Below are 69,605 nucleotides of genomic sequence, written 5' to 3'. Positions count from 1 at the left end.
CAAACATAATACTGTTAGGTGACTCTGTTGGTGACTTGCACTTAGCAGATGGAGCCAAAGACAGTTCTACAATTCTTAAAATTGGCTACCTCAATGAAAGGGTACAAGCTTTTTTCTTTTTCCTCTTTGTTTTTTTTTCTTTTTAATTAAACTGTATATACATTTTGTAATAGATTCCTCCTCATATAAGCTTTAAAGAGATGACTATTCTAATGATGATTATAGTGATGGTGATAAACAAGGATGAAAGTAACCATGAATTTTGTTATCTAATTTTAATGCCTCACCCTTTTAGGTTAAATTTGTGTTTCTTTTCCCTTGACTAATAAACTAATTACCAGTTATATTGGCTGTATCTCCAAACCCCTTATAAATGTCATTTATTATTACTGATTGGCACAGGCATGGCCATATGGTTGAGGAGCTTGCTTTGCAACCATGTGGTTTCAGATTCAGTCCCAGTGCATGGCTTGTGTTATCTACTATATCCCCAGGCTGACTAATGCCATGTGAGGGAATTTAGTAGACAGAAACTGTGTGGAAACCCATTGTTTATATATATATATATATATATATATATGTATGTATGTATAAAATGTGTGTGTATATGTATTTATCCTCCACTACTGCTTGACAACTGGTGTTGGTTTGTTTATGTCCCCATAGCTTACTAGTTTAGTGAAAGGGACTGATAGAATAAGTACCAGACTTAGAAATATATACTGAGGTTGATTTCTTTGACTACACCTTTGAAGGTGGTGTCCCAGCATGGCTGCAGTCTAGTGGCTGAAACAAGTAAAAGATTATTCAGTATTGCACATGATAAATAGTGGTCTGTACCTCATCATGGTTTTTTTTGTTATAAACACTATATACAGCATCAATGACAATATGAATTCAGGAATCTTTCAGCTATATCCTGAACTCAATCTGATGCCAACCTCTAGTTATGTAATTTATGATAATTATTATAATGGTTTCAAATTTTGGCACAAGGTCAGGAATTTTAAGGGAGCAAAGAAGTCAATTACATTGACTCCGGTGCTTGATTGGTACTTTATTTTATTGACCCCAAAAGGATGAAAGGTAAGATTGAGCTTAGAAGATAAGGAGCTGAAAGGAACACTACTGGGCATTTTGTTCAGTGTGGTAATGGTTTGGCCAGCTCACCAATGGAAAGCAAAATTGGCAGTGGAGGAATTGGAACAGACAATGCTGGAAGAAATGCCACTAGGCATTTTGTCCAACACAGGAATTGAAACTCAGAACATAAAGGGATGTAACTAAATACATTATATTCGCAATGAATAAAGAATAGTCTTGATTTTGTTTCTTATCCCATCTTGCTCACATCTCTTTACATTCCCATCATTGAATTCTTTATATTAAGAGCCAAACTATTAGCAGACCAAAACTTTTAGCTTTTGTTAAATTCAGTTTTACAAAGGTTCTCTCTTAGTGTTAGTGTGTTATAAATTTTATTATGTTACTTCTGCATCTTTGGCATAAAAAAACAGTATTGTGCATTTTGCACTCAAAATACAGAAAGATACTTACATTTTGAGTTCATATCCTGCTGAAGTCCACTTTGCTTTTCATCCCATTGGGGCTGATAAATTAAAGTCAGAACAAAAAATAGCAGCATCAGAGCCAAGCAGTTATTCTGACAAGGTTGTCCATGAGCACAACTTGGTCAATGATGTTAACTTTTTTTTATGTTAAGTTACAGCTTTGAATCCATTCAGGGTTATCTCCTTTCGCTATTTTTCATTGAGGAAGGCTAAAGAGCCAGAAACATGTTTGGGAACCTGCTGGGATGAAGCACTGAGCAGATATGGTGTTTTTACACTTTTTACCATAAGAGAGAATTTTTCCCCATGACAACTGTAGTGAATTTACCTTAAGTTGGTAAAATGTCACAAATATATTTAAACCAACCTTAACTTTGTTTATTCCTCATTACTGCTTGGTGCTAATGCTGCTCTTTCTGTCTCTCTCTCTCTCTCTCTCATATATATATATATATATATATATATATATATATATATATATATATGTATATATATATCAGCTAACACAGATAATAGAAGACTTCATTTTCCAAATGAATCTTCCAGATTCTATGTTTGCTCAAATATATTTATTTCTGATGTTATCTCATTTTTTTTTTCTAGGTTGATGAAAGTTTGGAGATATACAAAAATGCATTTGATATTGTTTTGGTAAAAACCGAAAATGTGGACCTAATGAATGCATTAATGAAAAGAATGACCGATAATAAAGTCTGAACCTTAACAAAGTTTCTTTAACGTTCATTAGAAAATTATTTGAAACCTTTAATTAAATAATTTTAAAATCATTTGTTTGTTTTTAATTTTATTTTGACTCACATTAGACATCTGTTGATAACTTAGTCTAATACACTCTTTAATGAAGTTGTTTCAAATTATAAGAGTGTAATAAATGCAGAAAAAAAAGCAGCTATAAATATACTTAAAGTGTGTATGTGTGTGTATATATATAGAGAGAGGGGGGGGGCAATTACGCAGATAAACAAATTAGATACATTAAATATTTTAAATATGATCCCTCTTATAGGCTTTCTTTACCATGTAGAATCAATACCCTGTAAAGATATCAGAGTCTAAATTAAAATCTTTTTTGAGCACGACTAAGTGTCTTCTATACGGAAAATATCTGGATGTCATCTGTGGAATGTATGTATGTCAGAGTTGTAGGTTTGTTGTTTAGAACTTTGCTTCCCACCATGTGGTTTTCAGTTCAGTCCCACTCTCAGCACCAAGTGTCTCAGGTTGACCAAAGCCTTTTGACTGGATTGATAGATGGAAACTGAAAGAAGCATATATATATATATATATATACTAGACATAATTTTCATAAACTACAAAATATAAATATCCATGTTGCCACTCTTGAAATGTACTTGTTATAACTCTTTATCTCAATTTGAATGTACGTGAAGGTATTTAGAATGCCCAAACTTATTTCTGCAAATGTGCCAAGCACTGATGCTGATCATAGTTTTATCAATAAGCATAGGAGCGAGGTAAATGCAGTAAGAATATGGGCGGTCAGTGGGACCCCAATGAGACGGCCTTAAAAAAACAGACCCCTTTAGGACATTCCCTTGGATTAGAGGAGTTGCTATTTGAGTTTCGTAGTCCTTACACCAACGGTCTAGGAGGAGTTAACAAACATTAAAAACACAATGGACAGAAGCATCACTCAAATTTATAAGAAGATATATATATTGGGTCATCCCATAAATAATGTTTTTTCTATATATTTTATTTTTCAAAATTAAGGTTAAAAAAAGTTTTTTATCTAAAATATACTCTCCTTCATTTTCTACAATGCCTTTCCATCTATCTGGTAGACTTGCAAGGTCCTGAAATTCACTTGTCTGTGATGAAAAATACTCTTCCAGCATCGTTCTGACATTGTCTACAGAATTCATATTTTTTCCATCCAAATGATTTTGTAGACTGCAGAATAAATGATAATCAGATGAGGCAATGTCCAGTGAATATGGTGGGTGGGGCATCATTTCCCATTCAAACAGCTCCAGCCTTTGGAATGTCAACCTTGCTGTATGTGGTCAAGCATTTTCCTGATGGAAGAACACTTTTCATCTTGAAACCAAAGATGGTCGTTTTTCTTCTTGTGCTGACTTAAGCCACTCAGGCTGCTTGGAGTAGATTTCTTTTGTTATTTTTTGGGGTTTGGGTTTAAAAGTTCAAAGGCGACTAAACCTTTCATATCCCGTCAAACAGATAACATCTTATATGGGTGAAGACCTTCTTTAGCCTGGGATGACAGTGTTTCTCCTTTCCTTACCCACTGTCTTTGACACTTGACATTTTTATAGAGAACCCATTTCCCGTCGTTATTCAGTCCAAAAAATGTTCATTTGTGAGACATGACAGCAAAGAAGAACACACATTCACCCTCTGCACATGATTAGACTCAAAGTTTGTGAGGAACCCATTGATCCAATTAGCTGACTTTTCCAATGGCACGCAGATGTTGATGAATGGTTGAATGACTAAATCCAAGCTTCTCTGCTAGTTTCTCAACAGTTATGATGGGGTTTTGTTCCACCAAGGTTTGCAGGACGTCCGTGTCAAGCTCTACAGATCTTCCAGAATGAAGCTCATCTACTAGGCTATATAGCTTTTGGCTCAGAATTTCTGGAACTACTGTTGACTCTGGCTCATGCTTATTGTCCAATCCCCATATACTGCATTAATATTCCCTACACTTCCATTGCGTTGTTGCCTTTATTGAAATCGTAAAGTAAAATATGCCAAATATGCTCCTTTGTCACTTCCATTATAGCTTTGAAAAAATAACTTAAAATCAAACTGCACTCTTCAAAACTTGAAAACTAAGAATAAGAACAAGGTAAAATTACTACCTGCTTTTATAGCAAGTTGATGCAGGTAGTTTATCCCATCCCCCTCTGACTTTTAGTTCATGCAATTGAAAAAAATGTATTATTTATGGGACAAACCAGTATATGTGTGTGTGTGTGCGTGTATTGTATGATACAAATAAGATATTTTTTTATTTGCATCTTACAATACACATTTGGCACCTCTGATAAAAAAAAATATTTGTTTGTTTACATTCATACACACATACATGTACATTTGCTCGTCTTGACATCAAGAGATGGCTGTAGACAAGCATCACCTTCATATATGTTGCTGTTTGTATCCAATCTTCTGTGAAAACATGTCTGGTTATGTTGAACTATCACCTTGCTTGGAAATAGGTGAGGATTGGCAACAGGATGTAGAAAATTTGCCTCAACAAATATGGATAACTGAACATTAAAAGATGAGAATGATGTATAGATATTTCCATCTCCCAATTTCATAAGGCATTGATTGGCTCCGAAGGGTTAATTCAATTGACTAATTTTTCCTACCAAAGAAGAGCACGCATTCACTCTCTGCAAATGATTAGACTCAGAAAGTTTGTGAGGAGCCCATTGATCCAATTTGCTGACTTTTCCAATGGCACGTAGATGTTGATGAATTGTTGAATGACCAAATCCAAGCTTCTCTGTTGGTTTCTCAACAGTTACTTTATTTCATCAACCTTTAAGAGATGAAAGGCAAAGTTGATATCAGCAGGATTTGAACTCAGAACATAAAAGATAGAAGAAATACTACTTGCCAGTTAGCCACTTTATTTGAACATTGGAAAAATATACCATGTACTTTCAACTCAGAACTTAAAAGAATTGTTCCAGTTCTGAGTTGCAGTCACTCCAGGGTCATCTTTGGTATTCATCCTTTCTGAGTTAATAAAGTACCAGTTGAGTAGTGGAATCAATGTAATTTGCTAAACCCTCCCTTCAGAATTTCAGTACTTTTCACTAAATCAGAAACATTATTACAACTATTCATCTATTCATACAATAATCCTTTCTACTATAGGCACAAAATCTGAATTTTGCAGGAGGGGACTAGTCAATTACACCAACTGATACTTATTTCATCAACCCTGAAGGGATTTAAGGCTAAGATGATCTCAGTAGAATTTGATCTCAGAGAGTAAAGACAAGACAAAATGCCACTAAGCATTTTTCCCAGCATGCTTACTAGTTTCCAACTCACTACCTTATTTATTCACACAATAATGCTGAAATAGCTTGAGCTTTTGGCAATCAGAGATACTTTTCAACAAGTGATCAGTCCTATTAATTTTATAGGTACTTGTATATAGACTCCAGAAGATTAAAAGGCAATAACAGCAGGATCTGAACTCCAAAATGAAGGGCTATAGGTAAATACTGCTGTTAATTCACTGCCATATCTCTGTATGTGTTATCACTGAAATGGTAAAACCACTAACTCTATTTGCTTCTTCTATTATCTACTAATTAGTCCAATGACTTGTGTTTTGGAATAGTTAACTATTTACCCTCTCCACCTACTGGAATCCATCCCTGCCAACAGTTTTTATTCAAAACACTGGTCTATATCTGTTCAAAGTGATGCATCTACATTACCAGTCTCAGAGGGTCTGCAAAGGTTACAGATTCTGTTCCTCTTATGTCTGATTATAAAAAGAAACAGCAATATTTGTTGTTGGTGTTGTGTTGTGTTGATGCTCATACCTCCTATCAAGAGAAAGGCTTACATTAAATGGTCCACATGGTAATAATATTACAGTGTAAAGTAGAATCCAAAAGGACCAGTGGTGGTCAACATTGATAAATAATAAGTTCTGCATGTTTTCATAGGAGAATCAATAATGCCATGAGGAAGGAAGCTGAGGTTTCAGATAGGATCTTTTTTCAAAGAAATTCCTGCACAAAAGTCTTGTTTCTTTTCCTAATGGTGATATAAATCAGTTTCTTTTGCAAATTTTTTGTAATTATTGTTTATATTCTTTAGTTAAAGTCTTGGACCCATGAGGTTGGTTACTCAGTTTCCATGGCGTGAGAGTGACCAAGATCACAAAATCCTTCTATAGGGAACAGCAGTCTGTTGCAGGATTCAAAGTCAGCAAATTTGAAGGGAGGGAGCATGTAAATTACATCGTCCCCTTTAAGAGATGAAAGGCAAAGTTGATATCAGCAGGATTTGAACTCAGAACATAATAGATAAAAGAAATACTACTTGCCAGTTAGCCACTTTATTGTTTGTATTGGAACTTGTTGGCAGAAACCCTTTAAAACTGCATCATTGTCGTAAGTTCATGACAGTAGCTGTATCCACTACAAGAAGGAGAGGATTAAAGAATCGTAACTAAAATGTTCCAACATTTTAAACAACAACCTAAAATGTGCAGAATCACCCAACTAACTTTAGCAATGGCAAAAGGATCACAAACATATAAGAAAACTCGGATTATTTATAACTTTAATTTACTTCCAAAAATCCTGATATTCTCGCCAAGATTGAAAACATTCTATCATCTATAGCAATATTTTCTTCAGATAATTCGCCAAACATAACCAATTTTGAAATTTCTTCTAAATCTATAGCTGCTTTTATGACAGCAATAACGTTATAATGATCAATGCCTTGTATTGCAAAGTTGAGATATATTTGTTCAGCCAGTTTACGACGATAAAAGTCTCCTCGATCGCCTGACATACCGACATCTTCATGTCCTCCTGATAGATAAAGAAGAACGTCGTGTATGTTTTTTACCGAATTTGGCGGAATCAGCATGTGTGTCTCGTTCATCATCAGTATCAAACGCTGTATTACTCTTGTAGCAATTCGATTCAAAACTGCAGCCCGAGTCATGACGAAAAGCTGCTTTACGAACAGGGACGCGAATTAGAGCCTATAGAGTTGGGGTTTGCGATATACTGAACGATGGTTTTGTTTGAAGCGATACTTTTCTTCCTCAAGGCATGAAATTTATCTGAATTTCGAAAACTAAACACATCGCAACAATCCCAAGGGAAATTACTCTGCGCAAAATCGATTTTATGGAATCCTGAAGGTTCATATGGCCGATTTTTCAGTTTCGATTTCTGGTTAACGAACGAGAGAGTTAAAAATCATTACCCGAACAGAAAATTCATCTGCTACAATTATTTTCCTTCCTTCAGAAAAGTGTCATATAAAATTTCTTATTATTTGAGAGAAATAGATGGATTTTTTTTTCTCTAGCGAGACAAAGGGATTGAAAACAAAATTGTGACCTCAGACGGGTTTAAAATGAAAATATAGAGGGCCATAATTAAGCACAACAAAAAATTTACTACGGTATTCTGCCCTTTTTGCCACTCTAAACTATGACTTAAATAGCCTCGATTTTTGTAGCGAAAGAAATACTCTTCAGGTTAGGATTAGTACACCCACATCCTTAAATATAATTATCACTCAGTTTTTTTGTTTGGAGAAAGAGAGATGATGTTTCTCTTTCCAAAACAAATTACTTGACTGTGAGATGGAAGTGGAAATTGCTGTCCTGAAGACAAGTAATATTATGCGCAATCATTATCATCAGCAGCTGCATTTAACGTTCGTATCCAAATTGGTGTGGGTAGGACGGTTTGATAGGAACTGCACCAAGCTCTGTTGTTTATTTTGGTATGGTCTCTTCGGGTAGATACCTTTTCTAATGCCAACTGCTTTACAGAGTGCTAGGAGTGTACAGCACAACGCCAGAAGAAAAATGTAAACTTGTGACAATATCATTATTAGTCTAATACATTGACCTCACAAAAACATGATAAATACAGTCAACCAATTGTTTGTAATGTAAGAGATCAGGCTTTAAATGCAGAGTTTGGAGTGGTCAATGACAAATTTTATTTTCTACTAACATCTAAATTCATTGAGGTTATCTAATCAATGAAAGTGTTACAGCTGATGTGTCAAAATCTGGCCAGATGCTCACATGCTATTTCCAGTATTGTACCCAACTCTCAGCTTAATTGTAAACAGGTCTCACAATGAAGTACAGCACACTGCTGTAAGAAAGAGTACATAGAGGTTGCAGTGTTCAGCTCCTCTTAGTGCAGGGGGTGATGATTCTCAAATACATCCCACCAGCACAAGAACATCTAGATCCAGTATTGTTTGCTTCATAACAAAACACACAAGAAATACATCTTTCACAGAGTAAACAACCACTGAGGGCTTCAAAAGTTTACTTCAGAAATGAGCTTCCAAGGCTGGTCCAATGGGTAAATGTCTTCTACCATAGATGTAGGTTAACCAATGCCTTGTGATGGAAACAGTAAGGAAGACTGTCATCAGGACCATTCACATTGTGGGATTGTAGAATTTATTCATTAACCAAGTTTAACTACCAGCACCATCCAGTCCTTGGAACACCTTTAACTCTTAACGTCCTTTTAAGACAAAAGCTCAGTCCTGCAATGTTTGAGCAGAAAATACTAAGAAATGGGTTTGTTTATTCAAATGTTTATAGCGTCTTCGTGTTCTAGTTATTGTGAAAATCGGCAGTATTGCAGACAAAAACCACCTTTTTAATGTAAGAAGTCATTTGTATTAAAAATGATGTTGTGCTTAGATTATTACACAATGAAAAGAAAACAGACACATTCAAAAAAGACATATGAGGTTACCTAATCAATGAAAGTGTAACAGCTGATAATTCAAAACCTGGCCAGATGCTCAGCTCCTGTTTCCAGCAGTGTACTTAACTCTCAGTTTAACTGAAAATAGGTCTTGCAATGAAGTACAGCACACTGCTGTGAAAAAAAGAGCATTTAAAAATTCATGAGTATACATTGAGGTTAGGTAGAGATATACAAAGGTTTTCCCCAGACTATTTTTGCAGCTTTTCATTACAGTTAAGACAATATCACATATCAGTGTTAATAATCTACATAGCCTACAGATTTAAAAAAAGGAAATACACTATGTCTGAAAAAACAGAGGTGATTGCTGGAAAGCTTTTGATAAGTCTGCTTCATTAGGTCTGACCTGGGGATGGTGGTGAGTTCAGATAGTGTGACATTAAATACCATGTATGAAAATGGCCATTGGAATATGGGGCTGTTTCATTACAAAACATCATTATACCCAAAACAATAACTTCAAACAAACAAAAGTAAATGAATCAAGAATTTTATTTCTCATAATCCAAAATGACTTAAGCTATTCATCTTCACATCCTACAAGATTGTTATTATCTGCTTTTAGTTTCACATTGAAGGTAAATTTAACAAAGTATTTTGTCCTTGGGGCAAGTAAATGACATTCCGAGACCGAGAAAGCTGGTTGGCAATATCTTCTGCTGCTTCCAGTTTGCGAAGTTCAATTAAAGCATCACCGGCTTCAGAGAATGCTTTAGATAATAACTCTGCAGCTTTTGTGTCTCCTTCTGCATTAGTAACAGCAGCCTGTCGGATTTGTTCAGCCTAAATAAAAAAAAATTAAACATTTAACAAAATAAATACACCAATTTATGCTTTTTATGTTTTTATAATATTATCATCAATCTATTTAATATCTAATTTGTTGGCACCTTGGGCAATATCTTCTACTATGGCCTTGGATTTGGTAGACAGAACTTCAAAGACAGTCAACAACATTCTTGTGGATTTAGTAGACAGATTTGGCAAACAGAAACTGAAAGGATCCCATCATAAATGAGTGAGCATATGTGTTTGAGTTTCATTGTCTTGACATCACTCAGTAGTTATGAGTGAGTGCTGCTGTCATTCAGGTAGTGTCTTTCATTCCCAGTCTTCCATGCAATATGAGGAAAATATTACTATACTCAAACACAAATGAGGAATGGTAACAAGAAAGACATCCATCTATAGAAAATCTAAGTGAATATAGAGAAACGGTCCAGAGGATTTATCATATACACATAAGTTGAAATAAAGATTTTATGCAACATGTAACATACTACTAGGATTACACAATAATAGCAAAGGAGAATGGGCACCAGCCAGCCAGCCCAAAGGTTGGAGTGGGCTGCACCTACCTACCTCGGTTTCTATGGCATTGAGGTAGATCCAGCCTACCCCGTTAATGGGGACAAAACCTGGATTTAAAACACTGGATAATGGTGAAGCTAGCAAGCAAAATATTTCAACAAAAACGTCAGGTTAAGATACTTGTAGAAAGAAATGTACTGAAATTAGTTTTATTGTTTTAGTGATTGAAAAACTGTACTGTAGTTGGTGAATCATAAGATGCATTTAAAAAAACAAAAAGTCCTCTCACACACACCAGTCCTATATACAAATTTAGACTATATTACATGCTTTAATGCAATAAAAACTTTTTCCTGAATATGCAGTTAAAAATTGGAATGGTGTCTAACAGGCCCATGTATCTTTTGTAGTATTTAGATTTTTTTTTTAAGGCAAATATTAAAGTGAGCTTTTAGACAGCTCCACAGTTACTTCATATATTGACACTGACATACAGTTTATAGAAGTTTAAATAAACAATGTAAAAATTATGATACAGTTCCATACCTTCTCGACTAGATATCTAGCTTTTTCAGCTTCCTGTTGTGCAACTTGCTTCAATTCTACAGCTTCAGTAAACTCTTTTCCAAAAGTTAAATGGGTCTATAAATAGAAGCAAAATATTTAAAATACTATTTTATATATACATACACATGCACACACACACACACACATATATATCCTCATCATCGTTTAAAGTCCACTTTCCATGTTGGCATGGGTTGGACTGTTTGACTGAAGACTGGCAAGTCAGGAGGCTGCACCACGCATCTGATTTGGCATGGTTTCTATAGCTGGATACCCGTCCTAACGCCAACCACTCCAAGAGTATAGTGGGTACTTTTTACATGCCACCAGCATGGGAGCCAGTTAAGTGGCACTAGCATCGACCACACTTGAATGGTGATTTTTATGTGCCAGTCAGGCAGTACTGGCATCGGCCACGTTCAAATGATGCTTTTTACATGCCACCGGCATGGGAGCCAGTCAGGTGGCACTGGCATCAGCCATGATTACGATTTCATTTGGTTCAACAGGTCTTCACAAGCACAGCATATTGCCCAATGATTGAAGGGTACTTTCAAACGGGTCAGTTATGCAACACTGGCATTGGCCACGGCTATGATCTCACTTGGTTTACTGGGTCTTCTCAAGCACAGCATATCTCCAAAGGTCTTGGTCACTTGTCATTGCCTCTGTGAGGCCCAACATTCAAAGGTCATGCTTCACCATCTCAGGTCTTTCTGGGTCTACCTCTTCCACAGGTTCCCTTCACTGTTAAGGTGACACTTCTTCACAGCTGTTCTCATCCATATGCAACACGTGGCCATACCAACGCAGTTGTCTCTCTTGCACACCACATCTGCTGCTTCTTATGTCCAGCTTTTTTCTCAGGGTGCTTACACTTTGACATGTATGCACACTGACATTACATGTCCAGCAGAGCATACTAGCTTCATTTTTTTCCAGCCTACATATGTTCTCAGCAGTCACAGCCTATGTTTCACTGCCATGTAGCATGGCTGTTCACACACATACATTATACAGTCTACCTTTCACTCCGAGTGAGACACCCTTTGTTACCAGCAGAGGTAGGAGCTCTCTGAACTTTGCCCATGCTATTCTTATTCTCCAGCTACACTCTCAGAGCATCCACTCTTGCTACTGACTTGGCCACCTAGGTAACAGAAGCTATAAACTACTTCTAGTTTTTTCCCCTGGCATGTAATGGAATCTGTTTTCTATACATCTTCAGTGTTTATTGCACCTGTGCATCTGCCACACACAAAAACTATCTTCCCAGTCACCCTTCCTTTGATATTGCTGCACCTCTTATGTGTCTATAGCTTACACCTAGTACATCTTGTGGAGTTTCCACTTACATCTTTTCTACAGATTGAGCAGGGCCACCTACCTGAAGGGATTTGGGATTTGTCTGCCTTCTTACTAAGACTTTTGGTTTTTGCTAGGTTGATTCTAAGGCTCTTCAATTCTAGACCTTGCTTCCACACCTGAAACTCCTCTAGTTCTGGTAGTGACTCAGCTATTAAAGCAAGGTCATCAGCACAGAGGACTTGCCAGGAGCAGCCTGTCTTCAATTCTTCTGTTATTTCCTGGAGGACTATGATGAATAAGAGGGGGCTGAGGACTGATCCTTGGTGAACCCCCACTTCTACCTGGATTTCTTCATTATATTCGTTACCAACCATCACCTTACTGACAGCATCCCCGTACACGGCTTGTACATCTCTCACCAACCACTCATCTATCCCTAGTTTCTGCATTGACCACCAGATAAGGGATTGGGGGACCCTATCAAAGGCTTGATAAGGGATCAAGGGACCCTATTAAAGGCTTGATAAGGGAGAGGAGAAGCAAGCTTAACTGTATGGTTGAGAGGTTTGCTTTGTAACCACACCATATATTTCCATGTTCAATCCCACAATACAGCATCCTGGGCAAGTATTATCTATAGTAGTCTCAGGTCAACCAACATGTTTTGAATGACACTGGTAGACAGAAAATGTGCAGAGGAAACCATTTTATTTACCTGTTAGATACAAACACCCACATCATCATTCTAACAACCACTTTTCCTTGCTTACATGGACCAGACAATGCATTAAGGCGAACTTTCTATAGATGGAAACCCTTCCGGTCACCAACCCTCACCTATTTCCAAGCAAGGTAATACTCCCCAACAGATGGACATGTTTTCACAGAGGATTGGGAATGAAGAACATGGTAATACTTATTTACACCTATAGTATGATGTCAAGAGTAGGAGAAATAAACACACCCATACAGACACATGATGGGTTTCTTTCAGTTTCAATTTAACAACTCCACTGACTAGAATTCTCTACATCAGTCTTTATGTTTACTCATGTAAAGCAGGTGTGTTTTATAATAAAGTTTGATTAGATCAAATAGCAGAGTGCAATAAATACTGGGGTTAATACGATCAACTAAAAGCTTTGATAGCAGGGCCAAAGTCCAATGACGGAAACCAGTAAAAGAATCATCATCATCATTTAATGTCTGTTGTCCATATTGGCATGGGTTGGACAGTTTGACCAGGGCTAGCAAGCTGAGGAGCTGAGCCAGGCTCCAGTCTGATTTGGCATGGGAAAGATATGTTTCTGTGGCAGACAATCTGGATTATTGCTTGGATTATTTTTCCCACCATGTTTCTCTCTTGGTATCAAGTTCACTGCTGAACTGGAAGCCTTTTAACAATCTTACAAGAGGATTGCTTCTTTGAAATCACTGAACTATTGAGAGAGTTGAAAGCTCTAAAGCAATTCCCTGGAACAAAGAAGGAAAAGTTATGCAATAATTTATATCTGGAAGATTATAGATGATCTGGCACCAATTTCTGGTAATATGCTCCAGTGAAAATTAAGAGATCAAAATAGAATAGAAATCAGCACATTCAAACTCAAGGATTTTCTACTGAGTGATATCCCAGATGAAACTACATCATAGTAAGACACACACGAGGGCAACTCTACTTCCAACCACAGGCTTTCATTCTTATTACCAATTGATAATGAAACATATTGAGTACATGGCATCTTCCTAAACTTATAAATTTTTTCTCCACTAAAGTAAGGACCTAGCACTTTTTATGCAGCTAATTTGATTTTTAAGAGGTAAAACAGTCAAGCCATAAATTTCCATATTAAAAAAGGGAGAACAAAAAGATACTGACCAAAGATATATCATCAAGGAGTAACCCAAAAGCACTGGCACGGTCTATAAGTTCTTCAGATACTCTCATGGACACCACTTCTCGATTAGTGATCAGTTCACTTGCATCAAACTGAGCCTGTTGCAGGGAAAATTTTATGGGAAAAGTTCAGACGAATTTTATATATACAACAAAATGGTGAAACAATATAAAATACTAAAAGCTACAATTTATTTATCTTTGCTAGTTAATATTTATTTTAGCTCTTCTCACCTTGAGTCATGAAATTCAAGCAACTGAAGTGGGGTTCTTCAGAAGGATCTCTGGAGTAACATTACTCAACAGAGTGTATAGCTCAGAGATCAGGGAATATCTCTAGCTCAAGCCACTGTTTCTTCACTCTAGAAAGTTACAGCTCCATTACTATGGACATGTAATTATGTTGCAGGAAACAATTGCAAAATAGATTCTTCAACAGGAGACCAAGAACAAAACACTTGGATAATAGCCATAGTCTCAGTCACACTCAGGAATCCAACCAGAGAGTGAAATGATGGTTACCTGATTGAACCCTATGGTGGGGTTGCCTGAGGACTACCCCACTGTCTTTCAGGAATGGTGAACAGAGAAAATGGATCGATGGATATTTTACCATCCAACTTTTAACTACTGTAAATTTGGAGAACTTACTTTGTGAGTCAGGCAAATCAAGAAAAGCAGAATTATGAGGTACACACTAAGGAACAGAAACACATTGGTTAGTACAGTAAGGTTTGAACTCTTGGCCACTTAAATCATACTAATTATTATATATTCTTATGCCGTATTTTATTTGACAAAGGGTTCAGATATCCGTGTGTTTCAGCAGAATCATTTCAGGCATTTCATCCACATTTAAAATTACTTTATCATATTCAACAAACTGATCAGTATCTTCTAAACCATAAACATTTTTTTATATAAATATTGGTGGTGATAGAGTTTGGAAGCCAATTAAGTTATTGAGATATCACTAGAAAATGTAGCATCCAGAACAGGTCAGCCTGATAGAGCCTTGTCCTCCTTTAAATTATCCACTCATGAAGTATAGTACTCAGACCAGCTTTAGAGAATCCATACCTGTCACCTCAATGAACATTACAACTGTATGGTGATTAGTGAGATGGCCTGGTCAGTTGAGATTTAAGGGTTTTTAATAGAAACACAACAAAGTGCTAGTGATACTCTACTAACTACTAACTCTTTCATTTATAATTTAACACCCTTTAACTTCAATAAGCTGTGATTCTCAAAGTACTTATTAATAGTAATATTGTTTGTATTTTATAGTGGCCTAAGGAAATCTAAAATGGTATTTGACAATTCCAAGACCAATACAGAAAAGGTAAGAAAAATATTGTTAAGCCTATTTTAAATTCTATGGAGAAATTGAGAATGTGTAGCAGCTAAGATCATATTGGACTAATTACAAGACCTGGTTACAATTCTCATTGAAAACTACTTTAATCACATATTAACTAACTTTTTAAAAAAAAAATAGACATATAAATCATTGCAATTACTATAAATATCTCATGTTTTGTGTATACATGACAATGCATTAGAAAGTTAAAGATCGAAAAGGCAGAGAGCAAAAAGGTGGGCTAGAAACCCCATTAGACTTAATTGGGTGGTCACATTTCTGAGATCAAATTACATCAGGCTGACTTAGTATTTCATACTCCCAATAGTAAGTAAGTAACATATTGAAGTCATGTCAGTCAACTATGTAACTTCTGTCACCAAAAAAAAAAGAAAACAAAAAGGACTCTGATTAAGAGAAATTATTATACTTAAGAGAAGTGTAATGGTAGTCTTTCAGACGGTTTTGCAATTTCTTGTTGAACAACCTGCACAAATGATTTACTTATAGTGATCAAATGTATGTATTGTACATCAGTTCACTCTTTCAATCAAATTGATGTTGCCTGAACTAGTGCATGGTGTGCCACACATCAGGTGTTGAAGTGATCACAAAGCAACGTAAGATGAAAAGCTTAGCTCAAGAACACAATGCACCACCCAGTCCAGGAATTGAAACCATAATCCCACAATCATGAGTACAATACCCTAACCACTAGGCCATGTACCCTCTAAGAAAGGTGTAATGAATCAAGAAGTCACTATACCTTTAGTTCCCACGTTTGCCATAAGCTTAAGCTGAAATGTGCTCTGAGCAAAATACCTAGCTATCCTAACCTTCTACTTAAGAAATTAGCATTATATAAGGCAGCTTATGGTTACTTACAACAATCGCTTTCAAGACTTCATTTGTGATCGATGGTAACACTCTTTCATCATAGTCAACACCAAGGTTTGTGTAAATCTTAGGTAATGACGTAATATTTGGTCTGAACAGAATTCTCAATGTGATGTTAACATTTTGAAGATCTAGGATAAAAAACAGAAAAGACATTAAATAAGAATGTATTTCAGTTTTTGAGTTTTTCAGTGGGTGGGCTGAGCTAAAATGTAAGAATTTAATTCAAACTACATTCTTCAAACAAACAAAAGCATGTAATAAAAATGGCCAATGCAAACAGCCAATGCAGATTCCATCAGGCTAATGAAATAGATTGCTGTTGAACCACAACTTTTTATATCGATGCCTGGTGGGAAAATGTGGACAAGGAAAGACTCATAGAAGTTTGCAGTTCTAGAGAGAACAAACAGGACAAAGTATTTATTTAAAAGTTTGACACAAATAAGACAGAAAATGGAAGATACTAAGAGTTGGGTGCACCAAGTGAAAAACAACTTACTAATTAACAAGAACAGAAACCATTTTAACAACAGCAGAAACTGGATGAGGATTGCAGTGTTAGTAGTGATGCTACTTGATGAAAGAATATTTGCCAATTCATTGAATAGCCTTATATAAAGGTTTACGATGCTTGTGTCTGTAACAGCTGTGCCATCCCAAATATGTGCACCATATTCCAATTCCAATGAAGTTCAGCAATCATTCAGAAAAGAAATATTTTCCAACTTTAAAATGGTTTGGCTTTTGAAATGCTGTTTTTACTGTAACAATAAAAGATCAGATTATCTGGACTGAAGCATTGGTAAAGATTGAAAGTTTTAGTTGAATTGTTCGTTAACAGAAAGGGTGCAGGGTTGTGTTTTGTTCTAGGTCAGCTTTAATTAAGCAGACTTATGATTAAAGCCATTCCAGTCATCAGCATCCAGTTTTCTTTCTTTGATAGTTTATGTAAGTCCACACTATCCAATGTCACTTCTTTTTTAAAACGGGATGTAATTTAAGGAATTGACTGCTATTTCTAGCAAACCAAGCAACCTCAGAAATATTCCCAAAGTTTACAATGCAGCTGTGTCCAATACTACTGTATTTTAGGTTTCTTCAATAAATGTAACTATTGTGTCGCAAGTTGGCAGTTACAGAACAAAACATTGGCAAGGATGGAAATTCAAAGGGTCAATATACTGGGGAGGAAGGACTAAGTGCAGTGATAAATGTGGGACATGGAAAAAGGAGAGAACACAATATGGGTTATAAGAGGAGGAGGATAGACGTGAATTCACTATGCCTCAATGCAGGTGGCAGAAGACTAGCCAGCAGTAAGAAGCAGAGGCCACAGTAGTGGGAGAAGAAAAGACAGAGGTCACATTTGTGGACAACTTTATGCCAATCAGTCAGACAGCCATCTTTTGGATGTGATGGCCATTAAAGTATTAAATAAGAGGAGGAAGACACAAAGCTGTACTGGATATGACCTGAAGGAACTTAGTCTCAAAGAGAATTTAACAATTATCAAAGAAGGATGGAGAAAAATATAAATACTACAGATCTGACTGTTTCTTAGTATAGGAAACATACATAAAAACTAATGAGGATGTTGTAGATTAGTGGAAACAAGTATAATCTTTACCTTTACTACCAGTTACAACAGGTACATTTCTGGGTCGAGATCGACAATCAAAAATTATTGGCTTTTGAACCCATGGTATAAGGAAATGAGTTCCTTCTCCAATCACATTATCTTGCACTCCACGGAAACGATCAAATATTACAGCCTGATGGCCCCCATCAACTAAAAACAAATTTTAACAATATTTTATTACAAAAAAAAAGGGGGGGGGGTGAAATAAAAAAATAAAATTCATGAAAAACGTCTGTATTTTCTTAAGAGAAAAGATCAAATAAAAAGATACATTTTAACAAATATACATATAATCATGACTTGACCTTTAATCAGTGTACTCTTCAATTATATCAGCTTTTTAAAAATGCTCACATATACTGACTGACTTAATATAGTTGAGCTTCAGTTAAAAAGACATTCAAATCAAAACACTAAAAAGTTTTTCATTACATTATATATGTGAATATGCCAACTGGAGAATGAATGGAACTACCATCTTGAAGTATATTTTAACATTTTCTAGAAGCTACCATCAACCTTTATAACCAAAGGAGAAAGAACAACCTACATTTCACTCATTGTTCTTGATTTAACTCTTTAGCATTCAAATTTCTTTGTCAAATGTAATGTTTATTTATTCACACTGCTTTGAATTAATCATACATTATTTTACGGCTTCAAGATTTTCAATAGTGTGTTTGTATATTCTTAGAATGATATCATAGAGGTTGGATAAAACATGTAGAATATTTGGGCTAGATACGACTGGATTAAATGCTAAAGGGTTAAACTCAGTCTTGTCTGAAGCTAACTTTCACCCACCAATCATGGATGCTGCCTTTCCTTCAACTGAATCATGAAGAAAAGGAAGAAATTACTCAAAACTCTTTTCTTTTACTATTTGCTTCCCTCCAATTACGGTTACAATAAAAAAATATCTTCACAAGTGCAATGGAAGTCATGGTATTCATATATTCCCATATCCATAATTAACCCTTAAGTTATAAAATGATTATCAATCAAGGACCATCATTTTATGATATATTTTTCCTTGTTTATATTTAGATATAGAATTCGAAAACCTTTGTTGTTTTTGTATCTTCTAAAAATATTTCTGCCATCTTCAGTTTGGCAGCAACCATATTATCTCCAAAGAGTTAACACTCATTCTATTCCATTTATCTCTACTGTCTTACTGCACAAACGCTGTACTAAGCACTTAACTCCCTCTGAAACTGCAAAATTTTATAATCCGTCTCTGTCTGTTTTCTCAAGACATCAACCTCCTCTCTCTGCTAATATATACATACACTATTAGCAGTTCTTAGTAAAAAATAAAAAGTAACCATAGCCTCCATGCATGAGAGCAGCCATCTTCAGGTTGATCAAAACAACCTTTATTAAACAGTAAGTATTGACCAGAAAATGGATCATTCTGCCTGCCCAATAACCAAGCAATTGCTGTGTGATCATTTGACAAGGTAAAAATAGCAACCAAATTTCTCTTTCAAACTGCAATGTCAAAAAAAAAAAGTTACCACTAGATGTGGTTCTGAGATATGATGTGCATAAAAAAATACAAGGGTCATATGTCGACAATTTACTATGTATCAATTGCCTTGTAGTGGTGACACTGAGAATAAACAATAATATTTATGCTCAAGTAAATGGTGTGGAAAGTCTGGATTGCTTGGGTCTACATGGGACTTTCCTGTTGTAGTAACGCCGTGCGCATGCGTAGTGTCACGCATGCGTGGAATTAAACAAGCAAGCTTTCCCGCTTAATTCTATCTGTTTCTCGGTCGGCCGGCCGGCCATGAGCATGGACGTGTCAAGCAGTGTCTCCAACATTCCAACTCTGGAGACAGCCTCTTTCTTGCTGGCCAGCAATAGAGCATGGACGTGTTTAGCTGTCACTCTCCATCTTTCGGACTTACGCTAGACAGCTCGCTTACATCTACATAACAACGTCCCAACAACTATGCTCACACACACAGAAGCTGTAACAACTGTCAACAAGAGCTAAAGATGTATATATTTACCACCTGAATAAATGTTGTTTAAGTTGATAGTCCGGAGTTCAGCGTTCCGTTATATTCTTAATTTTATATAGGAAAGTCAGGTATACATCTAATGATGTATAACCAACTTTCCTATACTGGTGACCCCCGACATGATTCGAACACGCAGCCCGCTGAGCTGTAATAACCCACTTTCTACTATACTGGTGACCCCCGATGTGATTCGAACACGCAGTCCGCTGAGCTGCAATAACCCACTTTCTATAAAGTGGTGACCCCGACGAAGAAACAAATGCAGCATGGACTCTGGACTACCAACTTATAACTGGTGAACCCGACTAAAGAACAAATGCGGCCATGGAGACTGAACTACTAACCAGCATCATCGTCATGACCAACACGATTCTACGATTACTACGCCACCAACATCTCCAACCATAGTCAACACGACTTACTATGTATTACCAACATCAACAAGCGCGGTTTTTTTCTCGCCTCTGTTAGAGTGGTTGTTTCCACTCACGATAAACAGACAAGAATTACAGCCTGCGATATCTCCTATTGTGTACTCAAAAAACTTGGTATAAAACTCTCACGTGTACTGACCTTCTAACTGCTGTGATATCTCACATACATATAGACGGCCTGTTTTTTATTATGTTCTTATATGTTGCATTCACACTCTCACATACACATACATCTTTTATGCCACACTAAATAACTCTTGTTATTCATTTCATACGGTTGTCTTTTCTATCGTCTCATTACTGGTATTTACGAAATCTATGTTGTCGAAGTATAACATTATTTGTATATCATCATTGATATATATTCTGTGTTCGACCGTGTGACACGTTTAAATAAAAGGAGTCCTCTGTTTTTCCATTTGTCACCATTTCTCCTTTTGAGTTCGCACGGTCGTTCTTTCATCTTGGGTTAAGAAAATATTTCTTCGAGGTTTTCGCTAATGGTCGTACAGAGATTTGTCTGTCGACTGTCTGTAAAAGCGCACCTTTTCAAACACTCATCACCAAGCAGCCTTTTCGCCACCAGCTTCGTTCAACCAAGATTACCACCGTGACGACAACAATTACTACTACCAACTACAAGCATTCCCCCCGACGTCGCCATGTTTCAACAGAACATCAATGTACTGTCTACCACAATGTCGTGCGCCAACAACCCCACCACCAGGGACACACCAATCAACTTGTGTAACTTTTATACGAACTGGATTTTTTGTCTCTACAGACACTTTTACTATGTTCTATGTTTTTTTTCTCACACACACACACTTGTGCACTCATACATTTTCTTTCCTTTCAGTAAAAAACAAACACTCAGACTTTCACATTCCGTGATTCCAGTTCCTGGACAATAGTCATCACGATTTGTTTTCTCATTGTCTCATTTGTATTTTACTAGGTGGCATTTACTGCCCATATTGCATGCTTTTCTTTCATTCCTTCACTTTGTACATTGCATGTATGTATCACACGAGTGTACATTTCATTTCTTTAATTTTTCTTTGTGTGTGTTTTGTGCTACATCTTGTGGGTGGTTTTCAGTGGCCATCCTGCCTCAGGTGTTCTAACAGATTTCATATTATCGTGCGTTTTCGCACTGGCAAGGGAGCCCTGTAGTAAAGCCGTGCGCATGCGTAGTCTCACGCATGCGTGGAATTAAACAAGCAAGCTTTCCCGCTTAATTCTATCTCTTTCTCGGTCGGCCGGCCATGAGCATGGACGTGTCAAGCAGTGTCTCCAACATTCCAACTCTGGAGACAGTCTCTTTACGTGTCTAGCTGTCTCTCTTCATCTTTCGAACTTACGCTCGACAGCTCGCTTACATCTACATAACAACGTCCCAACAACTATGCTCACACACACAGAAGCTGTAACAACAAGAGCTAAAGATGTATATATTTACCACCTGAATAAATGTTGTATAGGTTGATAGTCTGGAGTTCAGCGTTCCATTATGTTTCTTAATTTTATATAGGAAAGTCAGGTATACATCTAATGATGTATAACCAACTTTCCTATACTGCCATTTAAATACCAGCAGGGTTCCTGAATACTCAAAGATCAACAGGATGAAGAAGTTAGCATTTGCCTCCATCAATACACTGTTTCTTCTGGAGCTTGAGCCACTCATTTTGTCTCATACTGATGGAAAAATAACTGTTCTGGGAGTAGAGTACACTGTCTTCTCTGGGATGCCAGTGTGGTACACTCTGCTGCTTAATTGGTAAAACAAGGACTACTATCAATCAATTATAATTTTCAGCCAATTGCTTTTAATCCCCCACCCACCACCACCACCACCACCGCAAAGCAGTGGTGGTGGTGGGTGGTAGGTTAAAAGTTAGTTTGAAACTTATTAAGACACAATAGAACTAATTTTATCGATCTTGAAGGGGCAGAGCTAGAACCCACTAATCTACTCTACAAGGAATACGAAGACAGTAACAAAACGTCTGTAAACAACATTGTTTACAAAATATTCATAAAACTGCCCTTGGAATGCATTTATTTCAATTGACACTGTTACATAAATAAATTTTTTAATTCATTCTTAATATTAACGTGGAAAACGGGTTAGGATCTAACCTGAGAATTAGTAAAATATGAACAGACTACGATATAGGTCTTGGGATACAAGCAAACTAGTCAACTGAATGTTCGTATGGTGCTAATGATTCTTATTTTCTCCACCCAGAAAGGGTACGAGGATATATCATCATCGGGTTTTTAATTTAGAACGATGGAACTAAATATTACTCGACACGTAAAGTCTGGTGTTATATAGGAGTCATATAACAATACAAGGATTAAAGGTGATAATCAAAAACCAAGATATCTGAAAAGAATGCAAGTGTTAGAACAGAAGAAAGTTCTTAACAAAATAGTCTACGACCCAGTTTCGGTTTTGCGAATGCCCTTGTATCACTAGTGTCCTTGGAACTAACATGCCCATCACAACCTCTCATTTCCTTAGCCAAAAATCTTCTAGAGTCATATCCGCGTATAAAAAAATAATAATGCTATTCTCCACCACCATCACCTCTTATAAATATATTCTAAACCTTTCTTGTAACCTCGAAATAAAGAGAAAGAAATTTTAGGAAAAACACCACCTCTAGCTTTCCAAATTATAAGACAGTAAAATATCTTTTAGACTAAGCACCAGAACAAACTGGTAAGGTAGGGCTACAATGGATCCAAATATATTACAGGTATTTATTTCATCAGCCCTGGAGGTGGGGTGTAAGTAGGCGTTAATTACTTTGGAATGAGATGCCGAACTATCAAGTGAAAGTGTCCAATACAATTATTTTACTGTCCTAATTGTGATAACTTTATTTACTCAAGAATAAAAAGTTTTGGATGGTACAACAATGCACTATAATACATAAAATGGACTATATACTTGTAATTTAGTTATGCTTTTTTGACATCAGCTCGGATAGGTATTTGGTGGGGGGAAAAAATTGTCAAGGTTTAAGTTGAAGGCTACATCCATCGATGTTCACCGATTAGCACATATCACAATGAAATACAGAAACAAAAATATCATACAGAATAAAATTATATAAAATAAATATAAGTGAAAAAAGGGTGTAGATCAATATCGTAAGAAAATGACCTTCATTCACCGGGGAAGAAACAGAAGATCAACTAATAAGAGAAAAACACGAGAAAAGGCACAACACACGTATTTAAACATTATATATATATATATATATATGTATATATATATATATATCTTACCATTAAAAAGAGCAGTTTGGACAATACCACCAACAGCAACAAGACCAAGTCCTATTTTCCCAATAGTATTGAAAAGCTTCTGAGCCATATTTCTGAAAGACAAGTTGCTAGAAAGACTGCCTGTAAAAGATGCTTAACTTCAGGTAGTTCTTCAATGGAATTGTGAAGTAAGGATAAATAGAAAATATAGTGCTAAATTTTAAAATTTCCTCCTCAAAATAAAGGACTTCCTTAAACGTCTTTTACACCCGAAATCAAGGCATGTGCTTCGTAGAAAACACGCATGGAGAAAAAGCGCCCTCTTCGAAGAACTGATGGTAGTTACTTCCCTTGATAATATTAACTTAGATAACATTGAAAATTTTGTCAAGCTAACTTCTTTTTTTCTTCTTAAAACAGAAAAAGAAAACATTAAACGCACAAAAGATTAAATTATAGAGAAAAAAGAACAGAACTACCTCACCAAGGAAATAGAAAAAGAAAAAAGGCGGGGGAGGGGAATAACAGACTGTATATTCTCAAGCAGGATCCATATAAGATTTTGTTAAAATTTATCTGCATTAAATTTGTTATACTTCTACAATACACAAAATATTCTAAATTTTTAATGGACATCTTAACTTATTTTCTTTTTTTTTTTTTTTGTGAATTTAGGTGAAAATTTCTGCTAGACCCTTGATAATATTTTCACATTTGATTCCCAGTTCTAATAATTTTTATATATTATGTTTAATTATAGCTTTGTATAATAGTGCTCACTTGCTTAGTAAGTATTGCTTTCATTATTTTATCACATAATTTTATCATAATCTCTCTTTTTTGAACAAACATCACGCGAGTCCAACAACAGAGTGAGAAGCAGTTTGTCAAGTTTTACCTTTCCCTCAAAGCAACATAGAGATTTCAATTCACCAGCCCTTCTGTAAGCCTTGCAGTGTTTGAATGAGAAGCGGGGGAACATGTAGATAGATAGAGTGGTAGATAGATAGATAGATAGATAGATACAGCATGTTTATATGGTTATCTAGGGTTTCGTGTCCATAAAGGGCTTAGTTTTATAACGTCTCGTCAGATCCTAAAGACTTCTCTCTAAAACGAAGGTAGAAAAGGCCCCATGACTAGTTATTGAACACATAGACAAAAGAGAAAGGTCAAGCACAAGAGAAAAGGTCTCTCTTAAACAACTATCTGGAATCCACCCAGTCAGCCTGCAGGTCCTAGGATTTTAGCAGGAATCGCCTGAAGTGTAATTAGAGTCTGAAAACTTACGTCCTGGAATTTAAGATGTTCCCCAGGTCAAGGAAGTTCATTAATATCCTCACCCGTTCCACTATGTACAACTTACAACACTTGCTCCCGTTGATGTAGGGATCCAGTTTCTCTAGGATCTTCCGTGTGATTACATGTGGAGTCCTTTTGTCCTTCAGGCGTCAAGATGTGGCATAACGTCTCTCCAAGATCCTAAATGAGAATTTGTGGTTGGAGAGGTGATGCTTGAAGGTCTTTCCAGAACATCCGATGTATTTTTGAATGCTGCTGTTGGCGTTGCTGCTTCTATTGATGTTCATGTTGACGCTTCTACTTCCGCAGTGGTTGGCGTCGTTAATGCTGGCATTGGGTTGCATATCATGGATACCCTAAAGAAGAAATTCCTCTCTATCCTCTTTGGTCTCTACAGAGATGACGCCTTGGCTATCTCTAGAGGAGCTAACGGGCACACCCTAGATAGGCTTAGAAAAGATCTGATTAACACTCTCAACTCCATAGGATCGAAAATTACAATTGAGACCAACCTCAACACCGCGGACTTCTTAGACGTCCCGCTCATCTTGGACTTTGGTATATACAGGCCATACGGAAGCCAAATGAGAGACTAGCATAAATCAACACAACCTCCTGCCACCCACCCATCCATCGTGTTCTGAAAGCTGGGGAAGATATCAGCAAGAGGATCTCGAATCTGTCCTTTAGCCAAGAAATTTTAGACACAGCAGCCCCCTACTGTGATGAGGTCCTAGCTGTAATTCCTAATATATATATATTATGAATTACAATTTCCAAAGTATAAGTATTCTCAATTGTGCTTTTCATTTCCTGCCAACGGTTGTCCTTGAAAAGGATTGCTGCAAGAGTTGGGAATATATATATATATACACCGGAGTAAGCACATGAAATGTGCAACAAGGTGGAAAAAAGAGTACTCAAATACCAGAGGTAGAGTAATATGCTTTATTTAAAAGCAGCAGAAATATAACAAAAAAACTGTTACTCTGAGTTTCACGTTCCCGTTCGGGAACGTGCAACTCAGAGTAACGTTTTTTTGTTATATTTCTGCTGCTTTTAAATAAAGTATATATATATATATATATATATATATATATATACATGTGTGTGTATATGTTTGTATGTCTGTGTTTGCCCCCCAACATCGCTTGATGGTGGTGTGTTTACATCCCCGTAACTTAGCGGTTTGGCAAAAGACACCGACAGAATAAGTACTAGGCTTACAAAGAACAACTCCTGGGGTCAATTTCCTCGACTAAAGGCGGTGCTCCAGCATGGCCGCAGTCAAATGACTGAAACAAGTAAAAGAGTAAACTAATCTTATTGCTGTTGTTGACGTGGTAGTCTTCAGAGAGAGAGAGAAGGAGAGAGAGAGAATGGGTTACAACAAGAATGTGTTTAATAATAAATACATGGATCTTGTAAGAAATATATATATATATATATATATATATATATATATATATATATATATATATATATATATATATACACACACACACACATATATATATATACGCATGGCTCTGTGCTTAGATTGTTGGACTCACAATCATGAAGTAGTGAGTTCGATCCTGGATCAGGCTGTGTGTCGTGTTCTTCACCAAGACACTTTATTTCATGTTGCTCCAGTTCACTCATCTGTAGAAATGAGTTGCGACGTCACTGGTGCCAAGATGTATCAGTCTTTGGCTTTCTCGTGGATAACATTGGTGGCAAGGAGAGAAGAGGCTAGTATATATATATATATATATATATATATATATATATATATATATATATATATATATATATATATATATATATATATATATATATATATATATATATATATATATATATATAGGCGTAGGAGTGGCTGTATGGTAAGTAGCTTGCTTACCAACCAATTGGTTCCGGATTCAGTCCCACTGTATGGCACCTTTGGTAAGTGTCTTCGAACAAAAGCCTGGGACCGAATAAAGCCTTGTGAGTGGATTTGGTAGATGGAAACTGGAAGAAGCCCATCATATATGTGGGTGTGTGTATCTTTATTTGTCCCCGCCAACATCGCTTGACAACTGATGCTGGTGCGTTTACATACCCGTAACTTAGCAGTTCGGCAAAAGAGACTGATAGAATAAGTACTAAGCTTACAAAGAATAAGTCCTGGGGTCGAGTTAAACAACTAAAGGCAGTGCTTCAGCATGGCCGCAGTCAAATGATTGAAACAAATAGAAGAATATGCATGTGTGTGTTTATGCACAAATGTGTGTCTGAGAATATTTACATTCTGTGATTGTATGAGCTATGGTCAGTGTTCTGACCATAGATTTTTCCTCTACGTAAATTAATTTTTGGAAATGCGGTGGATTCTCAAACTTAGTTGAACTGATTTATACTGGTTACAGGTCACTAGTCCCTATCCAAGAATGTAAGCGTTTTAAATATTTTTCTATGCATACAGATGCTCTTATGCAGCCACCGACATTCAATTTTTTTTTTTTTTTTTGCTGTAAATAGGAAATATGGACAATATTGTTCGCTTTGACACAAAAAGAACTCTCTTCCCACCCCCACTCTCCTTGTGTCTGACAAGTTATCTTCTATGCAGGACACTTCTTGACCCAATAACATAGAGAAAACCTTTAGAGAAATGCTCAGTCAATTCTCTGGCGTTGTCTTTGCTCAATCAATACTTCAGGCTTTCATTGTGGAGAGGTGGAGGAGGCAATATCAGTAAAATGAATAAAAATAGATAGATAGATAGATAGATGCTCGTGCCCTCAAATACAAATCGCATCAGAGACTACTGGTGTTGTCCTCTAAAAATATTTTTGAGGTAACCCAAAATAATCAGTGTTACTCTTGGATAATTGTGAGGTTGAGACAATAAGCAGTTTATATAGATGTGTGATAGCTCAAGTGTAGCTAAAAGTTGGCTCAATTAAGAAGGCTCTTTTTTTCCATGTTGAACAGATCTACCAATTGATCCTGAGACATAAGTAGCCGATCTTATGCTGACGAGGTTTAATAATATCGGAATACGCCCGTAGTTTACCCTCTTACCTGCAAAAATTAGATTTTTCCTCTACGTAAATTAATTTTTGGAAATTATCTTGATTTCTTGAAATCATCTCCCCTTAATCTTTGGCAGCAGCTAACAATTATCACTAGGTTTTTGTAAAATGAATATTTCAATTCATTGGGAATTATTCGCTGACATCATTCAATATATTATAACTTATCTAAATTCATGCCACTGACTGACTAAAGTTATTTCCCTTATCCTAGTTTCTTTTATTTTTTTTAGCTTTCTAAAATTTACTCAAATTATTAGTGTCTAAAAATTTTCGCAAGTCTATATGTAAAATTTTATAGCAACTGCTCGAAGAAGTCGACTATACTATGCTGATGATGTCTAATAAAGCCTAAACATGTCCGTAGTTGTCTTTTTGACTGCTAAGGTTTGTCAATTACTTTTGTTAATTAGAATTTCAATTCCTTGTGATTTTTGTTGCTGACGTCATTATATACTTATTAGCCGACTTGAGTTATCTCTCTTTCTTAATTTATTTACGCAAATTATTTTTAGCTGAATATCTTACTCTATTTATAGAATTTTTTTATCAAATGTTCAAAGCAGATGTAGTAGACTGATGAGATCTAAAAAGACCAAAACATGCCTGTTGCCGTCTCTCTGAACGGCAAATATTTGTAAATTAATTTTTAGTTTTAGAAAATATTTCTCCATTAAAATTTTTTTTTTTTTAGAGTTGCTAGACTTTTTTTGTTCTCCAACTAAACTGGAAATTTCAGTTCATTGCTAAATTTTACGTACTTCACAACTTGTAGCTCACTATAGTAAATTTCCTTTTTATGAAAGAGTATTTCTGTTAGCTGGGAGGGTACAGTCGAGGATGATATAGATCAAAAAGGCAATTTTTCATATTCTTATTTCGTTACGGGTTGTATTTAGGTTGTGGGTGGATTAAGTGCAAGTACAACACTGAAGCAAAACATATTGACTATGCTTCTCATTTTTTCGTAAAGCATTGTACACTAAAAAAAATAGTCATTACACCGACAGACGGCTGATTCGGTAATGCTTTGTATTTATTCCGACACTTCAGAGTTCAGATTCCACTGAGGTCAACTTTACCTGTTATTCTTCTGGAGTCGATAAAATAAGTACTTGATGAGCACTTAAATCGAAGTCATTGACAAACCTCATTTCCCCAAACTGCTGGCAAAATTTGAAACTATTATATTTACTGGCATATATCTCTCTCTTAGTGACAAAGAACCATCACAACTGATTTCGCATATTGGCCTAATGCCACAAAACTGTAGGTCATAGTTAAGAAAATTGTTAATTGTAAGGATTAATAGCTAAGGCCAACCTCGACATGATTTGTACTCAAAGTATTGGTGAATGATACGAAAGATAGTCATAGCTAAACACTACTACCGATTCTACCTTCAATTGTATTTCATGTCGATTCCAGCAGTATTTGAACATACAATGTAAAGAGACAGTCTACCATTCTGTCGTTGATGTCAATATTGCAATAGCTAATATCTTTCTCAATGAAAACTCGAAGAGATAAACTCTCACAAAGTTCTAACGGCAATTTCGATTCCTGGTTAAAATTATTTCACACCTCTATTTCACTTCAAAACCAAAAAGAAATTAAAAAAAAAAAAAGAAAAGCATCTATATGGAGGCACTACTTGCTGGAAACAGTAGCCAAATTTCTTTTTTACCACACTCAACCGTTTTACAGAAGATAAGAACCTATTTGATATTGGATATTGTTACAAAACTCGAAATCTTTACAGCTTAATACTTTTTGGTCATAAGTAGTTCTGCTTGATCAAGGCTAAACAGTAATATTAATCTCACAATTTCCTTTCCCCCTTTGCGTCTATAAAAAAGAAACCTTTTAACTATTAGTGAAATAGATAAATAATTTGCAACACCAACCAACAAGGAACTTTACACTTCAGCTCTCAACACCGTTATACTCTTCAGTCGCTAGAGTCTGAATCGCTATTTAAGGAATTTTCGCCAATTATCGATGACTGCTTTCGCTTTTTCAAATGTGATAAATCCTGCTGGTGCATTCATAACTTGTGGTAAAATCATTTTCTCATAATGATAAAATGTTTGTTGATAGATTTCTGTCATGTTATATTGAGTAAAAATATAGAGATCGAAAAATACAAGACTTTTTTTTCATTATTTAAACACTATTCAAATTTTTATAGTTAGGTTATCTTATGAAATTCGTAAAATCTCATAAAATTCGTGAAATACGATGAAGGGATGGAGCAGCAATATTGCATTGAAAAACCGTATGTAATACAAGTCGTTTTTCATTTTTTGTTTACATATCCAGTTCGCGTTACATACACTCTCTTATATGAATTTATATTGCTGAAGTGTGTGCCTACTAACGTGAACTGGATATGATGTAAACAAAAAATGAGCGACAGGTGGGATTTGAACTTGTAACATCTTGATTCAGTCCCAACTAGCTGTTTTTTTATGTCTATATGTATCCTAATCTATACATTTTCCTGTTAAATACAATATGAAGAAATATTTTTTTTGTGCAATACTAGTTTAAAACATTAAATTATGTAGCTGTTGCCTTGTAATTTTCTGTGTGTTGTGAATATACGTGATGTTGCTTTATTTACATGGCGATCTAAAGTTCTATAGGAGAACCGTAAGAAGTTATTCTTGCCAAGGCATACAAGAAACACTTTTTTTTTTTACCAGCTATGTGATAGTGTTTTGATTTGTTTTTGTTTTATTAACCGAAGAATTTGTTATAGATAATATTCCATTTGACAACTTCTATCTATCTGTGTGGATTGTTTTACATACCGATCGTTATTTATCTTCGTTTTGTCAAAGAGGTGTCGTAATGTGATGAGTATATTAGTTATATCTTAATTTATCGATCTCTTGAAGTAATCAAAGAAATAGAGCGTAATGTAATTTTAGATCAAAATAGTGAAATGCTGGAAAAGACAACACATAACCCTCTCTTTTGCATAGACACAAGGCCTAAAATTTGGCGTACTTGACTGATACTTATTTTATAGATCCCGACAAGGTGAAAAACTAAATCGACGTCGGCGGAATTTGAACTCGGAAAGACAACATACAATTGATAAATGTTTAGATACTGTTTTGTATTATATCTGTTAATATGAGAGGATTTCTATCTTTTGTAAAAATGTTTTTTTTCTTTTTTTAAGAATTTAGTTATTGATTGTTGTGAGTAGACTGAGAAAAAACTGGGTATTAGATGCGGTGAGATCCTTCCACCAAAACTTAGCACCGTTCTATGAGATTTATTAAAATAATTATCCTTTAAACTCATTAAAAACATCAGATTTAATAAATATTCTTGCTTTCTCGTAGAGGTTATAAATTTTCTTGCTAATATGATTTTTTTTTTTTGTATGTATATTTTATCTGGCTTCATTCGTTGGATGGCGGACATATAGACAAGGCTTCTTCAAGAGTTTTTAGTTTATTAGATCAACATCAATTAATATTTATTTCATATATCTATATTTATCGATCTGGTTAAGTTACCTTTTTCTTTTTTTAGACAACACTAGTGAACACATACGCGCACACACACACACACACACACATGGGCGCTCTCTACACAAATGGTTAGGAAGTTTCCTTTGTAGTCACTATGCTCTGTTTTGTTCCCACTGTCGGACGACAGTAATCTTCCGACAGTACCATGACATCATCATCATCATTTAGTATCAGTTTTCCATGCTGGCATGGGTTGGACAATTTAACAGGGGCTGGTAAGCCAGAGAACTGTGCCAAGTTCTACTGTCGGATCTAGTTCAAAACGGGGGCACCAGTATTTTCTTAACGAAACACTTTGAAACTTGGGACACTGGTAGAATGTGTCATATAAAACATCTTTTTCTCTTAGTCTTCTTAACAAAAAAAACGTACATCGCAAGTTATTTCATGTTAAAGTTGTCGTATTTCTGTAATTTCAACCAATGACTGACGTCCATTCAGTCGTATACATTAAGTGCTGACTACGTAAACAAACGATTCTGGCGGTGATAAAATTATTATGGCTGAAGCATATTGGCAGTAGGGTTAGGGTTAGGCAGTAGCTAATAATCCTTTCATACAGTTCAGGCAGATGTTAACGAAATAAACACGCGTGAAAGAAAATGAAAAAAGCAAATGTTGTACACATACAGTTCAGGCAGATGTTAACGAAATTATAAATGGAGATTAAATACGCTTTACACCGCTTAAACTGCCAAAGTGGTAAGTGTAAACAGCTGAATACTTGTCAGTGATTGGTTGAAATTATCGAAATAAGACAATTTTTTACATGAAATAACTCCGAATACAAAAATTTTTTTCTGTTCTATAACACAAAATAGATAAGTATACGAAGTTTGAAAGTCTTTCGGTACCAAAAACACTACATAAAACATAAATGAAAACTGGTGCCCCCGTTTTGAACTAGATCCCTACTGTCTGCTTTGACACTGTTTCTACGACTGGATGCCCATTGGTAACTGCACCAATGAGGTCACCAAATAACTTGCAAGACAAACACTCTTTGACTGGAAGGGGGAGTAGTATTGAGGGAGGACGCTTTGTACCAATTGATAAGTATAATAGAGGGATAGATATATGTATCTTACTGTAGAGGAGATAAATGACAACCTCACTTGGAAAAGAAAGAGAAAAAGATAGTTACAAAGAAAGGAAAAGAGACAGAGATGTGTCAGGGAATGTACCCTCAAGGTACATTGGTGGGTGAATATAAGTGTAGTGGTATAGAGGATTCGACAAGTTGAGTTGGTGGGGGAGGTAGAGGGGAGAATTTCATAAGAGTGTGAGGAGAGATGGGTTAGAGGTGGCTGGAGCAAGTGATGGTGAGTGATATAGGAGTGGCTGGGTGTGGAGTGGGCTATAGTAGACATGTGAAGGTGTTGAGAGTGATAGCAGATAAGAGAGATGTTAAGGGTGGAATGTAGCAGAGAGAAGGTGTTAAGGATAAGAGAGCAATGGCTGAAGACACAGAAAGGAGGTGATTGGTGGAAATAGTGGCCAGGGAAGATAATGAGAAATGGAAGTGGTTTCAGGACAGGAAAAGTAACCAAAATGGATGGGATATAATATATACCTGCTCAGCTCTCAGGTGATTACAGCAGCCAAATAGTGCCATAGATAGAGAAGTGATGATTGTTAGGGGATGAGATGTGAGGAAAATGCTTGATGGGGCTGACAAAGTAGAGGTGGGGGCGGAGCATTACCAAGGTGGTTTTAGGATATCATTTCTGTTGTGGTGAATAGCTTTTCTTGAGCACAGCAAAACACCAATCATCTCAGTCCTTTGTCATCTCTTCCATAAGGCTCAGCATCTTAAAATCAGCCTTCAATACTTCATCCCATGTTTTCCTAGGTCTCCCTCTTCCACAAGTTCCATCCACTGTAAGTGATTGGCACTTCATTATTTCAAGTGTCCTCATCCAAACGCATCACACCACCAAACCATTGCAGTCTTCTTTCTTGCACACTACATCTAATTCCTCTTATGCATAACTTTTCTCTCAACACACAAGCACTTTCTTGTACATGCATACTGACATAGCGCATCCATTGGAGCTTACTAGTTTCATTCCTCTCGTGTCTTTGCATGTCCTCTGCATTTAGAGATCACATCTCACTACCATGTAGCATTTCAGTTCATAAACAAACATCATACATTCTTCTTTTTACTCAGTGAGAGAGTTGCCAGTTAAAAGCTTTCTGAATTTTCTCCATCCTATTCTTATTTTAGCAACAACACTTTTGAAGCATCTTCCCCCACTGCAAATTAGGTCACTTCGGTAACAATAATCATCTACTAACTTTAGAGAGCCTGCAAGGCACTTGAGAAAATCAGTCAAGGTATGCTGTGCTTGAGAAGACCTGTCAAGCTAAGTGAAATCATGGTCATGGCCAATGCTATTGTCACGTAACTAGCACCTGTACTAGTGGCATGTAAAAAGCACCCTTTGAATGTTGGGCCTCATGGAGGCAGTGACAATTGACTGAGATCTTTGGTGATATACTGTGCTTGAGAAGACCTGTCAAGCCAAGTGAGATCATAGTTGTAGCCAGTGCCAGTGCTATGTAACTAGCACCTATGCCGATGGCAGTAAAAAAAGCATCCACTGCACTCTTAGAGTGGTTGGCATTAAGAAGGGCATCCAGTTGTGGAAATTATGCCAAATCAGATTGGAATCTAGTGCAGCTTACCAGTTTTCAGTCAAACCATCCAACTCATGCCAGCATGGAAAATGAACATTAAATGATGATGAATTTTTCCCTGTATCTGTAGTCTTTATGACTTCTGTGCATCTTCCACACACAAACACTACTTTCTCTGTTAACCTCCCTTCCACAGCACCTCTTTTGTGTCCATCACTTGCACTGGCACACTGTATTGCACTGTATGAAATTTCTGCCTGTACCTTTCTTACATACCAAGCAGGGTCATTGTAGAGGCATATGGTTTAATGGTTAGGGTGTTGGACTCATGATCGTAAGGTTGTGGTTTTGATTCCTGGACTGGGCAATGCATTGTGTTCTTGAGCAAAACACTTCATTTCATGTTAATCCATTCCATCCAGCTGGCAAAACTGAGTAACCCTGCAATGGACTGGCATCCAGTCCAGGTGGGAAATATATATGCCATGAAACCTGGAAACTGACCCTTATGAGTTGGTATGACTCGAGAAGGTAACTTTACCTTTACTTTAAGCAGGGTCATTTATATGAAGAGGGTAGAGTTTTGTTTATTTTCTTACTTACTAGAACTTTGGTCTTTGCTAAGTTAACTTTACGGTCCTTCAGTTCCAGGTTTTACTTCCATGCCTAGAATTTTTTTTTAAACTCTGTTACAAATTTTACAGATTCTGCTATAAGGATGAAATCATCAGCATATAGTAGTTCTCAGGGGCAGCCAGTCTTAAACTCATCTGTTATGGCCTGGAGGATGCTGATGAATTGGAGGGGAGTGAGAAACAAGCCCTAGTGAACACCTACTTATACACTAAATTTATCACTGTACTCATATGTCCATATTTTTTTTAAATAGATATGTTTTATATAGTTGGATGTCCTTCTTCTCATCAATCTTTTCATGTATATATGTATGTGTATATATATATATATATATATATATGGGACATGGACACATGCACTCACACATACACACATGAAAAGTTTCTGCATACTTTCCATTCATTCACAAGCTACAGTAGAATTGTTCAAGGTACCATGCTGTAGAATAGAACCCAGAACCATGTAATGTGAATCAAACTTGTAACTACACAACACATTATCATCTGAACCTTTGTTAAAAATTATATGATAGCTTGTACCATCAGTTCTCTAGTGTTCAATATAGAAAGTCTGGAATGCCACTGTGGTGGACAGATTTGTGTCAGCCAGGCATCAAATACAACCAAATGGCAACACACTGAATTTTAATCTATAACAATCAAGATCAATCACATATGTCAGAACTGTGCAACATTTGATGAAATCTGCAAACAACTCATTGAAGCAACATGATATGTGCAAGCATTTGTTACTTTGCCAATAACTGTCAACAAGTGCATAACTGGTATGACAAACTTTACACAGCCTACACAATATTTGTTGAAAAAAAAATATTGATGCTAGGTTTTTTAGTCAAAGAAATCGATCCCAGAATTTATTCTTTGTAAGCCTAGTACTTATTCTATCAATCTCTTTTGCCGAACCACTAAGTTATGGAGATGTAAACACACAACATCGGTTGTCAAGCAATGGTGGGGGGGAAAAAACGCAGATGTAAAGACACACACACATATTAATATATACATATGTATATATATATATGTGTGCGTGTGTGTATAATCCACTCACAAGGCTTTGGTCGGCCCAAGGCTTTAGTATAAGACACTTGCTCAAGGTACCACGCAGTTGGACTGATCCTGGAAGCATGTGTCTAGTAGATTAAATCTTCATCATCTTTTTACACCTGCTTTTCATGCTGGTATAGGTTGGACAGGTAATTGCTGCATTCCTAGATAGATCAAAGGATCATGTCTTGCTCATTAGTTTCTTTTTTCAGATTGGTTTTTATAGTTGAATGCCCTTCCTAACACCAGCCACTTTACAGAATGTTTTGGGTACATTTTGCACATGGTAGGGATTTGTAATGTCTGTGACAAACCTCTTGACCCCTCAGTTAACAAAATATACTGAATGCATTTTATCATGGCACTAGCATGAGAGAGGATGGGAATGAGGGTAGATAAATACAGAGAATGAATGATGGGTACATCAGCTAATTTTGATATGTTTACATATTTTAGAATAGATATAATATCTAACATAGCAATAAAGGCAATTCCAAGTTTTAAACCATTATTATTTTTATTTTGCAGTGAATCATAAAAGCCTGCCCCAGGAAAGTTGTGCAAAAACATTTTGCTGGAGACAACGCTATGAGAGCAATATGCCTGCTAACTCGCTGTCAGATACTTCTTTTTATTGGATTACTTGTGAACATTATTATTTTGCTTTATCTTCTTAAAGTTCAAAATGATTTGCAATATGGACGACCACAAGTGCAATACAAAAATAAAGTTGAAAAAGTTCAATATGCTGAATTCACAGATTCAGTAACATTAATCATTCGAGAATTTGAGGATTTTGAAAATTATGTTGTAGCTACGTTGAAGGGAATCTTAGGAATTATACCTGACCTACAAGTCTTAGTTTTTACTGATCATCAACCATATCCACCTCTTTTACTAAATGAAGTCCCCAATGCTAGACTTGTAGTTTTACATCCAAGTGCTGAACAGTCATGGTCTTCATCTCTCCCCCATACATATATTAAAACACCTTTTTTGCTAATTATTCCAGATGCCGTCAAACTAGTTGATCCACATAGTTTGTTGTCTGCTTTTAATTATTTAAAGCAACATTCATATTTGTCTTCTGTTGCCTTGGTAACTGGGCGAGATCATTCTAGTTGTCTGAATCTCCATGTAGATTTGAGACGCTGGACACTAACTTATGAAAACACTGGTTTATTTCAAGAATGTGATGCTGTGTCTGGTGAGCATGCAATATTAACACGTTCAGATAAATTCCTTGAGTTCCCATTCTCATTTCTACAACCAATGACAACAGGCTTTTATATCCAAGCTGCTTTAAGAGATTGGAAAAGTATTATTTTCAAAGACTCTGTATTTGTTGGCAACCCTAATTTATTTAGTGACCCTCACAAAAAATGGAAACACAAGAAACAGGTAGCTGTGCGTCTAAAAAATCTTTACAAACAACTTCGTATCAAGAAAGTAGTTCTTCCAGGGGATGGGCATGTAATGTGGTATGGTTGTACCAAAGAAACTACCCGATGTTTTGGAACAGTAGTTAATGATATGCCTGAATATATTTATGAAGGCAAATGGACACCTCCATGTTGTTTAGAAGCTGTTCGAACTACTTCAAGGCATGTTTTTCAGATTCTGGAGGACTGTAAGGTACGTTACTGGCTAGAAGGAGGTAGTTTGTTAGGAGCAGCACGAAGTGGTGATATCATTCCATGGGATTATGATGTTGACATTGGAATTTACAAAGAAGATATTGGCAAATGCCAGCCACTTGTTGAATGTGAAAAAGAAAAGTTTGTTGACCCTGAAGGTTTTCTCTGGGAAAAAGCTACAGAAGGAGATTTTTTCAGAGTTCAGTACAGCAGCTCGAATCATATGCACGTTGATATTTTCCCATTTTATTCTAAAAATTCTACAATGACAAAGGATACCTGGATACCAGGACACAGACAAGATACAGAGTTTCCTGAAAAATATCTAAATCCTTTAACAAAGGTTCCGTTTGCTGGTTCAATGGCATCTGCTCCAAATAATGTTAGGGAATTCTTAGAATTTAAATTTGGGGAAGGAGTAATTGAAAATCCACGGTATCCTAATTCAAACCGAGTCATTCGCTGAACACTTCATTCACAAATCATAAGGAGAATAATCAAAATTATATATAATAATTGAGCTTGCTAGATATAACCTCACTAAATTGTAATAATTCAATCATTTAAAAGGTATAAGTTAATTTTAATTTCTACATTCCATGTGTACGTATTTTTAAGTTTGCATGCACATTCAACAAAATGACCAAAAGTCTACAATGCTCTTGGACTTATGAATGCATTCCTGACTCTGCATGCACATGTATATGTCTTTTCCTCAGATCATATTGTGCTTGTTCAAACTGTTCACCAAGCTGGCTAGGAAAAAAAAAAAGAGGAAGAGGAAGAAAAGATGACTTGGTTGTCATCTCATCTTCTCCACAAATATTTGTTAAAATTACTTTTAAAAGTTGTGCACATTTTAATTCTCCCATGTAAAGTCAGTGTTAATAATTTCTTGTTAATGAAACTTTCTTTTTCTAAACATAAATTTAATTTAGTATACCTAGAAATTAATCAATTTAATTGAACAAGTTGCTGTACATAATTTGTCCTCAAGAGTACATTTTTAAAAACAGAAAGTTTTGTTTATGATGTATGTTGTTATATGAGATGCAGGTTAATTATCTTCATCATCCTATAAGTTCAGTAATTTATAAGGAAATAGTCAGAGATTTTTTTGTTGCTGTAGTTCAAACAAGTTGTGCATATTTACACTATTTTGCTGGTGGATTAACTTTGTAAATACTTTTCTAATCATATTTCCTTAAGCATTATTGTTGAATGGAGATTCCTTTCATCAAGTAAATTAATTGGTGGCAGATATATTTTCAGTAATTAAGTTAAAGACATTTACAGGAATGAATTCTGATTCCTTCTTTTTTAAGAATTCATCAACAGTTCTCAGACAAATTTTTAAAAAGAAGGAAAGTGAATTAATCCTGGAAGAATCATTAATTTGATAAATAAAAATAATCCACTGTGATTTATGTATTTAGTACTTTACCTTAAGTTGTGATTCTTCCTGCTTTAAATGGTAACAACAACAACAGCAGGTAAAGGAATATGCATAAAACTATAAATAATACCACAAAAGGAATATATATATGTATATATATGTGTGTGTGTGTATATATATGTACTCATAAACAACACTGTAAGAAGAAATTACACATAAGTAGCACCACTAACATTTTAAGTTCTCCATCAGATATATTTGAATGTTCTTTTACTATTGTTTAATTTAGTCTTTCAGAAATAATGAGCTACCAGTTCCCTTAAGTCTATGGTATTCCTGAGAATGTACTTGATGGAAGTTTAACTGAAATATTTTATCAGCATTTTTAAATGCAAAATACATTGCCGTTTGTATTTTTCTATATTTCCATCAGGGTACTTCTCATCTATTTTTCTTACATCATGTTTTATAAAAATATACATTTTGGAAATGATCCTTCTAGAAATCAACTGATGTTGTGAGCTATATTCTCTTCATAAATTTTGCTGAATCAAACATTTTTGTTTATTACACCACAATGGTTTTAAGGTACTTTTATCTTTCTCTCTCTTTAGTACCTTAATTCCTATCTCATGCTCCTGAATAGTGACAACATATCTTTGACATATGATTTTTAAACAGAAATTGTTTTCAAAGGTAGTTGTCCTCTTTTTTGTGTTGATATTGTTATGCTGATGTCTTACCTTTGTATTAAATCATCCATAGCTGTTTATAGGAAGATATTTATTAATTTTTTTGGTGGGGGGATCTACTTAGGTAAATGTTTTCATCAACTCACAGAATTTCACACTTTCAATGTATTTTTGAAAAATTTACTGCTGACTTTTGCGTTATACATCTATGTTGTTTAAATGATATGTTTTATTTATCAGTTAATCTGAGAAAGTAGACTGATTCTTGTAGTTTTAAGTCTTCCCTGACTGGAAGAAAATACACATGGCTGAGTAAGATTGATCTAGTTACTTTTCTGTTGGTTAATAGGAGGAAAATATGATCAACAAGAGAGTTACGAGGGGTGGATGGGTACACTTCTAGGGGTGAAAGGATTGTTTCAGTGCAAAGTGTGAAAATTAGGGAAAGAATAATAATGTGATATGAAAAGGTGAGCGAAATCTGTGTTTCAGAGAAGTGAATATACGATGATGTGTGTGTTGCTAGGTGGGATTAGTGAGTAAGAATGTATAATTTTCTGATATACACAGTTCCTCAAATGTACTTGAGCTGGAACTTTACATACATTATATTATAGACATACTTTATTTTAGATGGAATCTCATTGTTTACAGAATTATTGTATTTTCTGAATTTTGCATTTCAGAAATGGAGAGTCTACTCACAGATGTTTGAGGGGCTTTTTGTTCATATTTAATTGTAATTTCAACTAGTTAATTCTTAAGTTTGGACATTTCTGTCATGGATATAACTTGAAAAGAAGATGAAGTGTTCAAGTGTTTTTTCTACAGCTAATTGGAAATTACATTTCTCTCAATCAAAAAGTGTTGTATTTATTGGTGATATAACAATTGTCTATGATTTATTTATTCTATTTATTTGAAAACCTTTGGTTCTTCAAGAACTGATACTTGGAAATGTTGGAACAAAATTTGTTAAGTTCTTACAAAGCATATCAGTGTAATTTGTATATAAATCAGAATAAAAACGTTAGATAAACATAACATTATATATATATATATATATATATATATATATATATATATCTGATGGTTGAAAAAATATATATATATATGTTTATTTCACGAAAAATAAAACTATGTGATATGTTTTGATGTTCATGTAAAATTTTCTGCTGTATGTAATGTGATATCAATAGCTGTGAATATAGAACTATAGTTTGTGATAGCTTTACCTCTAGAATATAAAATTTTACAGAATGTGATATCATCAACTGCTTCAATTAGACAGAACATCTTGTTGCAAGTGTCACACAACAATATAGCTATTACAGGCAACATTATATGAATACTGAAAATAACTAAACTTAACAATATATTACATGTGAATAATATTAAAAGTATCACAAAAGGCATTAATTTTTTTTTTTTTTTTGTAATGACGTATTGCTATTAAACCCTTTATTCTATAGTTTGTGACATATTTAGATGTGTAATATAGAACGTTTTTTTATGAAGTATATTGTTTCTAATTTGTCTAAATTTCTCTTCTTTTATGATATTAATGTTGCCAAATCTTACACTTGTTTTCAAATATGACCATCGAATTATTGAAGAAAGTATTAATCCTAAACTACAAATACAAAAATGATGACTGTTTTGTCACATTTGTGTTGGTATTTTCTTTTGTATTTTTCATTGAATAAACATATAACACCTCATATATTATTTTATGTATGTATATTCTATATTATGGCATGGCTGTATGATTGAGAAGCTTGCTTACCAATCATGTGATCTTAGGTTCAGTCCCATTGCATGGCACCTTTGGAAAGTGTTTCCTACTATAGCCCTACATCAACCAAAGCTTTGTGACTGGATTTGAAAGAAGTCTATCATGTGTGTGAGCATGCACCTTTGTCTTGAAATTATGTGATGGTTGAAAATGAGCATTGCTCTCATAGAAGCATTGTAATTCATTTACAGTCTTTTGTGAAAAATATTCTCATCATAGGAATCATTACCGTGCTTGGAAACAGTTGAGGGTTGGCTGTAGGAAGAGTATCCAACCATAGAAAATCTGCCTCAACAAATTTTGTCTGACACATGCAAGTATGGAAAAGTGAGATGTTAAATGATGATCATAATGTTGAAAGAGCTTCAAAATGTATCAATAAACTACATGTTGATGACACAAGCTACGACCATTGGCTCAATAGCACATAGTTTCTTCTTTTTGCTTCTTCTTTTGCTGCCCCAATGGCCTCTACTCTTTTGAACTGACTAGTTGCATATCCTCTTCATCCAGGCCCAGCTGTCTCTCTTCTTGTCACTCTCTGTATATCTTATCTCTTCAACTCTTCATTACAACTGCAATGCAACGCTCTGGCATTACCTCTCCATCCACACTTTCCCTATGGGTACTGATGTCTGGTGGTTGACAATATTGCAAAGACATTAACTTAACCATCTTTGCTGTGCCTAGGTCATTTCCAGAAGCAAGACCCACCTTACCACTCATGGATTCACCCTGAAGGAAACACAATATGTTTGCAGTATCTATGAAACCACAAGGGATACTGGATATTGGTTATGTATAGGTCCCTCCCTCTGGATTTTCTGTAGGAATTTATTTTCACTCTTAGCTTTTTTTTTAAATACTTAATAAATTACCCGACAAAGCAACAGAGGTTTATACTTATAGTGGGCATAGTTTATGCAAAGTAGTCCTGCTCTCTCGTCCTTCAAACTTGTATTGGTCTGGTGCAACAAGTGCTAAAAGCCAAGTGGTTATCAGGATGCAGGATTTGTCTAGAGTTACCTTCTCTTAGATAAGCAGCAAAAGAGCTGAAGGACTTGATCTACCCAAGGCCTATTAGGGTGTCTGTGAGTGACCTTCTAGATGCAATTCCATGCCATGCTAATTAACTCATAGCTGGAACCCTGACAGATACCACTCCAGATTAGAGTAGACCTGGGATCAATAGTAACATACAGAGATGAATATTAACCACATCTGTTTTGCCAGTATGAGAGAGGTTTTGGCCATTGCTTCTCTTCCACAGACTCTTAATCTTATTTTACCAAGGTGCAAGATCATTTTCCCAATCAAACAAATTAATCCTACCTTCAAAACAAAGTAAAAAAAATCTGGTAAGTTTAAAGTTATTTCAATTTGTTAAGAAACCCAATATTTCCTTTGTTATTTTCTTAGAACAAAATAACCAACTGAAGGCTTGCAAAGACTATGAACACATGCCCTTCCTCCAGTACAAACCAGTAAGCTGCAGTTCTGGGAAGAAGAATTGAGAATCATGTTTAGTTTGGAGAGTTGGTGAAGTGATACAGTGGTGATTCTAAGCAGAGTAGAGATAGCTGCATTGAATAAGGTTAGATGGAGGTAGGGTGCTGAAGTAAGGAAAGCTAAGCAGTAGAAGATCTTCAACCTTATGCAAGTGTTTTGGCCCTTAACTCCTTACACTCTAAGAGGGCTGGGCTGGATCCGAGTTTTGACTTCTGGATACTCCTCTGGAGATTTAGATAGAAGTAGTTTGCAGCTATGCTATTCAGGAGAATAAAAGTCATTTTAGTATCAGCAGAAGTTACTGAGAGGGAAAGAAAACAGGATGTGTGGGTGAGTGTTTGTAAGGTGTAGGTGAATGAATATTTGCACACGAACCAGATAGCCATTTGTTTTTCTTTGCAGTATAAGTTGTTTGCATTTATGTAGCAGTACTGCCCCATCTGTGTAAGTAATGCTCTAATTTAGATCACACATGAGCTTTATAACGATACAACAACTGGTCAAGATTGAAGTATTTTATTTTCTGAAAAGGAAGCCTTATGTTTAGAATGCAATATTGACAATATTATACCTGTGTGTTTGCCATAGATGGTGGTGGCAGCAGCGGCGGCTGCTGCTGCTGCTGTTGCTGTTTAGTCACAAGTGAACTCTGAGCAGAACTATGACAAAAAGTATTCCAGCCATCACTATCCTGTTATTTTAGGGGTCACTAGGACTATGTGGTCTAATGTGTTTTTTGCAAACTACCTCGTCGACGAGTGACAGGGACCTTCTCTTTGTGGCTGGAGACTTCAACGGTCATGTCGGACGTCGTGCTGGGGGCTTCCATGGCATACATGGAGGCTATGGCTTCGGTTCCCGCAACGAGGAGGGAACCAGACTGCTGGAGTTCTGTGATGCAACCAATCTTATGGTCTGCAATACCAACTTCAGGAAACCTGCCAGTCACCTAGTCACCTACCGCTCCGGCAGACACTCTAGCCAAATCGACTACATCCTCGCCAGAAATAGGGAAAGAGGGCGGCTTATAAATGCCAAAACCTACCCTGGCGAAGAATGTACCCCACAACATAGATTAGTAGTTAGCGACTTTGGGATCAAGGCAAAATGGGTGCCCAGAATTAGACAGGCTTGGAGAAGAAGGGTGTGGAAGCTTAAAGACCCTGCAAACGGACAGAGACTTAGAGACAAGTTACTTGAAGCATTTAACGAAATAGAAGGGGATATAGCATCATACAACGTGGAAGACAATTGGAGATTTCTGCGGGACAACCTGTTGAAAGCCACCGACCAGATTTGTGGGTGGTGTAAGGTCCCCTCCCAACCCAGAGTAACGTGGTGGTGGAACAAGGAGGTAGACAGGGCTATTAGACAAAAGAAACAAGCTTGGAAGGACTGGAAGAACGGTGGTAGCAGGGAATTGTACCAATGTGCCAGAAGGGAGGCTAGGCGACAGGTTTATTTAGCCAGAGGGGAAGCAGATAAGGAAAGATTTGCCAATGTTCTGCGCCGTGAGGACCAAAGACTCGAGGTATTTCGGGTTGCAAGACAGTGTAGGAGAGAGAATAGTGATGTTGTAGGAGAGAAATGTGTTCGCATGGATGATGGTACGCTTGCATTAAATGAGGATGCAAAGAAAGAGGTCTGGAGATGCCACTACGATAGATTGCTTAATAAAGAGAATGAATGGGAGAAAGAGAGCCTGCCTTATGTCGACCCAATAGAGGGACCAGCTATCCGAGTTGATAGTACCAGGGTAGATAAAGCAATTAAGAGTATGAAGACCGGGAAAGCCCCCGGCCCATCAGGAATCACTGCAGAGATGCTCAAAATATCTGGCAGTGTTGGCTATAGCCTAGTCACCCGTATTACGAACCAGGTGATACACGAAGGAGTCATACCCTATGACTGGTGTAGCAGCATCATAGTCAACTGCTACAAAGGTAAAGGGGACGCTTTAGATACAAATAATTACAGAGGCATCAAGCTGTTAGATCAGGTTATGAAAGTTACAGAGAGGGTCATAGCCCAACTAATTAGGGAGCGAATCAATTTAGATGAGATGCAGTTTGGGTTCGTGCCAGGTAAAAGCACTACTGATGCCTTATTTCTAGTGAGACAGTTGCAAGAGAAATACCTAGCCAAGGATAAACCTCTGTACCTGGCTTTCGTTGACATGGAGAAAGCCTTTGACAGGGTCCCCCGATCCCTTATCTGGTGGTCAATGAGGAAACTTGGGATAGAAGAATGGCTAGTGAGAGCTGTGCGAGCCATGTACAGAGATGCGGCCAGTAAGGTGAGGGTTGGAAATGAGTACAGCAATGAATTCCGGGTAGAGGTAGGGGTCCACCAAGGTTCCGTCCTCAGCCCCCTATTATTTACCATAGTCCTCCAGGCAATCACAGAGGAGTTCAAGACAGGTTGCCCCTGGGAGCTCCTCTATGCTGATGACCTTGCCCTAATTGCGGAGTCACTATCAGAACTAGAGGAGAAGTTTCAGGTGTGGAAGCAAGGTCTAGAATTGAAGGGCCTTAGAGTCAACCTAGCTAAAACCAAAATCCTAATAAGTAGGAAGGTAGATAAAACACAAACCCCTTCAGGTAGATGGCCCTGCTCAGTATGTAGAAAAGGAGTAGGTAGTAACTCTATAAGATGTACCCGGTGCAAGCTATGGACACATAAGAGGTGCAGCAACATCAAAGGCAGGTTAACTAGCAAGTTAGTTTTTGTTTGTGGCAGATGTTCAGGTGCAATAAAGACTGCAAACAAACAGGAAACAACTTCTATCTCATTCCAGGGTGAAAAACTAGAGGTAGTCGATAGCTTCCGCTATCTGGGCGACCAAGTTAGTAGTGGGGGTGGGTGCGCTGAAAGTGTAGCTGCTAGAATAAGAATAGCCTGGGCAAAGTTTAGAGAGCTCTTACCCCTGCTGGCGACAAAGGGACTCTCACTCAGAGTAAAAGGCAGACTGTATGACGCATGCGTACGAACAACCATGCTACATGGCAGTGAAACATGGGCTGTAACTGCTGAGGACATACGTAAGCTCGCAAGGAATGAAGCCAGTATGCTCCGTTGGATGTGTAATGTCAATGTGAATACCCGTCAGAGTGTAAGTATCTTGAGAGAAAAGCTGAACATTAGAAGCATCAGTTGTGGCGTGCAAGAGAGACGATTGCGCTGGTATGGACATGTGGTGAGAATGGAGGAGGATAGCTGCGTGAAAAAGTGCCACACCCTAACAGTTGAGGGAACCCGTGGAAGAGGTAGGCCCAGGAAGACCTGGGCTGAGGTGGTGAGGCAAGACCTTCGTACATTGGGCCTCACCGAGGCGATGACTACGGACCGAGACCTTTGGAAATGGGCTGTGCGTGAGAAGACCCGGCAAGCCAAGTAAGATCGTTGCCAGTGCCCCTGGACTGGTTCTTGTGCGGGTGGCACATGAGATGCACCATTTTGAGCGTGGCCGTTGCCAGTACCGCCTGACTGGCTCCTGTAGGATTTTCGAGCGAGATCGTTGCCAGTGCCCCTGGACTGGCTTGTGCGGGTGGCACATAAAAGACACCATTTCGAGCGTGGCCGTTTTCGTGCGGGTGACACGTAAAAGCACCCACTACACTCTCTGAGTGGTTGGCGTTAGGAAGGGCATCCAGCTGTAGAAACTCTGCCAAATCAGACTGGAGCCTGGTGTTGCCATCCGGTTTCACCAGTCCTCAGTCAAATCGTCCAACCCATGCTAGCATGGAAAGCGGACGTTAAACGATGATGATGATGATGATGAAGATGAATATGTGTGATTTCAGAAAGATTTAATTACTATTTTAGCAAGTTGACTGACCATTTAGTGGCTTTTCAAATTACCAAAGGTTGTAGCTATCTATTGCTCACGAGCAGTGCATGTATTGTGTGATTATTTTTTTGATAAGTGTAGTGGCTATCCTTGGTGTGGTTGAAAAGCAATAGGTTGCCATATCCTTATTGGTGGATGTGTTTTGAAAACACTGCAAGTCTGAAGTGAGCTGTGAAGATTACTTCTGTTCAGAAGATTAAGTAGGAATAAAGGATGATCTCTTGTGTATAAAGAGAATGTGTACTAAGAAGTGACAATGAGGAGATCATTAATTTATGGAAGGAAGATCACATGAAATATGATGAAAGTCATAGTTACTAATCTAATATAACCAAAACTCCATATGTTAATTACACCACAGTTTTTTTTATCTATAATAACAAGAGAATTACATAAGCAAACTATATGGAATTTTATTGAACAAGCTTAGTATCAATATTAGGTTGACTTTGCCTTTCATCCTTTTGGGGTTGATAAATTAAGTACCAGTTGCGTACTGCGGTCAATCTAATCGACTGCCCCCTCCCCTCCCCCAAAATTTTGGGCCTTGTGCTTAGAGTAGAAAAAGATGTCAGGTAACAGAAAGATAGTATGATCTTGTGTTATATTTATGTCAAAGACAAGTTTGTTTTCTTCCTTCTAAAGGTAATAAAATAAGTACCAGGATTGATATAATCACCTGTTCTCTCACCAGCTGTTGCTCTAAGCAGTTGACTCTATTCATTCTCCTTGTAGTGCATGGATTATGATGATAATGATTCCTTTTATTTGCCACAGAGGCTTCAGATGAGGACATTACAAGGATAAATAATCATAATAACCCTTTCTACTATAGGCACAAGGCCTAAAATTTGGGGGTGGGGATATTCATTTACACCGACCCCGTTGCTCAACTGGTACTTATTTCATTAATCCCGAAAGGATGAAAGGTAAAGTCGACCCCAGTGGAATTTGAACTCAGAACATGAAGACATGAAACACTGCAAAGCATTTCGCATGGCATGATAACTATTCTGCCAACTTGCCTCCTTTAGTGTCAGCTCACTGCCTTAAATAATAACTAGCAGGACCTGTGGAAATTCAGCATATTAAAAGACATTATGTTAATATATTAAACACAAGCAAAAAGTTGAAATCCTGCCTTTTAATCAAAACTGTACTTTTAAATGTAATTGAAATAAATTTAGAAATTGCTTATTTACCTTCTTTTAATGTTTGACAGATATGAGGTGCTTATAAGTTAACCCTTTAGCATTCAAATTTCTTTGTCAAATGTATTCTCTATTTATTGTTTTGAATCAATCATACATTATCTTCTAGCTTCATAATTTCAATTGTGGGTTTATATAGTTCTATATTTAAGAGATGAGGAATTATGTACATTATTTACATTCGACAGATATTTGTCCTCATCTTGTTTGTTGCTAATACATTTTGGCTGATATATCCTCCAGCCTTTTTCAGGTGTCTTGGGGAAATTTTGAACCTGGGTTCTCATTCCTAAGGTATTTTTTGATGTCATTATTATTATTATTATCATTATTATTATTGTTGTTGTTGTTATTGTTCAGGTCACTGCTTGGAATCGAACTCGGAATCTTGGGGTTAGTAGCCCGCACCCTTAACCACTATGCCATATGCCCATGGGCATATGGTGTAGTGGTTAAGAGCACGGGCTACTAACCCCAAGATTCCGAGTTCGATTCCAAGCAGTGACCTGAACAATAACAATAATAATAATAATAATAACATCGAAAAATACCTTAGGAGTGAGAACCCAGGTTCAAAATTTCCCCAAGACACCTGAAGAAGGCTGGAGGGGATATCAGCCAAAATGTTGTGTTAATAACAAACAAGATGAGGACAAATATTCATTGAATGTAAATAATGTAGGTTTATATGTTTTCAGGATAACATTGTTGGGTAGGTGCAAAAGGCTGTATATGGTCAATTTTAACATAGAACAGAAGGAATATTCTGGCCGGATGAAATGCTAAAGGGTTAAGGAAATAAAAAATGAATTAAAATGGTAAAACTTATATTTATTAAAAAAACTATACTTTTCACTGTCCAACTACAACCAAGGCTCAGTTCAAGTTATTTACCAATTGAGATTATTTTCATTTCATTTCAGTTTAGCTACCTATCCATATATCTATTAATATATCTCTCTGTCTGCATATATATTGATATATCAATAGACTTGCTAGCTAATTATCATATTTACTTTTCTTTTTGCAATGTATGTATCTGTCTACTCTCCCAATACAGATAAGTGTCTAAACCTAATAACAAAAAGAATAATGATAGTACCCCAGGATGGCCACAGCCTTTGGTCTGGAACACACAAAAGATAATAGTGTAACATCCACAGCTATTTGCTTACTATTTATTTATTTCAGTTTAATATAACTATCTATTAACAGATCTCTTAATGCATAATTTTTAGATCTTCATAGCATTGTTACATTAAGTTAAACATTTCAACTGTGCCTATGATTTGAACCTGGCAAATGCAGAATAATATAGACCTCCTCCCTCTTTCTTTCTCTCTTTCCCTCTCTTTGTTTTCTCTTCTTCCCCTTCTCTGTATATTTCTTCATTCGAGTTATTGCCTGCTTTGGCGTAAGTGTAACACACCGACAAAACAACCAGACACAAATTAGCAGAATAATAATAATAATAATAATAATAATAATAATAATAATAATAATAATAATAATAATAATGGTTGGTTTCCTTATTTAGGCACAAAGCAAGGAATTTTGAGGGAAGAATTAGTTTGTTACATCAATTCCAGTACTTGACTAGTATTATATTTTATCAAAACCAAAAGAATGAAAGACAAAGTTGACCACGGTAGGATTTGAACTCAGAACATAAAGAAATGGAGTGAATGCTGCAAGGCATTCAGTTCAATGTATTAGCAATTCTACCAACCACTATTCTAATAATAATGTTTCTTTCTACAATAGGCCTGAAATTTTGGGGGAAGTGACTTAGTTGATTACACTGACCTAGTGCTCAACGGGTACTCATTTCATCAACCCAAAACAGATGAAAGACAAAGTCAACTTTGGCAGAATTTGAACTCAGAACATAAAGACAGATGAAATGCCTTGAAGCATTTTGGCTGGGTTGCTTATGATTCTGCCAGCTTGCCACCTTCATATGTGTATTATTATATTATGAGTTTATTATAGTTGTGTAGTCAATAGGATATGCCTGACATTGATAAGTTTTATTTGCAACATAATTGTTTCAAAGCCTGAAATTCAATAGGAAGGTGTAAATTGATATCATTGACCCCAATTCTTGACAAGTACTATATTTTATTAACTCTAGAAGGTTGGAAAACAAAGTTGGCCTTGATGAGAGTTGATTTCAGAATGTAAAAACCAGAATAAATTTTACAACATTGTTTATCTGATGCTCAAGTAAACAATACTGAATAAACATAAGACTTCATATATTTTAAGGAAAAGAAACAAATGTGATTATGCAATGGTCATGTGTTCTTCAATGACACTGACAACATAGAATGGAAATTGCTCTAACCAGAGTATGAACTGAACTCAGTTTGCAGAAATACTGCCTCTCTTCATCAGCATTCACTCACTATATTTATTATTAAGGAATTAGGTGGATTCTCTGACAGAATTCAAAACTTTCTCCAGTTTGGCTATCTCTTGCTGTCTTCTTGTATTTTTATCTAATGCTGGCTGACCTTTTTTTTCCTGTAGTAAATAAAGTATAAATATTTATTTGTTGCATTTATTTAATTTTGAGTTGATTATGAAAAATAATATATAAATGTGATTGTGAGGATTGTATGCATGTGACATGTATATGTATGTATGTATAAATTTATGTGCATGAATGTATATACATCAATGAATAAATATATATATATATATAATTATATACATGTCTGTGTATATACACATGTATGCGTAAATGTGTGTGTATATATACATATAAATATGTTTGTGTATAAATATATATGTGTGTATATGTATGTATTAATGTACACACGTTTATATATGTATATGCACATATATACACATATATGTATATATTACTACATATAAATGAGTGTAAAATATGCATACAAACACACACACATATATATACTGTATAATACAGGTATAGAAAAAACATGTAAAGAATATTTTATATACCTCAAGAAAAACAAACGGTATAAATTCAAAGTAAAACAAACATGTCATACAGATTATGCCTTTTCTCATATCATGCAGTTCTGCAGAACTGATGTGTTGTCAATTACATTAGAAATGAATTTTATTTTCAATTCCTTCTTATTAACAACACTAGTGTGGCAGTTATGAAATAGTTAATAGAAAATTGATTAATATCTAGTAGATACTTGCTACTGATGATGCACAAAGACACAGAAATCCTGATTTAGCAACTCCACTACCACCGCTGGATGCTTTTTGTCTGCTCTGATACACTTCTATACTTTTTAGTACTATACATGTATACAAGAAGCTTTCTCAAGACAAATATCGCAATTCTGTGGTGTTCAATAATATATCCATGTTTCTGTAAAGCAAGAATTTGAACTGTGGCACATACAAAATGCCTGTAACAGATTTGAAATCCATACATATGAGCTTGTAGCTCAGCCATACTTGGTTGACAGACCATTCAGTTTAAAACCATCACCTACTCTTTGAGTGTCTTTAGTGCATCTCACTGTGATGCTAACATCTGGGACCAGAAGATTATTGCTTTCCTCCATATTTTAGTTTTTCCTGCAAATATTGATCTCCTGATGATCAAACAGAAAATCAACCACATCAATCTCACCAGTTAAGTAAGGCCTACAAAGTAATGAATGCTGGTCCTCTTTCTCTTGGTAAGTTATCAAAAAACAAAGATGTAAAATATTGGAAATAAATGAATAAATATACAATGAAGTTTCATAAATACTGAAGCCGTGCAAAATACATGCTAAAAATGTAGAAGCAATTTTTTTATAAAATATACATTTATTTAAATGCATAAAATAAATAAGGCATTTTTCTTTTCAGTAAATAAAATAAAATATATATCATAGTGCATTTCTAAACATGCTGCACACAAAGACATAAACTCTAAATAAAGCAGTGTTTTTCAACATTCTTTTAATAGTGATTCACTCAAATCATATACTGTATTTGATAGCATATAAGACATGATTTCTTCCCCAAAAGTGCCTCAAAAAATCACCCTAGGATCTATATGCATAGTTGAGCTTCTTGTATATTAATTTTATCACTACTACAGGTTAATTTTAATCTACATGATTTTTCTATCAAATCTGACTCCATATTAACATTTAATAAAACATTATTATTACTACCATTATTAATATTTTGTACTACTAGAATGCTTTAAATATTACATACTTTAATGCACTAAAAATTTCTTTTCTTGAATATGAACTGCTAAAACTGGGATGTGTCTAATATGTCATCAAATACAGTAAATTAATTTGTTCATACAACAAACCACTTCATGTCTGTATGCACTATGATTCTTCTACGGTAGAGTATGACTCACACATAGTTGTTCAACCAACTACTGATGTTGGTCAATCATAGCTGACCCTGGTCTAAATGGCAACACAGAAATTTCTGGCTACCCTCTGATTAAATTTTATCAAAAACTTATAGAAATGTGTCTTCATCTTAATGTTATTTAAAACTGAGAAACTAAAAATTGATGAACATGAGATATTGTCAAGTTCAAAAGCCACAAATCAATTTTGAAATGGACTTAATACATATTAATTTCTAAATATTGATTAGTATATGGCAAGATATTTTGCATGAAGAGACAGTCAATTAAATCAACACACTTAGTGTATTATTGGTACTTATTTTATCAACCCCAGGAAGATAAAAGGCAAAGTTGACCACAGTTGGATTTTAACTAACAACCTAAAGGGATGTAATTAGATATTGCCAAGTAATTTAATGTAAGGGTGGCAAATTAGTAGAGTCATTAGAGCATTGGATAGAATACCTTGTGGTACGTCTTTCAACTCTGTGCACACTGAGTTCAAATTCTGCCAAATTCAGCTTTTCTTATCATCCTTTCGGGGTCAATAAGAAAAGCACTCATCCCAGACAGTAGAGCTCCAGCATGGCTGCAGTCCAATGATTGAAATAAGTAAAAGATTAAAAGATAGACATTTTTTTAGTTACTCTACCTGTTCTGTCAGTCCACAGCCTTAACCATTCCACTGGAATTAATAAATATTACCTTTTTGACATTGGCATAAGGCAATAAATTGGTAGGGTAGGGCCACTAGTTAGTTGAATCAACTCTGGTTCATATATATGGTACTTTCTTGACTCACAGAGGAACAAAATGCAAGGTCATCCCTATCAGGATTTGAATTCAGAATGTAAAAGTTAGAAACTAAAACACTGAAAAGCATCTTGTCCAGCTTGTTACTGTTTCTTTCAATCTGTTGTCTTCAGACTTGATAAATTGTAAATATATTTCTAATTTACTGAAACGGTTATATTATAAATGAGTTGATATTTATGTGTTGATGCCATTTATTCATCAAATATTGCAAAATATTAATTTCTAATATGTTAATATTTTTTTCTGAGTTATTGATCTCAGCTTTAGAGATTATTGTGATGAGAGTCACGATGCCCCCTTGCGAGAAATAGACTGGACAAAGTGATTATAAATTGTAGCGGTTGGAGTGAAGTTTGTGTATCAGTTCGAGTTGAACTCATAGTGAAGTTGAATGGTGCTGGTTGGTTAGTTCATTTGGTATATTGATTGTTGATTCATGAAGAGATTGTTGGATTGTTATGTTGTTATTACAGCTGCATTGTTATCTTGTTTACAGTTACTGCACTGGTACAGTGCATCTAAACCATCCGTCACAATACCATGGCAGTACCATGGCATTGGAGACAGAGGATGCAACATCAGGCAACAAGAGTTTTGAAGCTCAGGTAGGTTATTTAACGATTTGTTCATGATACAACTTGTTAAATGATGGAAGACCTATTAGCTTATATAATACAGTTGCAAAAGCAACAACAAGAACAGCAACAGAAGTTGCAGAAGCAATTAGCACAGCAACAACTACAACTATACACAAAGAAGTCTGAAAATTCAGTAAGTTTGTTTTTGCCAGACAGCATATTGAACTCCATAACAGAATTCAGTTATAACCTAGAGGAGGGTATAACTTTTGCAGTGTACTATGGAAGGTATGAGGAGATTTTTAAAGAAGATTGCAAGACAGGATTGGGTTGGATGAAGAAAAAGTAAGGTTATTATTACGTAAATTAGCTCTGAGCATGAATGATACTGTAATTTCATATTGCCCAAAAAGTTTTGTGAAATTTGTTTTCAAGAAACAATCAAATTACTGTCTAACATGTTTGGTAATAAAACTTCTCTATTTAACACTCAAATGGAGTGTTGGGATTTAACTAAGAAAGAGGATGATGACTTTATTACGTATGCAGGAATGGTCACTGAAAGTTTTAAACTTAAAGAACTTACTCCTGAGATGTTTAAGTGCCTCATTTTTGCACAAGGCCTTACAGCAAATGAAGATACAGAAATATGGGAAAGACTTCTTTCAAAACTTGAACAAGCAAACCAAGATTTAACCCTGCAGACTGTTGCAGAGGAGTGTGAAAGAGTGTCAAAGAGTGAACCTGACACACAATGTAAGAAAAATTCAAGAAAAGGATTTCGCAAAAATACAGATATGCCAACCAAAAAAGTATAACCAAGGAAAATTGCTTGGTCCTAATCCATGTTACAAATATGGAGGCCTACATTTCAAAAAAGATTGTCCTTTTTAAAAAACCAAAAATATCACAGTTGTCAAAAATTTGGACACAAGAGTTCACACTTTAGAACAAAAGTATGAAGGTCAAAAGTAAAAAATTCTAAAATGCTCTCAGCAGAAAGTAAAATTGACTCCCAAATAAGGAAATTTGTACATGTAAAAGTAAATATCAAATTACAACTGGATACTGGTAGTAACATTTCAATCATCAACATCAACATGTGGAAGAAAATAGAGAAACCTATATTAAGAAAAACAGTGAAAACTGCACATGGCATAACGAGTGACAAACTACACTTTGTAGGTGAAATGTGGAATGATGTCACATTTCAAAGAAAAATTTGCAAGGTGAAAGATTTCATTTTAACAAATGCTACACATCTGTCAGTGACAGTGCATGATATAAAAATGAAATGTGCAGAGAATAATTACATTACAAGAATGAAAGAAACATTGAAAAATAAACAAAATAGAAATACAAATTCGAATAATTTTTCACTATACAACAATGTTTTAATGTATGTGCAAAGAGTGGTAGTACCAACTGCACTACAGGAATGAGTGTTGCAGGAATTCCATAGTGGACATCTGGGAATGTCGAGAAAGAAAGCCTTAATGAGGAGCTATGTATATTGGCTGACAATGGACTGGGACATTGAAAATTGTATGAAAGCATGTAGAGGTTGTGTGCTAGCAGCCAAAGCACCATCTGTGAAATACCAATCATGGCCTGAGATGGATAGTCTGTGGGTCAGGGTATATATTGACTACACTGAACTGGTGAACGGTGCATACTATCTAATTGTTGATAGCGATACAAAGTGGGCAGAGGTACGAAGGTGCAATAAACCAACTGCAAAGACAACAATAAAGTTCCTGTATGAATTATTTGCCCAATACGGTGTTCCAGACACATTGGTATCAGATAATGGAACACAATTTACAGGTAGTGAATTCAAAAATTTCTGCAAAATACATGCGATAAAACATTTTTACCCCACCCTACCACTCAAGGTCAAATAGGCAGGTAGAAAGATTCATTAATAATTTCAAGCGAGTGTTAAAAAAAAACAAGGAATGACATAGATAATGACGAAGCACTAATGTAATTCTTGAGGGTATATAGAATAACACCCAATCTGAATACCAGTTCAGGAAAGTCTCTGGCAGAGTTAATGTTCGCATGAAAAATAAAATCTATCTTCGATAAATTATTGCTAGGAAAAAATATATTTGAACGAAATACAGAAAAGGCAACAAAACATTTCAAAGTAGGAGATAAAGTTCATTTTAATTTTTACAAAAAGGGTAAAGAAGGTTAGGAGGATGGTCTTTGTATCTAAAAGATTAGGAAACATGATGTATGTAATTAAAGGACAACGTTGGGAACATAAGAGACACTTAAACCAATTAAAGACAAGACATACTGCAAGACGAAAGGAAATACCAATGAAAGTCTGCTATGACATGTTTGAGGTGCCAGCATTGAAAGAGATTGAGCTTCATAGAAGCAGCAGTAGAAAAAGGAAACAAACTGTACACTTAGAAATGATGCCAAAACAAAAAAGATATTAGATTTTTAAAAAAAGAGGGAGAGGTGCTGGAAAAATAAAAGATGAAATAAATTTCACATCTTATAGAAGTCAAAATCTCAAAAGGGGAGATGTTATGATGAGAATCACGATGCCCCTTTGCAAGAAGTAGACTGGACTGAGTGATTATAAATAGTAGTGGTCGGAGTGAAGTTTGTGTGTTAGTTCGAGTTGAGTTTGCAGTGAAGTCAGAAGGTGTTGGTTGGTTAGTTAATTTGGAATATTGATTGTTGGTTTGTAGAGATTGTTGAATCATTACATTGTTATTATGGCTGCATCTTTATCTTGTTTACTGTCACTACACCGGTACAGTGTATCTAAACCATCCATCACAATATCGTGGTGGTACCACGACATTGGAGATGGAAGATACAATAGGGATGAAAAATGTTTTAATGTTAATATCTCCAAGAAGGTGGCAAGTTGGCAGAATAGTTAGCACACTAGGCAAAATGCAAGCAGCATTTTGTCCATCTGCTCATACTGAGTTCAAACTCCACAGAGGCTGACTTTGCGTTTCATCCCTTTGGGTTCAATAAAATAAGTACCAGTTGAATACTGGGGTACATGCAATTGACTTGCACCCTCTCCCAAAATTACTGGTCTTGTACCAAAATTTGAGACTAACATTAATATTTGCAGGTGTAAAGGCAGTGAGATAGCAGAATTGTTTACATTTTGAGTTCAGATTCCACTGGGGTGGATTTTACCTTTCATCCTTTCAGGGTCAATAAAATAAGTACCAGTTAAGTACTGGGGTTGCTGAAACTGACTAACCTCTGTTTCCTAAAATTGATGGCCTTGTGCCAAAATTTGAAAGCATAATCTACAGGTGTAATTGTAGATATTACAAGGTTTTCTTTCTCTAAAGATGTAATTAATGGAGAAACTCATTCTCATTGAATCAACAATAATTCATCTCAGGTGTTAAGTTATTTAGCTTTTTGGATACCAACACAACTGAAAGCACCTCTGGTTCTATGATACAAACTATCTGTTTTAAAATTATGTAAATCAAAACCTTTCATCAAAATTTCCTATTAATTTATGTTCCAAAACACCAGCTTAATAATGAGAAAATTATTTCACTAAATTTTCTTTCACTTTTACTTGTTTCAGTTATTAGACTGGGACACTGCCTTGAAGAAATTTCATCAGTCAAATGAATTGACTCCAGTACCTTTTTTTTAAGCCCGGTACTCATTCTATCAGTTTCTTTTGCTGAACCATTAAGTTTGGGAATGCAAACACACCAACATTGGTTGTCAAGCAGTATATATATATATAGTTGAAATTTACAGAAAAATAAAAGACGAAGACAAATGTATAAACAACAAGTAGGTGTATTAGTTTGATGCTCAGGAAGGTAAGAAAGTCTTTTACATTTTGGGCCTAAGCTCTTCAACAGAAAGGAACATGAAGAAATAAACAGAGAGAGAATAAAAAACTTTTGGAGCTAGCAATATATGTGTGTGTGTGTGTGTGTATGTGTGTGTGTGTGTGTGTGTGTGCACGTGTGTGCATGTGCGTGTGCGTGTGTGCATGTGTGTGTATATGTGTGTGCGTGTGCATATATATATTATATATAATGGCTTCTTTCAGTTTCCATCTGCCAAATCCACTCACAAAGTTTTTGTTGGCCTGGGGCTATAATTGCTCAAGTGGGACTGAACCTGGAACCATGTGGCTGAGAAGCAAGCTTCTTATCACACAGCCATGCCTGCACCTAAATTTTTCTTTATTTTCAAAATAAATTTAAACTGAAGTAAAGCATTCTAATGGAAATATGGTAACAAAAGGGCTTCTTGATTTTTAAATTCCCTAACAACTTTGTATTTTGTTGTTTACCCAAAGTCAATCGTGATTAAGTAGACTTGTGATCAAAGACATTCCAACCATGACTATCCTCCTGTCTTTTTTGGAGTATGTTAGAGTGTATAATATATTGTGCCCTTTCATTATATTAGATAGTAAGATGGGATTTGAGAGATATGACTATTGTTTCTAGCAGGTCATACAGCTATGTAGAGATTCTCCCATTGGCTTGTTCCAACTCATTGGCTTTTAACTGCTCACATGGAAGCAGCAAATGTCATAGAGGCACTTTGAAGTGCACTGGGTGTATAAAGCATCCTAATTTTTCTTCGAAATAAAATATCTAAACCAGCTACAATACTTATATTTTAAACTATTTCAAAAAGATTTTTCTTGAAATTACAACACAACTGAGACATTATGCTATCAACGAGCAGAAAATATGATTCATGATGCACCAACCAACCTTCTGAAGTAACTTTTATAAATTTTTATAGGGAACACTAATCCAAGCAAATTTCCAATAGCAGGCACATATTAGCCGGGATAATATAAGAGGATAATAAACCACTGCATAAAAATAAGCTTCTATTTGATTAAAATAATCTGCTGCCTTTTTTTCTCCCCACCCACCTCAATGCATAGTGGGGGTGCATTTGTAAAATACTATTCAATGAAAGAAGGTGTTAAGCTACAAGGGTTGTGAACCATTGTTCCAACTGAATAGATTGATATTGTGGGTTAATTATGTCAATATTGCATCACCCCTACCAATCACTGTTGAAAAACACTAACATGGTGCAATTGAATACATTCGTACATACATATATATATGTGTGTGCGCATATATACATACATACATACGTACATACATACATACATACATGCATACATACGTATATATATATACGTGTGTGTATGCATGTATGTTTTAAATCACTTTTTTGTGGCAACACAACATCTAAAGATATGCAAAGAAAATGAAGTCACAAAACTACAGCATTCAAATGACTCACTGCATTCTTCTGCATTTTAGTGTAAGGAGCAGGTTTGCTGCCCCCTTGTTCTTTATCCTCCTTGTCTGGTTGCTTTAAATTGAATAAACAAAATATAGAATAACCAATACACCATTCAAAACAAAATAATTATTCTTATTATTTTTATGTTGTAGAGTCTCTGTAGCTTTTAAAATTAAACATTCAATGTTGTATTCATTTTTACATTATGAGTATTTTGTAATTGAATTTATAATTCCAAGTTTTGCTGATGCAGACCACCACCAGGGATGACATATTGGAAGGTGATCTCAAGATGCTGTGCTTACAGAAGAGATGACAAAGGACTGAGATAAACTGCAATTTGCTGTGCTCAAGAAGGCCCATCCATCACAGCAAAAATGACCACTTGGTATGCTTGTATGTAGAGCTGTTCCCCAACTCCTCTCTCTCTCCTGTCAAACATCTTGCCCTACCAACTCTCATCCCCTAACACCTATCACTCCCCAATCTATTGTACTACTTGGTTGTTATACCCACCTGGGAGCAGAATTGGAACATATAACATCCATTTCATTCTGGTTACCTCCCTCTATCCCCTTCCCTGGGAACCAGTTCCATTCCTCGTTATCATCCCTGCCCACACTATTTCTACCAATCACCCATTTTCCATGCCTTCAGTCACTGCTGTCTCTCCCCTCTGTTATATTCCATTCTAAATACCTCTCTTGTCTGCTATCATTCTCAATACCCTTTTACATCTACCACCATTCCCCACTTACTATAGCCCCTTACATACTTCTTTATTTCCCCCTCTCTGCTGCTTCTACACCTTGCACATTGTCCCACTACTTTCTGAACTATACTCTTTCCTGATCCATTCCTATATCTCTTGATTAACCCCCCCCCCCACCACTCTATACTGGTATTTCCCATCAATTGCCACCCTTGTTCATCACTCACTATATTCATCTCCACCTTCATCTTTAATCATCTGTTACTCCCTTCTCATGTCTTGTAAAATTATCCACTCTTTTATCCACTACCATGACTCACTGCCTGTATCCTCTCTTATGTTCATCCTGTTGTATCTTGGGAGTTTGCTCTAGCACTCCATCACTTCTGTCTTTTTATCCCCTTCATATATGTATCTCCTCTACAGCAAGACACCTGTACTCGTCTCTCTATCATACTTTAGCCTTTTAACACCTGGCATAATGCCACAATCCTCTACCTTCACCTCTCAAATATTCCCCACTTAGTAGTGGGAGCATTCTTAAACATTAAACAAAAAATTGTCTTGGCTTGTAGTGCGCACAATGTATTGTAGTGTATACAATGAGCTTATTATTATTAGTTCTTTTTTTTTTTTTTAAATAAGACTAAAATTATAATGACAAATTCATGCTTGTGGTGTGCTCTTGTGGCCAGCTGTTGTAAGGAAGACAATTACAAAAGTAATTACAAAACCTACATCAAATCAGGCAAGATTAGAAGTTTGGATTTTAAATCAAAGAGCAATGAAGAAGGGGCACAGAATATACACATTTAATATTTCCTTTTTCTTACACTTGATCAAGCTCTTAAAATTTCCAATCATAGGTGGCCATGTATAGCATTATTTCATCCTTATTTGAAATTGTCAGCATGGCATAACTCAAGGCAAATAAATTACACATAATTAAACATTTGACAAAGATAAACATTTCTTATAGACAAAATAATTTACAGTTTAAAAGAAATTCATGGGATGCATATGACATTTTTTTTCTTTTTTCTTGTCTATTTTTGTTGTTCTTCATCAGAGATCAGTATAGAAAAATCTAGACCCAAAAACCTACATCAATAACAATTGAATGATTTAACAATATTCTAATTGAGGTTTCAATAAATTATAAAGGTGTGCAGTGAGACGAAGCCCAAAATGATAGTGGCCGATGTGTGCCACACAGAGGCAGTGACAAATGGACAAGATCTTTGGTGATTTACTGTACTTGAGAACATTTGTCAAGCCAAGTGAGATCAAATTTGTGGCCAATGCTTATGTTTTGTAACTGGCACCTGTGCCAATGGCACGTAAAAACCACCCACTACACTCTTGGAAGGTCATCCAGCTATAGAAACCATGCCAAATCAGATTGGAACCTAGTGCAGCTCCTCTGCTTACCAATTTTCAGTCAAACCAGCCAACTCATGCCAGCATGGAAAACAGATGTTAAATGATGATGATGATAATGATATATATATTGGCCCTCATGCCGGTGGCACGTAAAACACCCACTACACTCTCAGAGTGGTTGGCGTTAGGAAGGGCATCCAGCTGTAGAAACTCTGCCAAATCAGATTGGAGCCTGGTGTCACCTCCTGGTCCACCAGTCCTCAGTCAAATCGTCCAACCCATGCTAGCATGGAAAGCGGATGTTAAACGACGATGATGATGATGATGATATACACACACCCAGAACCATGCTAATAACTTAAGAGTTAAATTTTAGGATTTCTTGCTTTTCTGTGAATCGATTTTCATAAAACTTTTGCCAGCTGGTTTGCACACTATGGCAACACCGTTGTTATGTTTTCATTATTCTGTATAAGGTCCTTTTGTTTTTATTTCAGATTCTTCAGTTTTTGGGTGAACCACACTGATAGCTTTTGAATGAAAATAGCCCATCTAGACATTTCTTGTTCAGAAAATGAAGAGTAATGATACATATTAAGCATACTTTGGGTATATATTTAACAGAAAATCATAATAATGTTATAAAATTTATTGACATAATGAATTATTGAGCCACATGAGCACCATTTCAACAGATAACTTCAAAAACCTTATTAGTCATGGAATCTGTCAATTTCTTAATAGTAGCAGGTTAGACTGCCTCTGCTGCAGCTTTGATGGTTGCCCATAAGACATATTTCAACATAAATTGGCATCCATTGGCATAAACATCTTGTTTAATGATGGATCAAAGATTTTTGATTGGGTTGAGATCGAGAGGTACTGGTGATCACACCACCAACCTTGTATGCCGTAAGACCCTAGTAATGTTTGGGTAGTCCTAGCAGAGTGGGAGGGAGTGTTGTCATGCATGAATATGAGATTCCTTAGAAGTAATAGCGGTATGTCATCAAGCCAGGGATTCAAGATCTCTTTCAGGAGATTGCAGTCGGTGGCTGTGGTCACTTTAACCCCTTCAGGCACCCTGACTGGGTAAACAAGTCTGTCCCCAATGATATTAGCCCACAACATGACTCCTCCACCCTGTTATTGACATTGTAAATGTTGGTGACACTCATCTCCAAATTAGACCCAACCATTTGCCCAACAGTCAGGTCTGTCAAGGGTCACTCTGGTTTTGTCAGTGAACAAAACACAGCTAATTAATGTCTAACGAGAAATCCTAAATTTCACTCCTAAGCTATTAGTGTGGTTCTGGGTATATATATACACACACACACACATATATATATATATATACACACATATATATATATATATATATATATATATATATATATATATATATATATATATATGTACCCATATGTATATATATATACCCATACATATATATATTTATAGTGGGGGTGGGTGCACTGAAAGTGTAGCGGCTAGAATAAGAATAGCCTGGGCAAAGTTTAGAGAGCTCTTACCCCTGCTGGCGACAAAGGGACTCTCACTCAGAGTAAAAGGCAGACTGTATGACGCATGCGTACGAACAACCATGCTACATGGCAGTGAAACATGGGCTGTAACTGCTGAGGACATACGTAAGCTCGCAAGGAATGAAGCCAGTATGCTCCGTTGGATGTGTAATGTCAATGTGAATACCCGTCAGAGTGTAAGTATCTTGAGAGAAAAGCTGAACATTAGAAGCATCAGTTGTGGCGTGCAAGAGAGACGATTGCGCTGGTATGGACATGTGGTGAGAATGGAGGAGGATAGCTGCGTGAAAAAGTGCCACACCCTAACAGTTGAGGGAACCCGTGGAAGAGGTAGGCCCAGGAAGACCTGGGCTGAGGTGGTGAGGCAAGACCTTCGTACATTGGGCCTCACCGAGGCGATGACTACTGACCGAGACCTTTGGAAATGTGCTGTGCGTGAGAAGACCCGGCAAGCCAAGTAAGATCGTTGCCAGTGCCCCTGGACTGGTTCTTGTGTGGGTGGCACATGAGATGCACCATTTTGAGCGTGGCCGTTGCCAGTACCGCCTGACTGGCTCCTGTAGGATTTTCGAGCGAGATCGTTGCCAGTGCCCCTGGACTGGCTTGTGCGGGTGGCACATAAAAGACACCATTTCGAGCGTGGCCGTTTTCGTGCGGGTGACACGTAAAAGCACCCACTACACTCTCTGAGTGGTTGGCGTTAGGAAGGGCATCCAGCTGTAGAAACTCTGCCAAATCAGACTGGAGCCTGGTGTTGCCATCCGGTTTCACCAGTCCTCAGTCAAATCGTCCAACCCATGCTAGCATGGAAAGCGGACGTTAAACGATGATGATGATGATGATGATATATATATATATATATATAAAGGTTGAGAAAGTTATATCCCTGGACTTCCTGAAATAAAACAAAACATTTCAACATTGGATAGAAGAGGAAGAAAGTGAAATAATGCATAATTAAATATAAAATAAGAATATAAAGATGTGCTTTAATTACTGGAATGCATAAAAACTATTGAAAGTAATATATTGAAAGTGACTGTACACTGACATGTCATCATCAAAAGATGGTGAAAGAAAGGAAATTATGATGTTGATACTGAGGAAGATAATGTTTAGATGAAAGAATAAGAGTAGGGGTAAGGTGTAGATGGAAAGAGAAAAGAAGGAACATGTATGTATGTTAGAGACAGAGGGAAAGGAGAAGGCAAAGTTAACACAAGTGAGGGAGAGGAGAAAAAGGAGATGAAGAAATGAAACAAGAAATAAAGCAAATACATGAAAAGAAGGAAAGGGAGGCAAAGAAAAAGAAAAAAGAAGAATGAGAGAGAGGGAAGGAAAAAATAAAATAAGTATAAAGAAAAGAGGAAAGTAGAAGCAAATGAAAATGGAAGAGGAAGTGAAATGTGAATAAGGAAAGAAGAGTAAAATATATGAAGAAAGAAAGATGATAATGAGTAAATAGTGTAAGAGGGGATGGAATGAAAAGTGTGAGGAAGAGGAAACATGTGGGAAGGTGAGAAAGAGATGAGTGTAGTGGGAGAAGGAAAAAGGGATGAGGCAAAAAAAAAATGAAGAAAAAACAAGATGTAGAGGAGAAAGAAGGAGCATAGGAAAACACAGACAACAGTTATGGTGATGATGACAATGATTGTAACAGTGAAGATGAAGAGAAAGTGGGAGAGAGAGAGGGTCACAATGGAACAACAAAAATAACAGCAAAAATGAGGAATGAAAGAAAGGAAGAATATCAATAAAGAAAATGGATATCTATCATCTTAAAACAGAAGTTCTTATAACTACTGAAATAAACTGTTATATCCCAAATAGAAAATTAAATGTCTGAGAGGAATTGTTTTTCATGAGACTATTAACCTCATCTTCAGAGATGAAACCATTATCATATATATATAGATATAAATACAATGAAAATCATTAATTATAATCCTGAATAATGCCTTCATACAGTTAATGTTATCAAAACGTGTAGGTTGCAAACTTGCTCAAAATATTGTTGTATTTTCTGTTTAATGTCAATAAGTCAGTTGTTATCTAAATGGCTTTGTCTCAAAGTGATCACAATAAGTAGCTTCCAATGTATTGAAAAAAATCTTTCATCTCTGAAGAAAGATGAGATTAATAGTCCAAAAACTTATAATTTTATTATGATATATCTATCATACTAAAGAACTGTTCATGCAAAATTAAAAGACTAGTCTACAGGGTGAATTTGGTCTACCTGCTTGTCCTTGGCACCAAAGAGTGTTTTGCTGATCTGTAAAAGATGACAGTCACTTTGAAGAGACATGAAGTTTTCAAAGTTTTAAACTAATTTTTTTTTATGTTGGCTTGAGAGTCCATAAGAGAATGATGATCTGGTCAATTAAATCATCCCCAGTATCTGCCGTATACATTATTTTATTGACCCAGAAGGATGAAACATGAATTCAACCTAGACAAGATTTGAATTTAGAACTAAAACTTCTTGATGCCAAACCACCTAAAACCATCCCTATTTATACAGTAGAAACTTCTTGCTTTGAAATGATCTATTAAAACCTTCCTCCAAAATTTTATGTCAATTTATGTTCCAAACACCATTTTAATAATGATGGTTATTTTAATAAATTCTTCGAAATTTCCCAACAAAACTGAAACAATGGTACTGTAATTCAACAGAAATTTGGTAATAAAAGGTTAATGTATCCAAAATAAAAATTTTTTAATCAAAATTTTATGTTAATCTATGTTCATTATTTATATTGCTCATTATGTTCATAATTTATATCATTATTAAGCACCAGCTTAATAATGACAAAATTATTTCACTATGCTCTTCATTATTTTCAAAATTAATTAAAACAAAGGCAATATATTTCTACAGGAGTAGGGTAATGAAAGGATTAAAGTATCTGAATTAAAACTTTCTTCCATCAAAATTTAACAGTAATGTATGTTCAAAACGCCATTTTAATGACTTATTTTACTAAATTTTTCATTATCTTCAAAATTAATTGAAACAAAGGCAATGTATTTCAACAGAAATATGGTAATAAAAGGGTTAAATTAACACTTTCTTCTATCAAAACAAAAATGTTTACTAGTTGTAACTGAATACCACAGGGTATTCACTGCTCTATTTATTCTGCCATTTATCCATTGTTCTTAATGTTTAGTGACATTGAACCAGCAACCATGAAATATCTGAAATAGATTGAGTTTTAGCTATATTTCTTCCTTTAAAACCCTTGCAGATTGAAAAACACACAATAATCCAGCAATAAATTTGTTAACTTAACTTATGTAGTAGTAGTAGTAGTAGTAGTAGTAGTAGTAGTAGTAGTAGTAGTAGTAGTAGTAGTAGTAGTCGTGGTGGTGGTGGTGGTGGTTGTAGTAGTAGTAGTAGTAGTAGTAGTAGTAGTAGTAGTAGTGGTGGTGGTGGTAGTAGTAGTAGTAGTAGTAGTAGTACATAAGGATGATGACTGATGATTATAAGGACGATGTTGATGAAGGGAATAGTGGTTTGTTTCTGTTTTGTTTTGTTTTTTCCTTTTCTTTGTTGTTGCTTTAAAATGCAAATTTTTTAAATCCAACATCATTACCATCGTTGTAATCACCACTACAATTATCACCATCCCCACTACCTCCATAACTGTCATCATTGTCATCATCATGTTAGAATCAGAACTAGGTGAGTCAATAAAATGTCGGATTAAAGACTGTTAATGATGTGTAATCCAGTAACCATCATTGCATTGTATTTGTAGTTGAGATACTAACCAATCACTAGTTCAGTTCAGGAAGCTACCAATTTAAGAGATGAGAGAAGGATGTAACACATGGGCAAGACATTTTGATTAGAGATTTGTATGCCAGACATGATCAAAAGCTTTGATGATGTCTTGAGTAATGACATTGCTTTTGATGAAATCACTGTCACTCACATGTCAGTGGATTGGCACTAATGCAAGAGAATTAGTAGTGATATTCGAAAGTAGTTCTCCGGTAGATATGGCTGTGCAGAAGCTAACTGGTGGTCAATCAGGCAATGGTGGGGAGGGAGGGACATGGGAGAGACAGACAGACAGACAGAGACAGAAATTCATGGTGTTGAAAAAGTGCTAAGGGATTAAAGATAATTGAATAGATATTAATTTCTAATACAGGTTATAACGGCTATATATTTTGTTGCAGAGATGTAGGTAACAGAATTGATGACAATATTTGATTGGTATTTTATTTTCTTGACTGTCCAATGATGAAACACAAAGCTGACCTTAAACGGATTTGAAGTCAGGAAGCAAATAATGGAACTAAATTAATAGCATAAAGATAGAAAAAGGAACAGATGCAACTGATGAATGTTCAAGAAGTTGGAAGTCATAAGGCTTGATAATACACATTGCTTTATATGATGATACAAACCATTTTAAAACATAACAGCAAATTATGTTTTAATATATAAAAATAAAAAAACAAAAAGACATCCCAGTTTTTGTGGAAAAAAAATGGATCATTTGAAAAGCTATTCAACTCATACCAGCAGAGGAATATGTTTAAGAAGGCATTAAGTAGGAAGAAAATATATAAACCAAATACATGTATAATATACAGTAGTTAATACTCACTTTTGGTTGCTTTCTTAGGTTTGGGGATAGCTTTAGACAGGTCACATCACCCCTAAAAATAGAATACTCACTTTAACAAGAATAAAAAATAAGAGGAATCTTTTTTTTAATATGAAAAACAAAACAAAATCAAAACAAAAATCCATACAAAGATGTATAAAAAATTAAGGAGGTAATTGGTAATATTTATGCATTTTTTTCACTGAGTTGTATCAAAACTCTAAATAACTAACATTATTATGAAGTCTTAATGATTAATATATATATTATCTTACTCAGTTTGTGTGGAAGCAAAATGATCAAATGAATGTCTGCCTTGAACTTGTAGACACATGAGATCAAAACCAATCTGGATTTTCAAGATACTTAGGTTGAGAATACAAGATTTACCTCTAAATGTAATGCAAGTCTACCAAGTGCTACTGGTACTCATTTTTGGCTAAGTGTATTAGAACAACAAGAACTGAAGTTGTTTGAAGACACAACATGCTACTTGGTTCAAGAATTGAATCAACAATTTAGCAATTATGAGCCAAACACTCTAATCATTAGGTCACACACCTTCACAAATGGATACAATAATGAGTGAAAATCAACAGCTAATATGTTATTGTTTTGATTCAGGTCAGCTCTGTTGAATAGTGCTATGATCAAAAAGCAGTGGCATGGCAATCCTCTTTGTCAGACTAAATTATGCAATGTGTCCTTCCTTTTTAAGACAATATATGATTAAAGCAAAAATTTGCTGTTATATCTTCTAGTGGGTTAATCAATCTTGTAGATGCTGCCTTATAAGCTTGCAAGTGTTTTGCTATATCTCAAGGCAGATCATTTAATTTATGAGAACAGATCTTAAATTTTCTATTGAGAGGATAGATATCATTATATTGTTTATCAACATACCTGTCATCACCGACAATGATTACAGGGTCCTCATTATTGAAAGCAATATGAGTTAGTTTAGTCCTTTTTTTCTGTACTATGACTTGACTACACAAATGGTCATATTTGTTCAAACTCAAGTCATAAACAAAAACCTACAATTAAAAAAGAAATCATGCATTTGTAAACATTGAATCTCCACTACAATTATACAGAAAGAATATTTCATTTTTGTTGTTTTTGTATTTGGTTTGCAAGATTCTAGATGTGAACCCATGTGTTGAAACAGATTTTGTTGTATTGAGAGAGTCATTATGTAGTGTGTTATCCATAATAACTATACACACTGGTTCTATTTTACTGCTTTCATTATTATTATTAGTCAACTAGTTAACCATTTAGCCAGTTAATCAATTGTTTGGTTAATCTTTTGGTCAATAAATCAATCAGCTAGGTTTGTCAAAGTCCTATCAAACAGCTAGGTTTGTCAAAGTCCTTTTATCACCATTTGCAACCTCACCAATGACATGCCCTCTCTATTTCATCGTTGTTGAGATTGTTAATGTCAACAAAAGAACTCTGATATCCCTAGCTGATTGACTGAACATTACTCAAACAATCCATTAGTTAATTGGTTACATGGTTAACTAGTTGATTAATAATAATAAAAGAAGTGAAATAGAACCAGTGTATGTGTAAGCTTATTATTGGCATATTGACCCTTCTGAGATACAACAAAATACTTTATATTTGCTCACCTAAAAATTAGGACTCACTAAAGTGAGGCTGTCCCATTTTGAGGAACAGGGTAACTCAAAGATGTTAATTTGCTTTGTGTTTAGATTTGTGGCTATTGTAGTTTAACCTCAGGTTAAGTCACACAGACCTATGACTTAGCCGTAACCAACTCATCCATTTCTCAGACATTAAGTATCTTAGACGCCTACATTATCATATGTGCTCCTCATTGAAAATAATAGGGTGATATTTGAAGAAGATTTAGCAACTATTTCTAACTGGGAAAACAACTACGTTGGAGCTTCCTAGTTGGCTCATCAAATTGTGGTAGATTTGATCATAAACACTACTGTTCTAAGTTGTACATATCTGTATTACATACACCCATTTTATAAACAGTGCACAAAAGAAACTAATGTAGACACGAAAGTTTATTTAGCTAAAATACAAAGGGCAAAGATCC

General features: G+C 35.8%; 5 protein-coding genes across 15 annotated transcripts in view; 2 read left to right on the top strand and 3 right to left on the bottom strand.

Annotated features, from left to right (window-relative positions):
* Positions 1-5: 5 nt before the first annotated feature.
* LOC149137148 (cytosolic 5'-nucleotidase 3A-like) lies at positions 6-2,359 on the top strand (the record flags this gene model as incomplete). Its single annotated transcript, XM_089338658.1, has 2 exons — positions 6-101; positions 2,175-2,359. Coding segments are annotated over 2 exons (210 nt in total), but the record flags the coding sequence as incomplete, so codon positions are not given.
* A 4,283-nt stretch (positions 2,360-6,642) lies between these two features.
* LOC128251580 (uncharacterized) lies at positions 6,643-7,432 on the bottom strand. Its single transcript, XM_052978420.2, has 2 exons — positions 6,909-7,432; positions 6,643-6,754 (listed from the first exon to the last, which is right to left on the bottom strand). The coding sequence occupies exons 1-2, from the start codon at positions 7,290-7,292 to the stop codon at positions 6,734-6,736; spliced, it is 405 nt and encodes a 134-aa protein (XP_052834380.1). The 5' UTR covers positions 7,293-7,432; the 3' UTR covers positions 6,643-6,733.
* Positions 7,433-9,580: 2,148 nt separating this feature from the next.
* Positions 9,581-24,220, bottom strand: LOC106875850 (prohibitin 1). Of its 2 annotated transcripts, XM_014924146.3 has the most exons (6): positions 23,868-24,220; positions 18,080-18,241; positions 16,438-16,580; positions 14,172-14,288; positions 10,964-11,059; positions 9,581-9,889 (listed from the first exon to the last, which is right to left on the bottom strand). In XM_014924146.3, the coding sequence occupies exons 1-6, from the start codon at positions 23,953-23,955 to the stop codon at positions 9,674-9,676; spliced, it is 822 nt and encodes a 273-aa protein (XP_014779632.1). In that variant the 5' UTR covers positions 23,956-24,220; the 3' UTR covers positions 9,581-9,673. The 2 variants fall into 2 exon arrangements, with proteins under 2 accessions (XP_014779632.1, XP_052834379.1); XM_052978419.2 differs by lacking the exon at positions 18,080-18,241 and having other exon boundaries at positions 23,868-24,163.
* A 4,253-nt stretch (positions 24,221-28,473) lies between these two features.
* LOC106875844 (ribitol 5-phosphate transferase FKRP) lies at positions 28,474-41,550 on the top strand. 2 transcript variants are annotated; one of them, XM_089347144.1, is made up of 2 exons: positions 28,474-28,597; positions 36,633-41,550. In XM_089347144.1, the coding sequence occupies exon 2, from the start codon at positions 36,693-36,695 to the stop codon at positions 38,205-38,207; it is 1,515 nt and encodes a 504-aa protein (XP_089203270.1). In that variant the 5' UTR covers positions 28,474-28,597; positions 36,633-36,692; the 3' UTR covers positions 38,208-41,550. The 2 variants fall into 2 exon arrangements, with proteins under 2 accessions (XP_089203270.1, XP_014779623.1); XM_014924137.3 differs by lacking the exon at positions 28,474-28,597 and adding an exon at positions 28,927-30,269.
* An 8,748-nt stretch (positions 41,551-50,298) lies between these two features.
* The window catches only part of LOC106875787 (dynein intermediate chain 2, ciliary), an 88,635-nt gene continuing 69,328 nt past the window's right edge, over positions 50,299-69,605 (bottom strand). For 4 of the 9 annotated variants that reach the window (XM_089347133.1, XM_089347135.1, XM_089347134.1 and 1 more), the window contains 5 exons: positions 68,426-68,559; positions 67,523-67,574; positions 65,134-65,169; positions 59,250-59,321; positions 50,299-50,720 (listed from right to left, as the gene is read on the bottom strand). In XM_089347133.1, the coding sequence (XP_089203259.1) occupies positions 50,622-50,720; positions 59,250-59,321; positions 65,134-65,169; positions 67,523-67,574; positions 68,426-68,559 (393 nt within the window). In that variant the 3' untranslated portion in view covers positions 50,299-50,621. Of the gene's footprint in view, positions 50,721-59,249; positions 59,322-65,133; positions 65,170-66,038; positions 66,099-67,522; positions 67,575-68,425; positions 68,560-69,605 lie in introns of those variants that run through there. The other 5 variants (XM_014924063.3, XM_052978414.2, XM_014924071.3 and 2 more) reach the window with 3 other exon arrangements.

Source organism: Octopus bimaculoides, chromosome 2 (assembly GCF_046866305.1).
Source record: "Octopus bimaculoides isolate indiv1 chromosome 2, ASM4686630v1, whole genome shotgun sequence".
NCBI lineage: Eukaryota > Metazoa > Mollusca > Cephalopoda > Octopoda > Octopodidae > Octopus > Octopus bimaculoides.
This window is presented reverse-complemented; position numbering and strand designations above follow the sequence as displayed.

Excerpts from the sequence above, each read along its gene's own strand:
- LOC128251580 (XM_052978420.2), bottom strand. The coding sequence starts at position 7,292 with ATGACTCGGGCTGCAGTTTTGAATCGAATTGCTACAAGAGTAATACAG. Across the intron at positions 6,755-6,908 it reads GAATATCAGGATTTTTGGAA|TGGATACAGCTACTGTCATG; the intron begins GTAAATTAAAGT and ends TCCTTCTTGTAG.
- LOC106875850 (XM_014924146.3), bottom strand. The coding sequence starts at position 23,955 with ATGGCTCAGAAGCTTTTCAATACTATTGGGAAAATAGGACTTGGTCTT. Across the intron at positions 18,242-23,867 it reads CCAAACTGCTCTTTTTAATG|TTGATGGGGGCCATCAGGCT; the intron begins GTAAGATATATA and ends ATTTGTTTTTAG. Across the intron at positions 9,890-10,963 it reads CTAGATATCTAGTCGAGAAG|GCTGAACAAATCCGACAGGC; the intron begins GTATGGAACTGT and ends TTTTTTATTTAG.
- LOC106875844 (XM_089347144.1), top strand. The coding sequence starts at position 36,693 with ATGAGAGCAATATGCCTGCTAACTCGCTGTCAGATACTTCTTTTTATT.